The sequence below is a fragment of the Microcebus murinus genome, chromosome 10 (genome assembly GCF_040939455.1).
Source record: "Microcebus murinus isolate Inina chromosome 10, M.murinus_Inina_mat1.0, whole genome shotgun sequence".
NCBI lineage: Eukaryota > Metazoa > Chordata > Mammalia > Primates > Cheirogaleidae > Microcebus > Microcebus murinus.
The window spans coordinates 80,818,442-80,890,530 of record NC_134113.1 but is presented as its reverse complement, the minus strand read 5'-3'; the positions used below and the strand labels follow the sequence as shown (position 1 = coordinate 80,890,530).

Genomic DNA, 72,089 nt, shown 5'->3' with positions numbered 1-72,089 from the left:
TGCGCTTACTTACTCGGGGGATGTTTGTGACAGGTTGGGAAGCAGGGCATAAATGTTCTCCCTGATTTTCCCTTCTCAGGGTAGAGCAGTTTGGGCTTTGGATACTGGGCAAAGATCAAATGTTGACAAGCAGAAGACATTCTTGCAGATTGATGGGGGAGAAGTGGGCAGAATGGAGTCATGCAGCCTCCCAAAGGCAAGACCCCTCTAGCCTGTCTGTTGAGGTAGAATTCTGGGCAGAAGGGCAAATCCTTAGGTTAGATGCCCCACAGTCAGCAGCACTGAGATCCCTGGGCCACAGAAGAATGACTTCATGACTTCTAGAGAGAAGGAAGTAGCAGTGAGTACAGCTGGACCTGATGGAGCCACATGGGCTAGTCTAAGGGACTCTGCCACATCAACACACATGCACTGATAAACCAGTGTGTCCCATCAACCCAATGGGACCATGACATCACAGAAGAGGCATGTGAGAGCAAGCAACATCAAGAATCACATACCCCATTCTTAACGCCTAACCTTTATATCTGACCCCCAAAATTTAGACATGACCTCATGTTGACCTTGGAGAATTGGGAGCCCAAACTAGAAATTAGATCATTATGGAATATTAAAGAAAGTTGCATTTTGCACACCTGTGTTTGTGGCCCACATTTCATACCTTGTATGAAATATTTATTTTCTTTTCCTCATGACTGAATTCCCATAGAGTTACAAGAGGACATAACTTCTAGGTGGATAAAGACTCTTTATGGTTATAATTGCAGCATACAAACGTTTATTGTTGGAGAAGCAGGCTTCAGCCCACCTGGTCATTAAGCAAATGCTACAAACCTTGGCTAAGCCTAGATTTTCCACATTGAGTTGTGGAGAGGCCATTTTGCTATTATGAAAGCAGCTTGACTGAAAAAACAAACCACTCTAACAGTATTAGACCAGCTAATATTTGCTATTTCCATATCCAATGAAAAAGTATGCACATAGAACAGTGTGTTAGTGAACTTTCTGATCAGAAGAAAATCCTGTCCAATCCAGTGCAAATTGACTTGGAGAACATTTTTTTTTTTTTTTTAGATGAGTAACTCTTGTGGCTCTTGTTGCTGCCACAAAGGAAAGGAATTCAAATTTTAGGATTATTCCACTTTTGTGTGTTAGACTTTTGTGTTACAAATTTGGGACTGGTAGAAGACTTCCATGCATATTATCTTTTTAAAGCCTAGAGTTTCATTATATATTTGATTAAGATAGAGGCCGGGCGTCGTGGCTCACGCCTGTAATCCTAGCACTCTGGGAGGCCGAGGCGGGTGGACTGCTTGAGGTCGGGAGTTCGAAACCAGCCTGAGTGAGACCCCGTCTCTACTAAAAATAGAAAGAAATCAATTGACCAACTAAAAGTATATATACAAAAAATTAGCCGGGCATGGTGGCGCATGCCTGTAGTCCCAGCTACTTGGGAGGCTGAGGCAGGAGGATCGCTTGAGCCCAGGAGTTTGAGGTTGCTGTGAGCTAGGCTGATGCCACGGCACTCACTCTAGCCAGGGCAACAAAAGTGAGACTCTGTCTCAAAAAAAAAAAAAAAAATTAAGATAGAGTGATATTGAACTACTTTTATTTGGTTGTTATTATATGAAATTGGCAAATCCTTCATTCCATAAGTCACCAATTACCGATCTGGACAGTTCTGTGATTCTCTGACTCCATTTTCTCCAATTCTCTGACACTGACCGGGTGTCCAAAAACTCAGTCTAATTCTGACACTATCAACCTGGAGTTGGTGTCAGATCCCTCAGTCCTACACAACTGCCCCCAAAGTAGATGTGGGTTGCAAGCCTCAGGTCACTAGTACTTCTAACCAGCTGGCTATGTATAGTTTATCTGCTAATTTACCAGGAACAACTCACGGAACTCAGAAAAACACTTCACTTACGTTTACTGGTTAATTATAAAGCATACAGCCCAGGAATAGCCAAGTGGAAGAGATTCACAGGACAAGGTATGGGGTGGGTTGGGGTGTCACCTGCTTTCTCCAGGTGTGCCACCTTCCCAGCACACCAGTGTGTTCACCAGCCTGGAAGCTCTTCAAACTTTTGCAAGGGTTTTTACAGAGGTTTCATTATGCAGGCACAGTTGATTAAATTATTGGCCATTAGTGATTGAACTCAATCTCCAGCCTCTTACCCCTCCCCAGAGGTGTAAAAATTCCAGCCCAGTAATAATTTCTGGGTCTTTCCCAGTCTGAGGCTATCTAGGGGCCCAGCCAGGAGTCATCTATCTCATTAGCATACAAAAGAAACTCATCATTCAGGAGATTCCAAGGGTTTTAGGAGCTCTGTGCCAGGAACTGGGGACAAAGACCAAATATTTATTTTTTAATTATCCTATACTGGTTTTATCATCTAACCAGAATTCATCCTTCAGCTCCAAGTGGGGTCCCCATTGGTTCTTGCTTTACTGTTTAATTTCTTTGTTTAATTTGCAAGCTGATCATAGTCACTGGCCAGAATCTGCTTATCTTGCCTAATTTGAAACCCATGGACCACATGCAAAGCACAAATAGGATTTATGATGACCAGGAAACCTGACTGCCTTTCTATCACATTGCCATTTCTCTCCACACACCTGTGAGTTTCCCTCTGTACTGCCCCTCACCTCCATTTCCTCCCCTCCTACTAAAGGCACCCAGTGTAGGGGGTTTGATATATGTATTAATACTTAGTGCCCTGAAAAATGCATAGTATTTATTCTTGTGATTATGTTTTCAACTGTACAATTAACCCTTGAACAACACAGGTTTTGAGCTATGTGGGTTCACTTATATGGGGATTTTCTTCTGCTTTTGCCACTGCTGATTCAGGAAAACCAGCCCCTCCTCTTCAGCCTACTCAGCAAGAATGTCAACAAGGATGAAGACCTTTCTCATGATCCACTTCCACTTCTGAATAGTCAATATATTTCTCTACCTTACGATTTTCTTAATAACATTTTCTTTTCTCTAGTTCACTTTATTGTAAGAATATAATATATAATACATATAACACAAAGTACATGTTAATTGACTGTTTATGTTATTGGTAAGGCTTCCAGTCAACAGTAGGCTATTAGAAGTTAATTTTTGGAGGAGTCAACAGTTATACACAGATTTTTGACTCTGTGGGGGTTGGGGCCTTTAATTCCCACATTATTCAAGGGTCAACTGTACTTAAATGCTTCTAGCACTATAGATCTGGTTTTGTTTCTTACATGTATATATTTATTATCAGTTCTTGTTACTGTGTGTATTTCTAGTTTGCTGTTTCATGGTATTCATCCACCAGATGTTACTTACACGTAGTGCTGAGGATGGACACTCGAGTGGTATCCAACAACCCACTTCCACAAGGAGGCTGCACTGAGGGTTCTTGTACCTATACCACTGTGGAACTGTGCCTGGGTTTCTTTGGGGCTAGATGCATTCAGCAATGGGATTGTTAAATCTTAGGATATGCATGCTTAATTTCAGAGAGTATTGTCAAATTCCTTTCTAGAATAACTTCATAAATCTATGCTCCCAGGAGCAGCACATGATAGTTCCCATTTCTCCATGTTTGTCCCCATTTAGCAATTTCTTTCTCTTTCTTTTTGTCTTTTTAATAATCTGAAGGGTGTAAAGTGTTATAAGGGTTAAGAGTTATTTTTCTTTGTGCTATTCCTGTGGTTTTTTTTTTTTTTTTTCTTTCTTTCTAGCAAGGTCAAGCATTATTAACTATTTGGTTTCTCACTGTCTATAAATTACTAATAGTTCATTTCTTTGCCAATTCCAATGTTTTTCTTCTGGGTTTTGTTACCACCCAACTGGGTCGCCTGCCCACCCACCCTGCAGATAAAGGCCACTTAGACAGCAGGAGTTGCAGTGGAGAAAGAATTTAGTATCCCAAGGTACCAGTGAGGAGATAGGAGCAGTTTCTCAAATCCATCTCCCTGAGAATTTGGGGGCTAAGAGTTTTAAAGGTGGCTTAGCAAATAAAGGGCTAGGGCATTGGGTCTGCTGGTTGGTTGGGGATGAACTCATAGGGTTGGGAAGCAAAAAGTGTCTTCTTGGTAAACAGGAGTTCCTGGATTGGGGGGAAGATCACAGGACTTGTTCAATCAGTTTCCATGCATGGCCATTGGACTGGTTGATGTCAGTTGGTATCCCCAAATGTAGAGTCTGGAAGATATCTCCAAGACCAGCCCTAGGTTTTACAATAGCAGTATTGTCTATAGATAGAAGCAGTTGGGGAAGTCACAAATCTTGTACCTGTCAAGGAGACAAGACACTTAAGTAGTGAGCAGTCATAACTCACTATAGGGAAGTTAGAGAACAATGGCTGGTTAACTTTTAGCTATATCTATACTTTTATAGACATCAGACTTTTATCACTATTCTTGCCTTATGGGCTTACATTATTTTAATATAAGCAGTTTCAGTTTCTTGTATTTTTCTTGTTATTTTGCTCAAGTTCCTTGGGTGTTCTAAATAGAATTTCTTCACTGATTTTGATATTGTAAATATCTGTCACAATTTCTTTAGCTTTGTCTAAAGTAAGCTCCTTTGAACTTAAAGTTTTCTGTATTTCTACCGGCATTTTATAAATTCCCAGAAATTATCCCTTTTGTCTAGGTTTTCTCAACTCATTATCGTGTTATTGTATTATTTTTAAAAAAATATCTATTGTGTCTGAGTTATTTCCTCCTTTTGTTCCGCATGTTGCATATTTTTTCTTTTTTTCAGTTTTATCAGAATTTTATCTATCTCATTAATCTTGTCAAAGAACCAGTATTTGATTTTTGTTAAACTTCACTAGCTTTTTAAATTATCTATTTCATTGATTTTTGTCCTTATCATTGTTATTTTATTTCTACATGACTCTTTGTGTTTACTTGTGTTCACTGGTTTTGTTTTGAATTGAATGCTTTGCTAATTTGTTTTCATGCTTTCCTGGTTTCTGATAAATGTATTTGAAGCTATAACTTTTTTTAAAGTGCTGCTTTAATTACATACCAACTTTTTGATGTTTTATTACTATTTCAATCAAAATATTTCATAATTCATCTTTTAATTTTCTTGTAAGTGTGATGATTGTTTACTAGTGTGATATTTTGATTTTGGATGTATGAGATTTAAAAATCTATCATTTGGGGTTAATTTTAAATTTTATTGCATCATGATTAGAGAACATAATCTCCATGGTGCTGATTTTGTGGAATTTATTGAGACTTCCTTTGTGACCCAGTGCATTTAATTTTGTAAACATTCATGTGTTTTAAAAGAATGTGCATAACTTGGGGGGTGTAAAGTTTTATATATATCAATACATTCAGAATTAACATTATGTTATTTAGCTTTTCCACACAGTTGGTAATTTGGAGTCACCTTGATCTATTGGTTTCTGAGAGGGCATCTTGAAAGCATTATATGCAAAGTTTGACATCTACTTCTCAGATTTCTGATTGGTATGTAAACTTTATGCATGTATTACTAGGTGCATTTATGTTCATGGTGATTATTTCTTCCTGATCTATTTTAGCGCAACAATGTGTTACTTTGTGTCCATTCCGCTATTAAATTCATTTTATATTAATTTTTAGATTTTGCATATCTGGTAAGTCCAGTTGGCTCTTCTTTATGTCTTCTTGCTTCAGCTCCTGGTTTACAGTGTCCTTCCTTATCTCCTCAAGACTATTCATTAAGATTAAAGTTCCTGTTTGGTCTGGTCCATTCCTTCTGCTTTCTCTTACATGGGTTCTCTGCTTTGCTGCCTTTCATTCCTAGCTGTTATTCTAAGATGGATCCACAGTTTTCTTTGGAGCTCATATTCCTTAGACGTGTTATCCTCTTCCGGTAATATGTATGTTGAGGCAAGGGCTAAAGCCTAGCGTTAGTTTGTGTCCTCCTGTGGAGTGGGGCAGAATTTCCTCGGGGTTGAGGCTGTGTGCTCTGGCATTTTTCTTTCTTAAGAGTCACCCTCCTGAGTTGTAATCACGTGACCCTTCAGTTGAGAAGGAGGAAGCAGAGGGGAAGGGCCTAGCAAACCTGTTGATCGCTGCTCACAACTGCCGGTTTGAACGTCCAGTGCTTCAGGGCCGGCTGCTATCTTTGATTCAGTTGTGACTGGGCAGGCAAAGGCCCATTTTATGCCATTGCGGGGTCAAACAATGGACACTCCTAAAAGCTTCTTCCCTTCCAGAACTACTAGTAAGCGATGGCAAACTCTTTCCCCTTCTAGGCTGTTGCTTTCTCCCTAACCTCAAGCTGGTGACTTGTTCTTTGTATTGATTTACCAAACACATTGACTTCTCTCTTACTTCTGTGGCATCTCCAAGATTGGATCAGGGAGAGGAGTAGATGGGAATAGAGCCGGTACTTATGCCAGTTGCATTTTCACCATGAAGAAAGACATTTTCAATCTTTTCAACAACTTTGTACCTTTTCCTTTAAGGTGCCTCTCATAATGCCACAACCCATTGTACTGTTTCTCTTTACACAGCTTTCCTGAAAATATGTAAATAGCCTGATAGCCTAACATAATTCCTGGCATAAGAGTAGATGTTCAATATAATTAGTCTATTATTATTATTTTAATGTCACTATTTTATTACAGCCACTCTTGAAATAAATATAGATAGTTATTTCAATATTTGAATTTGATTGTGTGGTTTGGGAGATTAAAAAGATAAATATATATCAATTTGCTTCTAAATTTTGACATACGACTGTTTTTCATATATGAAAATGAGTCAGCAGGACATGCAATCTGAATTTTTTTGTAGCATTCATGAAGGACTTACATTATTGTTTACAAACATATTTTCAAAATGGAACCTGTAATATATTCAGTGATGGCTGTGCAAGTTCATAAACTCCAGGCTGTGTTAATGGAATCAGTCAAAGAAACTTGGCTTAGATGTGAGCTGAAGTCTTAAATTAGTTTCCAATAATATTGTAGGGTGATTTAAGAATTGCTGAACATTTATAGTTTTTGCTTGGTTTCTTTAATTTTTATTATTTAAATGTTTTCTTTTCTCTTAAAATGGGAGGGGGAGTAGAGGAAGAGAGCTAATATTCAAAGAACACCTACTTGGTGCCTAGTACTCTCCTTGATGTTTTCCATATGTGCTTTGGTTTAATTGTCATAACAAACATATAAGCCAGCTAGTATTACAATTTTGATTTTTAAAATGGGAAAATTGGAGTTTCAAGATATTATATAATTTGCTCACTTACAAAGCTAAGTGCCAGAGCTATTACTTCAATGTAGCTCTGTCTGCTTTTGTGTTCATGCTCTATATCAATGCTCTTCAAACTTTAATGTGTATGTGAATCACAATTTAGGGGCCGTGTTAAAATGCAGATTCTAATTTGGTAGTCTGAGGGTGGACAGGGATTCAGTAACAGAGGGAATGGCCTGAAAAAAAAAAAAAACTGGCAAAAATATTTTCTGTCTCTTTGGAGAACTGAAACCTACATCTCTGCCTCAGGCCAGTGGTAGGGAGGAGCAGGGAGAAGGCTTTCTCTTCTTGTCCCAGGTGGTGCCAGCCCCCCAGGTGGGTGGCTGGCGGAGTTCACAGGCTTTGTCTTGGGCAGAGATGGGACGATTAGAATAGTTAACCACAGTAATTGCCTGAAGCTGAGAACCCTCCCTTTAAAAGCTCTCTATTTCTGACTGTGTTCATGAAAAATTTAGATTTTGAGACTACAGTCTGCTTTTTCCTCTCCTTGCTGGCAAACGTAATAAATCTCTTTCCCCATCCCCCAAAGATTTCTCCACATACTTCTGATTCTGCCCCATGGACAAGTGCCAAGTTTTCAGTAACCATTCTATGTTTCTAACATGCTACCAGGTAATATTTATGCTGCTGGTCTACGGACCACACGTTGAATAGCAAGGATCTATACTATATGATGACATAGTATGTATTTTGTTTAAAAAATTTTTATCTTATTTCCTCCCAGCCATTTAGATAGTTGGGTAGGGTTGCAATACCAGTGTTGGGGCTGACCAGGATTCCTGCTGCACTGCAGATGAGGTTCTACCACAACCTCTGTGAAGTGACTTTGCCTTTTTATTACTATTCCTAGTTCTAAGTAGCTTTTAATACAATGCTCAAGAGTTGTTTTCTGATAAGCCGGTCTCCTGCCCCATTTCCTACCCTTTAATGTTTCGTTTAAAGGATTTTTAGTATGGGGCCAAAATATGATCATGTCTAGGTTTGGTTCTGTTTTATGTATTCATATATTAACAGAAGCTGAAGCTTCTTTGACTATCTGTTTATACTTTGCTATGTTCTGAATGTGTCCCCCAACTCATATGTTGAAATCACCAATGTGATTGTGTTAGGAGGTGATTAAGTCATGAGGATGGAGCCCTCATGAATGGGATTAGTGCCCTCATAAAAGAGGCCCCAGAGAGCTACTTTGCCCCTTTGTTACCAAAAGCTTGGCCACTTGTTCATGAGGCCAAATCAGAAGAACAAGGACAAGCGGTTTGAGGAGGAGGAAGGAAAGAGAGTTTACTTCGTGGACAAAGGACGAATATGGTAGACCCTCTCATCTCAAAATCCCAAACTTCCTGAACACAGGCAGAAATGCAGAGCTTTTAAAGGGAGGGTTCTCAGCTTCAGGCAATTACTGTGGTTAAACTATTCTAATCATCCCATCTCTGCCAAAAACAAAACCTGTGAACTCAGCCAGGGCTACCCACCTGGGGGGCTGGCACCACCTGGGAGTTTTAACAAAAGACTTAATCTGCTTAAGGGTTAGATTGCCAGAATGCAGTTCCCAAAAAGCATGGGGGAAGTTTTCAGGAGACAGAAAATCTCTTAGCCATTCTTTTTTTCAGGCCATTTCCTCTGTTACATATTTCCCACTCTCAATATTTCCCTTTTACATCTATGGGGGCAGGGGCGACTACTCTGTCACACCTTCCCCCATGTGAGGAAACAGCAAGAAGGTGCCATCTGTGAATCAGAAAGCAGGTCCTCACCAGACATCAAATCTGCTGGCACCATGATGTTGAACTTCCCAGCCTCCAGGACTGTAAGAAATAAATGTTTGTTGTTTATAAGTCTCCCAATTTATAGTATTTTGTTATAGCAGCCCTAACAAACTAAGACATACTTCTTCCATGGAACTTAATTAGAAGAGTAGTGTTATTGGCCGCTAACTCACAATTTTTATTTTACCCGGTTCATTTTTAATAGGAAACTTCTTATGTTTGGTGTACATTATAATCACGTATCAAAACCCAGCTACTTGTTTATTGATTAAGTAGCCATGTAAGTTCCTATCTATTCATATTTTCTTGGGATTGTATTATAAGAAATTTCACCGCGTAATTAATGGAATGTCTTGAAGATATGTTACTTCTGACTTGGTAGGGCTGTTGTGTTCTTCAATTAACATTTGGAAAACTCTATAGAATTAAAAAGACCTCTAGGGCCATCTTGCCAAATGAAAGTGAAAATGTAGAATTTTCTATAATGTATTTCCTAAGAAGGAGAATGATCAAAGGATGGCCAGGAATGACCAAATTTCAGAACACTTTCATGTACAAATGAAAGCCACAAATGGGAGCATTAAAATCTCTAGACACATCTCAAGTTTGTATTCAAGCATCACTATTTTTCTAAGGAGCTATTGAGCTGGATTTTAAGTTACTCTCGGGGAAAAAAAAGTAATGCCCCCACCCAATCTTAAAATATGGAAAATTAATTCTTAAGAAAAAAGGAGATGTAACAGGTTCAACTTTTTTGAACATTTAGGTGCACAATAGTCTATGTTTTCTTTTAATAGTAAAAAAGAATCTATTAAGAATAATAAAAAATTACTTTCTTAATCTTTTCTGGATTTTTAAAAAGTAAAAAGTATAAAGGTTTATAATAAACAATTCAAAGGTATATAAAGAAATTTATCTTTTCCTACTATTTATTTATTCTGCACCTTATCTTCTGTGGGGAAAGCAATATTAAAATAATCATTTATTTTTATCTTATAAAATATTTTGAATGGAAGATATTATTACATGGTTAAAAAATTTTAAAGTGTAGTTTATGGATATCAAAACATCAAGTTGTATACCTTAAATATATACAATTTTTATTTGTCAATTATATTTCAATAAAGCTGGGGGAAAATTTCAAAAAGTACAGGGGGTAGATGAGTCTCTCCCCCTACATCTGTTCCCCAGGTACCCACTTCCCTTCCCTAAGGCTAATGAATGTTGGCACTTTCTTGTATATCTTACAAACATATTTTATTCATATATAGGTACACATTTTTATTCTCCTCCTTATTTTTATACACATTGTACTGCAGTATCCAGCATTCACTGTCTTGCACCTTGCGTATCTCACTTGACAAAGGTTCTCAGAATCGGTACCATCTCTGTATGTAAAGAGCTTCTCGTTCCTTGTGTGCTGAATAGTGTTATGAGTTATGAACAGTCCCCCGCTGATGGACATTTACATTGATTCAGATCTTTTACTATTAAAAACAATGCTGCATTAAATAACTTTATAAATAGATCATTTTGTACTTGTGTAAGTAAATCGGTAGGATATATTCTTAGGAGTGGGTTGCTGGATCAAATGGCACATGAATTATAAATTTGACAGATGTGGCAAAATTGCCCTCCTCAGTGGTCATACAAATTTATACTTCTACCATCGGTGCAGGAGAGTGATTTTTTTGCCAATACTCTATGATATTGTAGTGTATTTCTAATTTGCCTTTGTCTTTTGATGAAGAGGAGCATTTGTTCAGATATTTAAAAGCCACATTTATTCCCTTTTTGTTGAATTATTTATACATGAAAGAGGTAAACACTAGTAGGACAGAAATCTTTGGGATCATAGAGCTGGATCTTTATTGTGATAATTTCTATGCTTTTCCAGAAAACAAATGTTTCCTGGTTTCTCGCTGTGTGTATCTTCTATATTTTGTTATTACCTCTTGTTTTCTTGTTATCAAAAATGGTTTGGGGTTAGATCGAGAGCCCGTGGAAAAGAATGAATGTGTTTATTCTAAGAGTGCTGATGATTACACAAGTTGTCACTTAGGGTGGTGAGGATTGTGAAGAAAGGTAGTTTGAGATTCAGATGGAAAACAGCTAAATAAAACTGAAGCTTCTCTTCTTTCACTGCCTTTGTGCCTGGCTTACAGGCAGCTTATCAGAGTCACTAGGAGTTATTTAGGAGTCATACGTCAACTGGACAACCCCCACTAAAGTTTTATTCCGGTAGCCAACTGTGTTAACTTTTTGCTGCAGTTATTTCCACGCTTGTGATTGGCTTCAGAATAAAACCAACTGGAATTTGAATCTTGTCCTGTCACTCATTCACTGCGTGACCTTGAACAATTAGTCTCTCTGAGCTTTCTTTCACCTCGCCTATAAAATGAAGAGACTAATGCACACTTAGCAGGGGTTTTGTGAGAAGGAAAGGAGATGATGTGCTCTAAGCACTTACTGCAGCCTTGGAGACCAAATGGCTGCTGTTAGGATCATGCGCTAAGGTACACAAACTTAACCTTACACACTGCGTGTCCTTGGGCAACTTCCTCAGTCTCGCCACGCCTCAGTTTCCTCCTTGTAAAATGGGGATAATAACTGTACTTCATCAGGTTGATATGTAAAGTGTGTAGCACAGTGCCAGACACATAAGTGCTCAATAAATGCTAGCTATTTGTTTTTATTATTGTCATTATCATTCTCTTCAGCAATTTTCTTAAGCTTCCTTATCCTGAGCCCTTCTGTTGAAAATTGGCCGGGATGCTTCCACTATTATTCTTTCTCTATAGTCATGCTGTGACATTTGAGTCACTGTATGATTGAATCTGCCAGGCACTTCTCGCGGATCTGCATGTGGAGATGCAGGGATTCCTGCCGACATAAGCCCCCAGGGACACTTCTTGGGCCTGGGCCAGAGCCCCTTTCTTCTCTCCTAAGAGTTGCAGGGACTGGTCCACCCACTCTCTTCTGACTGCCACCACCTGTTCTTCCCCTCGCGTTTCTCCTCTTCCGCTTTGGAATGGAACAAAATAAACGAACTGGGTACAGGAAGGAAGGAGAAAGAACGCAGATCATGGAATCAGGAGACACGGGCTTTAGAGTTGGCTCTTGCCGTGCGGCATTGCTTCAGTATTTACATGTGCAAAATAAGAGATTTCTTTTTATTCAGTTTTGAAATTCCCTACCAGATCTAGCATTCATTGATGCTCTATTATGTTCAGAGCGTATGCTGTGTGTTTGGGAGCCTGCATGGGAATGCATATGGCATGGAGCTTGCACCACACTGCCAAGACGAGATACACCCTAGTGGAAAGAGCACTGGCTGAGTATAAATTTACTGGTGGTTTGCCCTAGGCAATTTAAGTCTTCTGGTTTCAGTCTGTGAAATGGGCATTAAACCTAACGTGGGTTTTACAGTCATATGGCCCTACCTCTTTCAGGCTGGGTGACTTCCATAGGTTATGCAACTTCATGGAGCTTCCATTTTTCTATCAAATGCAACTGGCACATAATATTAGTTCAGTGGAGAGTTTATAGCAGCTGTGAGGAGGAGGAAAGTAAAAGCGATGATGATGTTGCTGATGATGATTCCAGCTTTGGAACCTTCCCCCTTTCACTCCTGTTTTTCAGTAGCAGAACATCTTTTAGAAAGTCTGCAAAAGAGTCGAAAAGTTACAAAGTAGAGTCTGAAGCTCAGGACCACTTGATTTCCAAGCCCATTTTCTTAAACACTTTGATATACAGTCAAGGAAAGTCTTAGGTTTAGTGGGATTAATATTTCATTTGAAAATATGAGTGTTCAATGTATAAGATTTTCATTTTAATCAGCCCAGTGGAGCTGTAGCACGAAACAGTAAGAAGATCTGTTTGTCCGTCTGAGCTTCCTCTGGCTCTCCAAGGGCATGGTCATTTGAGTCAAGGTCCAGTGGACCTGACGTGTGGCTGGGAGTTGACTAATGGAACTGGAACAGAGGACTTGGTAGAGATTCATCAGGTTATACAGTCAGCAAGAGCTGAGAGGTGCCACCCAGTTCTGATGAAACAAAGTAAGAACAACTTGTAAATTCATTGGTCACGGTTGTCAGCAGAACCTCAATCAACTTGGTCAATAGGAGCCAACATCTGGGTTATGCTACACCAGCCCCCTACAAATAGGACCAGGATGGGACCCGAGGGGACACCTCTGAGATCTGAGGACTCTTTCCTTAGCTATTCAGAGTTCCTGTGAGCTTCTTCTTCCATACACAGCAAGATATCACCATGTACAAGAGAATAAAGAATGGGTGAAAACAGACTGTATATAATTATCAGAAAATATTGAGCTTATCTAAAGAAATAATTTAAACTATTGAATAAGATTAAATTTTCAAATAATAAATACTAGAAGTATTTTTTTTCCCCACTTTGCATCAAGTAGGGACCCATGAGAAAGATCATTTTAGCTAAATACAAAGTTAGGAATCTATGCTTCCCATCCACGTGAGTTTTAGTGTCAATGTATTTTTGACCCCTTGAAAATGGGAGTAAAAATTAAACTTGATCTTTCTTAGTTCCTGGTCTTGGTTCTTCTCTTAGTTACAGAATTCTGATCTGGTTGTATTCAATTCTTCTATTTTCCTCTACTGAGGGTTGATGTTCCTGCCCTTCTAAAAGCTTCTTCCAGCTTCTTCTTTGATACTTTGTTGAAAAGCACCTTTCACACATTCTATCAAGAGACCCTGACAGCAGAGGAGTATAACAGCACTATTTCTTAGTTTTTCCTCACTTCTATTCTAACATGGGTGGAAAGGAATTTGATTTAGCAGGACCAGTGGCTGTGTATATGTAGTCATCTTCAGTGACATCATAGTTGTACAAATTTTACATATAAATGAATGTACTTTGTCTAAATGTTTGTGTTACAGCATAACACATAAATATAGAAAAGAATTTTACTGAAGTTCGGTGAGTTTTTTTTTTCTTTCTTATGTCTAAACCTATGTAACTACCACCCAAATCAAGAAACACATTTCCATCACTGCACAATATCACAGTGATGCACCCAATCTGTGTCCTGTCCTAGAGGTAACCACTATTCTGACATTCATCATCACTGGTTAGTTTTTTCTGTCTTGGAATTCACATAAATTGAATCATATATATGTTCTTTTGTATGTAGAGTATTTTATCGAATATAATATCTTTGAGATTCATTCATATCAATGCATATACCATTAGTTCATTTTTATTTATTGCTGCATGGTATTCCATTGGATTAATATATTGTGACTTATTTATCTGTTCTACTATAGTAGTCCCTCCTTATCCATGGAGGGTATGTTCCAAGACACCCAGTGGATGCCTGAAACTGTGGAAAGGTACCGAACCCTATATGTACTATACTGAACCGTATATATACTATGTCTTATTCCTGTACGTATATACCTGTAATAAAGTTTAATTTATAAATTAGACACAATAAGAGATTAATAGTAATAACTAATAATAAAACAGAACAATTAAGTAAAATAAGAGCTATCCGAACACAAACACTGCGGAATTGATCTTATAACCAGGACAGCTACTAAGTGAGTTACAGGCAGGTAGTATGTACAGTGTGGATACCTTGGACAAGGGTATGATTCACTTCCCAGGTGGGATGTAGCAAGATTTCACCATGCTACTCAGAATGGCATGCAATTTAAAATTTATGAATTTTTTATTTCTGGAATTTTTCATTTAATATTTCTGAACTGCAGTTGACTGAGGGTAACTGAAGCCACAGAAAATGAAATGGTAGGTAAGGGGAGTTTACTGTATTCTTTTTAAAAAGAATTATATATTTAGTTTTTTAAACTTTATTGGGTGTATTTTACAAATAGAAATTACATATATTTAAGGTATATATACAACTGGATGTTTTGATATTTATATATACTGCAAAGTGATCACCATAATTAAGCTAAATAACATATTCATCACCTCACCTAGTTATCTTTAAAAAATTTTTTCTTGTGGTGAAAACACTTAAGACCTATGCTCTTAGCAAATTTCAAGTACACAATACAATATTTTTAACTAGAGTCACCATGCTGTACACTAAATCTTCAGAAATTATTCATCTTGCATAAGTAAAACTTTGTACCCTTTGACCAACATTTCCCCATTTCCTCCAAAACCCCATCCCCCAAGCTCTGGGAACCACCATTCTACCCTCTCCTTCTATGTGTTTAACTATTTTTGGTTTCCTACTTGATATGGTTTGAATATGTTCCCCAAATTTCAGATGATAGAGACTTAATTCCCAAATTGATATGTTGATAGTATTTGGAAGTAAGGCCTTTGGGAGATAATTAGAATTAGATAAGGTCATCGAAGTGGGGCCTCCTGATAATGCTGGTGGCTTTATATGAAGAGGGAGATAGAACCAAGCTGGCTTGCTCATATCCTCTTGCCATCCGATGTTCCCTATCATGTTATGACACAGTAAGAAGGCTCTCATTAGATGGTGCCCAGCAACCTTGGATTTATCAGTCTCCAGAACTGTAAGAAATACATGTTTTTTTATAAATTACTGTGCTATTCTGTTATTGCAGCAGAAAACAGACTAAGAAAGAAAATTGGTATCAAGAAGTAGGGCTGTTGCTAGTAACAAATACCTGAAAATGTGGATGCAATGTGGAACTAAGTAATAGACAGAGGCTGGAAGAATTTGGAGGAGCAGGCTAGAAAAAGCCTGTATAGCTGCATAAGGATCATTGAGGGTGTCTGTGATGGAGGTTTGGAAAAAGACAAGAAGTTGGGAAAGTCTGGAATTTCTTAGAGATTATTTAAGTGGTTGTGACCAGATACTGATAAAAATATGGATAATAAAGGCCATTCTGATGTGCTTTCAGATGGAAATGAGGAGCAAGGTATTAGAACCTGAAATGAAGGCTGTCTTTGTAATAAAGTAGCAAAGAACTCGGCTGCATGCCCCAGGGTTTGTGAAAGGCTGAACCTGAGAATAATGAACTAGAATATCCGGCCGAAGAAATTCCTAAGCAGCAAAGCATTTGAGATGCTGTGTGGCTACTTTTGGCCTATGACAATGAGAATCAGGAGCAAAAGGATAACTTAAAGGCATAATTTATAATTAAAAGGGAAGCAAAATACAAACATGTGGAAAATTTAAGGTGTGGCTATGTAAAGAACAACAACAAAAAAAAGTGTGTTGGGTGTGGCCAAGAAACCATTAGCTAAAGAGATTAGTACTAATAGAAAGGAGACAGGAATTCATCAGGACAACAGAAGAGAGACTCTGAAGGCATTGTAGAAATCTTGCAACTACTCCTTCATCACAGGCCTAGAAGGGAAGAATGGTTTCTCAGGACAGGCCTAGGGTGCCCTCTCTAAGCTCATTGCCCAGGGCTACCTCAGACTCTGCACCCTGGATCCTGACCCAGCACGTCTCTGTTGCTCCAGCGATGGTTCAAGAAGCCCTAGGTGCAGCTCTACCCACTGCTGCAAATGGTACGAGCTGTAAATCTTGGTGGCACCGCACCATAGTTCAAGCAGGTCCAGACATGGATCATGCTGCTGCTGCTCCAGAGGGCACATGGATCATGCTGCTGCTGCTCCAGAGGGCACAAGCAGAAAGCCTTGGGGTGTGTCAGTCCTGTGTCCCTCACACAGTTCAGATAGCAATGTCCATGGGGGGAGTGTGGAGCCCTGGGATTGTCTCTTCTGTCCCTTCCCCACATATGGGTGTCTTCCCTGAGTGCCTCTGATCCCACAGAGAAGGTTGCCTCTCTTCCCCCTCCTTCACTTTGGGAGCCTCTTGTTGCCTCTTTGTTGATTCCCAATACTCTCAGACTGTCAGTCTGGAGGTGACTATGCACTCACCACTTTCAATCCTCTCCTTGAGAGCAGCATGTGCATACTGCTTCTAGTGCACCATCTTGGCTCCCCCAGACTCTATTATTCATCATGTGATTTTTATGTTTTGTTCTATTAAAGCAGCATATCACAGATTGATTTGCGTATGTTGAGCAATCCTTGCCTCCCAGGGATAAATTCCACTGGATTGATGTATAATCTTTCTAATGTGCTGTTGAATTCAGTTTTCTGGCATTTTATTGAGGATTTTTACAGCTATGCTCATCAGGAATATTGGTCTGTAATTCTCTTTTCTTCTGGTGTTTGCCTGGCTTTGGTATCAGGGTCTCTGGTATGCTGGCCTCATAAAATGAGTTTGAAAATGTTCCTTTTATTTATATTTTTTGGAAGAGTTTAAAAGGGATTGATATGAATTTTTCTTTGAATGTTTGGTAAAATCCTCATGAAGCCATCTAGTTCTGGTCTTTCTTTCTTGGGAGGTTATTGATTATTAATTGAATCTCCTTATTTGTTATTGGCCTGTTCAGGCTTCCTATTTCTTCTTGATTCCCTTTTTGTAGTTTGTATGTTTCTATGATTTTATCAATTTCTTCTATCCAGTTTGTAACCATACAACTATTCACAATAGTCCTTTGTTATCCTTTTATTTCTGAGGCAGCTCTTGTAATGTATCTTCTTTCATTTCTGAATTTGAATCTTCACTTTCTTTTATTAGTCTAAGTAAAGGCTGTTAATTGTTCATTTTTTCAAAAAATGAATTCTTAGTTTTGTTGATGTTTTTCTGTTGTTTTTTAATTCCCTATTTTATTTGTTTCTTCTCTGATCTTTATTATTCTTTCTGCTAATCTTGGACTTAGTTTGTGTCCTTTTTCTAGTTTCTTGAGATGTAAAGTTATATTGTCTATTTGAGGTCTTCTTTATACACATGGGCTTCTATTAGCATACATTTCCTTCTTAATACTGCTTTTTATCTATTCCATAAATTTCATTTTTGTTTTCATTTGTCTTGAGATATTTTTAAGATTCTCTTTTGGTTTCCTTTATGATCTAATGGTTGAGAGTATACTGTTTAGTTTCCAGATTTTGTGAATTTTCCTATTTTCTTACTGCTATTTTTTTTCTGGTTTTATTTCATCGTGGTTGGAAAAGATACTTGGACTAATTTTGATCTTTTTAAAAATTTCTTAAGACTTATTTTGTGACCTAACATGTGATCCATGGTGGACAATGTTCTGTGTGCAATTGAAAAGAACGTGTATTCTGCTGTTTGGTGGGAAGTTATGTATACATCTGTTAGGTCCACTTCGTCTATTATGTTATTCACTTCTCCTGTTTCCTTGTTGATTTTATGTCTGGATAAGCTATCTATTATAGAGAATGGAATATTGAGATCTCTAACTGTTTTTTTTCATTGGTGTCTATTTCTTCCTTCAGATCTGTCAATATTTTCTTTATATATTTAGGTGCTTTGATATTGGTTGCATATATTTATAATTGTTATATATGTCTGTTTAATTGACCTTTTTATCTTTGTCTCTTGGGAAAGTTTTTGACTTAAAGTCTATTTTGTTTGATATAAATATAGCCACCCCTATTCTATTTTGTTTACCATTTAAATGAATATCTTTCTCCACCCCTTCACTTTCAGCCTATGTCTGCCCTTAAATCTAAAGTGAGTCTCTTATAGACAGCTTATCTTTGGGTCTTGTTTTTCCTTTTTGTTTTTATTTTTTATCCATTCAGATACTTTATATCTTTTGATTTGGGAATTTAGTCTATTTACATTTAGAGTAATTATTGATAAGTAAGACTTACTCTTCCCACTATATTAACTTTATTTTCTGTAGGTTTTGTAATTCTTTTGTTTCTTCTTCTTTTGTCTTTTTTGTGATTTGGTGATATCTGTGTGGTGCTTTTCTTTTGTGGCTTTCAAAATACACTTTCTCTTTGACCTTTGACAATTTACTTATAATATATCTCCATGTAGATCTCTTGGGACTCAATGTATTTTAGGACTTTGAGGATTCATAAATCAAGATGTCTATTTTCCTCCCTAGATTTGGAAATTTTTGACCATTATTACTTTAAATAGTCTTAATGCTTTTTCTCTCTCTCTTCATCTTTTGGAACTACCATAATGTATATATTGGTTTTGTTGTCTGTGTCCCATAAGTTCATTCTTTTTCCTTTTTGTCCCTCTGGCTAATTTCTAATGTCTTGTCTTTGAGTTTACTAATTCTTTCTTTTGCATGATTGAATATGTTATTGAAGCTCTGTTGAGTTTTTCATTTCAGTCATTGTTTTGTTCAGCTTCAGGATTTCTTTTTGTTTCTATTTTTATGGCTTCCATTTCTTTATTAAACTTCTAATTTTGTTTATGTATTGTTTTTCTGTTTCATTAAGTTGTCTGTATTCTCTTGTAGCTAACTAAGTTTAAGATGATTATTTTTAATTCTTTGTCAAGCAGTTCATGAGTCTCCATTTCTTTAGGGTAAGTTGCTAGAGCCTTATTAATTTTCTTTGGTGATGTCATGTTCACCTAATTCTTCATGATCCATGTAGCCTTATGTTGGTGTTTGCGCATATGAAGGAACAAACTCCTCTTCCAGGCTTTACAGAGTGATTTAAGCACATAAAGACATTCTCCTGCCAGGACACTGGACTAATGGTACTGTCTCTGTGATCACAGTTGATGGGGGCTGGAGCTTAAAAATCACATGGCTGCTGCTAGGTCCACAGTTGGGTCTGTGATTGGTGGGCCTGTTACTGGGATCATAGTTGGGCATGGTTCCTATCGTATTCCCAGGTAATGGAACTACTTCTGTGGTTGAGAAGTGCTAAGGCTGGATCATGGGATTGCTTCTAGGTCTTCAGTCAAGTCTGTAGGTGGCAGGCCTGTTACCAGGGGCATAAACATGCATGGCTCCTTCTTCATCCTTGGATGGGTTTGCACTAGTTCTCTGGGCAGTTCCCTGGGTAGGCAGGACTGCCTCTTGGACTGCTATAGAGTGGGGCTGGAGCCAGGTCACTGGATTATTTCAGGTGCATAGTCATATTCAAGGTTGGTGGGCCTGTTACCAGGGACACAATATGTGTGCCTCCTGCCAGGTTTTTGAGCAGGCAGGACTGCCCCTGGATTGAGGTAGAGCAGGAATGGAACAGGTCAAGGGCTGCCTCAGGGTCTGCAGTTGGTACCATGGTCAGCAAACTTGTTACTGGAGGCACAGACAAGCATGTCTCCCAACAGTTCCCAAGGTGTAGCCATTCTATTGATGGACATTTGGGTTGTTTTTACTTTTGTGATATTAAGTAGTGTGCTACTATAAACTTTTCTGTTTGTGTCTTTTTCTAGGCATGTGCATTCTTTTCTTTTAGGAACAAACAGATATGGAACTGTTTGACACCATATATGTGACACCATATAGGCATATATTTACCTTTAGTGAAAACTGCTGAATCATTTTTTATAATTGCACAATTTTATATTCCCACTACTAATGTATGGAAGCATCAGTTGTTATTTATCTTCTCCAATATTTGGTATTTCAATCTTTATCATTTTAGCCATCCTGATGTACACACAGGAAACTTAGAGAAAAATTATCCTTTATTTTCTGACACATGGCATGCTCAGTAACAAACAGAACTTCTTTCACTATCTTAGAAATAAAATAAATATCATCAAAATCAATACAATCCTCTTCAATTTGTTAGAAAACACAAAAGAGAAATAGACAAGTTTAAACAGACTTATAGTTGCTTGCAGAGAAGGGGTAGTTGAAAAGATGATTAGGCTACATTTTAGAGTCATGTAAATCACTTAAAATTTTAAAACTGTATATGTAACGAAGAGATTTAGAGATGTATGAAGGGATACTCCCTGGTACAGGAAATCCACACAAAGGGATAAATGTTTGACCTATCTTTACTGTTGACTTAGAGATAGCAAATAAATCTTATGTGTATAATGGGATTACAGCTTTTAGACTTGTAGAATTAGCTTCCACAACTGTATTTACACAATATCTGTTGATTTTTAAAGGACCATACCAAAATCATAATAAAAAATTCCTTTTAACCCAGACTAATTTAAGATGTGGATAAAATAAAAATTAGCCACCCTACAGTTTCTCTTTTTTCTTTTTTCTTTTTTTTTTTTTTGAGATAGTCTCACTCTATTGCCTGGGCTATAGTGCCATGGTGTCAGCCTAACTCACAGCAACCTCAAACTCCTGGGTTCAAGCGATCCTTCTGCCTCAGCCTCCCAAGTAGCTGGGACTATAGGCATGCACCACCATGCCCAGCTAATTTTTTCTATTTATTTTTTAGTTGGCCAATTAATTTCTTTCTATTTTTAGTAGAGACAGGGTCTTGCTCCTGCTCAGGCTGGTTTCGAACTCATGACCTTGAGCGATCCTCCCGCCTTGGCTTCCCAGAGTGCTAGGATTACAGGCGTGAGCCACCGTGCCTGGCCTACAGTTCTTGTTATGTTGAGCATTGAGCCTACTTCATCAAACAAATTTTGGAAATAGTGGAATATATTTTATAAAGCTCAATAAATCTCAATAACTATATAATCTACTAAAAAAAGCTAAAATATTCTATGTGTGTTTTATACATGTAATATGCATTGTAATTAGCCTCCATAGCTTTTTTAGGGTACTTAGTGACCTATAGCTACTCCATTCTGTAAACCATAGCTTTTTTTACATGTTTGTTTTTTTACATGTTTGCTTGTTTGCTTGTTAATTTAAACATTGTTTTCCCCTATGAAATAAAAGTTACTTTTACTTTGTTTGAGCCAGTGTTCAGAAATTGGGTGTGGATAAATGAAGTTCAAAAATAAAACATTGGAAAAATGTGCATTGTTTTTACAATGCTTTTAATATTGTATACACACTGTCAACTGATGGAAATAATGACCGCAGGGATATGTTTATCTTGGTCACTTAAAATGCATTTTGATTTTAGCTTTTCCTTCAGCCCAAACTACATCAAATGGGCCACACACAGACTCCTAAGTTCATTACCACTTTATGGTGATTTGTAAGAAGAAAAGGAGTGCAAAGTGTCTCTTTACATTACTTTTTAGACCAGGAATTCCCACAGAAAGAATCAATATATTTTTTCAATGTCTTTCTCTTCCCATGCCAGGTTACTTGCCAGTCCCACTGTTCCTAAAGGTAGATTGTTAAGCCTACAAAATGCATCTTAAAACCAGTTTGACGTGTACTTCACTGTGAGTAAAAGAAGCTTCAGAATCCAATATTATCTCACCAGAAGGCCACGTCCTCAGAAAACGCAGTTAATTTCATTGTTTGTCCTTCTTTCAAATTTAAGGCTTTAGATTAACTCAACTTATTTATTTCTGAGAACGCTTTACAAGTCATAGTATCCTGTAATCATCTCAAACTAAGTACTACGTCTATGCAACACTTCACATTTTCAACCTGAAATACTAAATGTTGGGTAGCGCTTGTGATGATATATAGAGGTCCAAGAATAAGAAATAAATGATATGGTGATGATAGATAAGACAGTAGGATAATTTCCATTTGGACAGCTTGGTGATTGGGCCTGTTTTCTTTACTGAGAGAGTGCATGTGTATTTGCAGATACCATATGCTGAAATACTGAGTTTTTATTTAGGAAATGGTGCAAGGCATGCTACCACTCTTCAAAGGTACTCACTCAGTAGCAATTCCTGGACCAACCTGTTCATCCTCCTGGATATTTCACATTCAAAATGAATCATTCCCTGTCGTTTTCAAAATTTAATGAGTATATATCCTGAGATGATGAGCTGTAGGCTAGAATAATTTAAATACTGACAGTCCATATTAGGCATCACAATAGATTCTTAAAAATACTTAACACAGTTTTAACCCTTAGCACTTGCATGTCGAGTGTGGATAATGTCGAGTGGATAATGAGAAAAAAAGCAAGCAAGTGCAAAGAGTTAATATATATATGGCATAGAGGCTGCATCATTGACCAATACAATTTAGAACTTTAATTGAAAATTAATTAAATAATATAATAAATTATATTAGAAAGGGATTTTAAAAAGCATTAATAACTTCTGCTAAGCTATATATTTTAAGCTTTTTAAATAAAATAATAACTTTAAAATTAAAAATTTTCTTACTTTTTAAAAAATTTTTTCATTGCCCTTTACATTTTTTCTTTTGATTTTCCCAGAGCCCTTTACAAGTAAAGTACTTTACTTTACATTTGATTAAATATCAAAATCACTCTTTACCTGAGGATACTTAGCTTTTTATTTCTCTAATAGCATTTAGCTTCACCCCCACACCCTATTGTTTAAGTGAATGAAAATAGTGAAATATCTAAACCAGAATTTATCTGAGAAAGAGAAGAAAGAACTTACTCATTGTGACTCCTCTAATGTTTTTCAGCCTCTATATCAAAGAAAAGTTTAAATGTTTTTTGCATTTGAAATACAGGACATCAAAGAAATACAATTAACGAGGAAGAGAGTGAATTTCTTAATATCAAAACCTTGCCATTGGTAAAAATCTTTTCTATAGTCCCAAATAGAGAAAGCCAAGGTTCAATATGCTCTCAATAAAAAAGCACAGTGTTGGAGAGGAATACAATTATAGCAATTATTAAATACTTAGCTCAAGGGTTTGGATGGACAAAGGTAGGAGGAGTGTGTGTACAATACATATTACAAGTTACTTTAATTATATGGAAGAGTGAGGCAGGGAAAGAGTTTAAGAAAAGGTTTACACATGATAAAAAGAAAAATATTGAACTTACTGTAGTAGTTAATAGAAAAAATTTCCCCATTCAATATGATATTGGCTGTGAGTTTATTTTGTATGTGGTTTTTATCATTTGGAGATAAGTCCCATCTATGCCTATTTTGTTAAGCACTCTTATCATAATGGGGTGCTGAATTTTATCCCCTCCAAATCTATGTTGAAATTTGATCCACAGTGTTGAAAGTGGGGACTGATGGGAGGTTTTTGGGTAATGAGGGCAAATCTCTCATGAATGGCTTGGTGCCCTCCCTGCAATAATGAGTGAGTTCTCATGCTGTTAGTTCACTTGATAGCTGATTATTTAAAGGAGTCTGGGACCCCCTACTCCCTCTCTTGCTTCTTTTCTTGCCATGTGACATGTCTGCTCCCACTTTGCTTTCTGCTTTGATTGGAAGCTCCCTGAAGCCTTCACCAGAAGCAGATGCTGTTATCATGCTTCTTGTACAGTCTGCATAACCATGAGCCAAATAAACCTCTTTTCTTATAAATTATCCAGCCTCAGGTATTTCCTTTATACCAGTGTAAAATGTACTAATACAGCTAAAGTTGCCCAAAGTTGTAAGTTGCTGGATAATGTATACTTTGCTGGCTTCCTTTTCTTTCCCGTCTTACATTCCTATTCTATTGTTATTTCCTAGGATCAACTCACAAACTATTTGCATTTACATCTTTCTATTAATATTTGCTTCTTGGGGGAACACCAACCAAGACAGTTGATAATGAGAGCGAGGTTCTAGTGGTTGACCAGATGGCAACAATAATTCACATTTATGATGGAAATAGGGTAATGATAATTCTTTGTATGCTACAGCATCACAATTACCTGTGGTTAATTGTTTTGGGAATAGATGGAAGGAAAGGCACTGTTTATACAATTTCTCTACTTGTTGAGAGATAAGAGGGTAACAGTAATTATAAAATATATAAATTTGGTTGCTTGTTATTAAGCATAACCAAGGTGTCAAAGAAAGAAAATGATTGGTTCTGATCAGCCAGCTATCAACATAGGGTATATATAGTGTGAAAGTCAAAAGGCCTCTAGGGTAACATTTAAAGAGAGCCTCATACTCTGAAATAAGAGGGAAGACTACATTGAAAATTAGGCCTGGCATCTGATTGTGAGATTAATGGAATTAGAAAGAAGGCTATATTTACAGTGCCAGATTCACCTTACTGTTTGGGCCAGTAGAATTGGCCCACTCACCCACTTCTCATTTCTAGGAGGTAGATCTCTTTTTTTTTGCCTGGAGATTGTGCAAAGTTCTTATCTGAGGCAGTAGCCTCATAAGATGATGCATGCCCTCCTAGAATCTGCCTCTACATTCCACTGTTACTATGAACCAACAACTAGGGTCAGGGCTTGGTTTGGCCTAACTGGAAATTATTGTCTCTGTTATGGAAGGAAAGAGCTTAGTCACCCAAAAACCTGCAGGACCTGGCTAATATGTACTGCCAGAAACCAAGGTGAAATGCCTTAAAATGAATTTCAAAGTGCTACAGTAGAGGGGCAGAATGTAAAGCTGTACAAGGGAGAGTGCATTGATATGAGGGCACCCTTCCGTGATTCAAGACTTAATGCTCTGATTAGTATACCTGGAACCAATCCTAAGATAATGCTGGGATGGGCCCTTGAAGCTTGGAACAAAATGAACCTACAGTAATGAGATTGAGATGCCAGAACTGTTTTGGCGGAGAATTGAGAAAGTGGTAAAAAGGCTAAGAAAGGTGAGTTTACTGGAATGGATTTATTATATAAAACCAAAGAACTTACCAGTTAACTGTTTCTCAGGAGGGCCCAGAGGACACTCTCTTCATCAAAGTGAAAAGGAATGAACTAGTCTTGATGCTGCATTGGTTTTCCTCTGTAGGGCAGGATTGATGCTGGATGATACTATTGGGATATAGTTAAGAAATGTACATATTTTTTTAAGTATGTGTATTTTTAAGACAAAATATATCATGAGCTTATACTGATCCTTTCAATTAAACTACAGGGCTGGATAGAGTGCTTTTATTTACTCTCATATAGCTTATATCTGCATCTACTTTCTTTCATATTAATCTCAGTTCTCAACACCAACATAATTTTTAATACTTATTTATTTTAACCCATAATTTACACAAAATAGTCTCAGAATAATATTATCAACCTTACCACCAAGAATAGGATTTACTGATAACAGCTTAATATGTTTTTACAGTTCTTATTATCCTTGAGGAATTTCCCACTAGTTTTTAATTTTTGTATTTTAAAATCACATGAAATAGTCACTCTGTATGTTTATGTCACAAAATCAATAGGCAGTTAAGTTCATTTGCTTCATTTAGCTCTCTATTTTTAGAGACTGCTTTCAAAAATTGTTTTATAATTATGTAAAACATGTGTAAACTTCCGAAGTCAAATCTGCAAAACAAGGTATATTTAGAAAAGTCTATTTTGTGTTTCAGATCCCTCCACTCTGTTACTTTCCTGCTTTATACACTTTTTGTTTCCACCTGACTTATTTAACAACACATACTGAAGATCATCCCATACGAGGATATGATGGTATTCTTCACACGTATTTAAAGCCGTATATGACTCCTTTGGGTGGATGTACATTTTACCTATCCCCAGGGCATTAGAGAAAACTCTTGGGGGAACTATGAGGTATTTTAAATCTTTGAGAGAAACAGTGATTTTTAATATTTGTCAGAAACTGCACAGACAACAAGCTTGAGGTGAATCACTGTTTCAACGTTAGTTTGTGCTATATTACTCTGATAATGTTATATCTTTGCAAATCTGGGTTTTTTTAGTGGTTTCTGTGATGGAAAGAAAATACCACATAAAAATGAATGTGGAATAAAAATCAGGTGGGATTTAATCTGATTTCAGGGGTTGAGAAATTGTGTAGTATTTAATAGGTACACATACTCCCTTGCTAAGTAATTGTGGTTATTTAAAAATGAAATAGAAATATTATCTTTAATTTCCATTTATATGTATTTTTTTCAAATAGCTACTAAGATGTTAGGCTATAAATATTTAATGTTTGGGTCTAATTACTAATAAACAGAACTGTTGGATATTTCTTTGCTGCCTCATTAAGAATCAAAAAGTCAAGAAAGTTTGGAAATCTGTGAGTCAACTCTATTCCCTATTAATGGACATTCAGCTTGTTTCCAACCTTTTGCTGTTATTAAATAGTGCTAATATGAAACATCTCGGGCATCTGACATTTTGTAATTGTTCTAGTTATTCCCAAATTCTTCTTTATAGGGCTGTAGCATTTTTCCACCTCTACCAGCATTGTAGGGACTACCAATTTCCATGTAGCTTCAACAACAAAAATTTAATGTCAAACTGTTAGATCTTTGCCAATTTAATAGGAGAGAAATATCACAGCATAGTTTAAAAAAATGATTGTTGCAAAATATATATAACACAAAATATGCCATTTTAACCATTTTTAAGTGTACAATTCAGTGGCATTAAATATATTCACAATGTTGTCTAACCGTCACCACTACCAGATTCTAAATCTTTTCTATCACTGCAGAGACCCTGAAACCAGTAGGCAATAACTCACCAGTTTCCCCTCCCCCCACTTGTTACTCTCTATTCTACTTTCTATCCCTGTGAATTTGCCTACTGTAGTTATCTCATATAAGTAGAATCACACAATATATGATATGCTTCGTGACTGGCGTATTTCAATTAGCTCAATGTTTTTAAGGTTCGTCCCCATTGTAGCATGTGACAGACCTTCAGTCCTTTCATAGTAGAATAAAATTCCATTGTATATATTGTATGTAGCACGTTTTGTTTTTCCATTCATCTCGTTATGAACACTTGGATTGTGTCCACATTGTGACCATTGTAAATAATACTTCTATAAACATGAGTGTACAAATATCTAGTCCCTGCTTTCATTTATTTTGGGTACATATCATACCCAGAAAGAGTAGAAGTGCTGTGTCATATGGTAATTCTACATATAACTTTTTGAGGAAATGCCAAATGGTTTTCCACGGTGGCTGTACCATTTTAGATTCCCACCAGCAGTGTACAAGAGTTCTAATTCCTCCACGTTTGTCAACACTTACTTTCTGTTTTTTTACTTTAAATGTAGCCATTCTAGTAAGTCTTCATGGTGTTATTTGAATGTGAATTTTTATTATTAATGAGGCTGAGTATGATTTTGTATGGTCAAGAACCATTTGCATTTCTTGTTTTTGTTTTTTTAAATTAGCTCCTCATATGTTAGCTCCTGAAAAGACCATATTTAGAGGTGATAGTATGTAGGTAGACTGGAAAGCACTTGGTGTCCAGCTAAATATGAAGAATGAGGAAAGAATACTGGTTGCGTCACCCGAGTTTCTAGTCCTGGGTACCTGAGAAGATGAGATCATTATTAATACGACATGATGAAAACAGTGATTGAGAAGTATATTATTTTGACAATTGATCGATTTGAAGGGGGTCATTAATTAGGAGTCAGCTGAAATGATCTAGGGCTAAAATGATAAGGAATTGAATGAGATAAAAAGTCAAATTAAAAAAAAATTAGGACTTAGTATTAGATTTTGAAGATGAGGAAGATAGAATGAAATGTGACCTGAGATTTCTAGCCCTGGTGGCGTAAAATGTCAACAAAAATAAAACAGGATAACATGGAAAGCTCTAATATGACTTTTGTTCTATAATTGGAGATCTATCTTAATATGCAAACACTCTAAGACAGTTGATAAGTGAATACCTTTACAGTAAGATATATGCATGTGTAAATTAATGATTTCTATCAGAGCTCTACTTGTGGTCAGGTCCTGATTAGGAAAAGGGGAAACTGGCACGTAGAGAACTGCAGGAAGGCAGTTGGCTTGGGCCGGAGAGAAGGCCCAGAGTAGAGAAAAGGGAGCCCAAGAGGGAGTTGAGAGCAAAAAGAGCAACTTCACATTATCACTTTAAGTCACTTTCTATGAATAGGATGAAAGGCAACGCTTCATCTTTTTTGCTACCTGTAATATTTGCCAGAGACGTTTTGCTTGCGAGTGGCAGGGACCCAAAGCATGACAAAGGGGAACTCAAAGTCCATGTCCAGCTTCAAGCATAGGAGGAGCCAGGTGGCGACATGTCATCGTCAGGGCCCTGCTCTTTCCAACTCCGGCTTTGCTTTTTTCCAAGTTGGCTTCCTTCTCAGGAGGGCTCCCTCCACGAATTGGCGAAGATGGTTACCTGTAAAGCTCTAGGATTACTTGTTCTTTGGTGCCTTTTATCTCAGAAAGAGAGAGAATCCCCTTTTCCTAACTATCCCAGCAAAAATTCAGGGAAGAAAAATGCCTCAGAGTGGTCTTGCTGAGTCACGTGCCCAACTTTGAACCAATGAGGATTCACAGGGTGATATGCTAGAGCCCTCCCCAAACAGAGGCAGGGAGCCTGGCCCAAAGCATGTGGACTAGAATGAAAGCATTCAGGGTTTTCACCTGGTGTAACAGTTGTCACGGTGGGAACTTAGCAATTGAACGTGGAATGCAGAGTATTCCCTAATCTCAAAAAACTGGCTTGTGTACACAAATAGTATTATGGGGCCAGGCATGGTGGCTCACACCTGTAATCCTAGCACTCTGGGAGGCTGAGGTGGGTGGATCGCTTGAGCTCAGGAGTTCAAGACCAGCCTGAGAAAAACGAGACCCCCGGCTCTACTAAAACTAGAAAGATTAGCCAGGTATTGTGGTGCACACCTGTAGTCTCAGGTACTCAGTAGGCTGAGGCAAGAGGATCGCTTCAGCCCACGTGTTTCAGGTTGAAGTGAGCTCCGAAGATGCCACTGCACTCTACCTAGGGTGACAGAGTGAGACTCTGTGTCTAAATAAATAAATAAATAAATAGTACTATGAATATTCATGTCTCTTTTCTAACCATAAAAAAAAAGATATTTAAAACTGGCATACTAATGTATCTTATATTTCAAAACTTTCAGATTTTAAGGACGTTTGAATCCACTTGTAAAATAAATTAGCTGAACTCTATATTGAAATAAATGAAATCTATTTATTCCAGGCAAGACACGTTGCCAACATCTGGGTTGAGATGTGATGTGTGCTGCTCAACGAACTATCTAAGAGCCACTGAGTAAGTTAAAATAATAGACATTTCTTGTGTTTAGCCAGTGTGTTGACAAGGAAACAAAAGGGAACTGTAGAGTAAACACAGGACAAGATTACACAAAGAGTGGTTAAAAATAAAAACACTGCATAACAAAAGCACCACTATAATGTAGCAGACAATGTTAAGTGCTTTTCCAATTAAATCTTTGGTTTTCCATATGGAGACACTAAACCTGTTTTTCATTTTCTAAAATCAATTCCAAAGGGCTGTCCTTATATCACCTTGAAAGTGTTTCCTAAAATTGTTTATTCACAATTCTTTCAAGGTAGCTTCCAAGTTCTGACCCATCTATTGGCTTTCAATGAACATTCTTAAAACCTTCCTTGGAACAACCCTTTTACTGGTATTATAGTATTTCCAGAGTATCTTATTTATAGAAGTGGCCCAACTTTATGCTTGATAAATCTTAAGAAGTTGCTTCCCCAAGGTTTGCGATACAAAAAAGTTTCTGAAATGTGTCACTGTTGTGTGTGAGCTTTCTGGCAACATTAGACACTGTTGTAAAGAAAATACACGTACTTCTCTTTATTCTTTATCTGGAAACAGTAGTTGTTCACTTTCTACTATTATTCAATCTAAGTTGAGGCTTATTTTGTTACCATCATCTATTTTACCTAGAATTTGAAGGTTGTCTGTGAGTACAGGAGTTAGTCTGTGTTCTTCCAGGTAATACTTTTGTCTCTAAAAACAGTCAAGCCTTTGTCTTCCAATCTCTGGAAGCACTCCTGTAATTGTAACATAGTCATAAGATAGGCATACAATGGTGGATGATTTTTAATTTCCTGAGAGAAGAATATTTCTCAGGATGCCAAGGAAAATGAAGGCATGATTTAAAAAAAAAAAAAGACAAGATTTTTTGAATAGCCTTTTTCTTTTTCACGTTTTATTGTTGAAAACTTCTATTAACTTGATAATTAGTACAAAGAGATCAGTTTTAAGTTTGAACGCCAGTCCCATGTAAATTAGGCAACAAGTCATGGTAAGTATTTTTACCCTTTTAAATGATCTTGGTAATAAGCTATCCTACTCTGCATGTACATGTACATATATATTAACAGTATCCCTTTGTCTATAGGGCATTAGCATTTACTTTGCTTCTGACCCGTTTCATATGTCTCTCCTCATTCGTTTGACTTCCAGCCAAGATCCATTTTTTATTTGTGTTACCCTACCTTTTTACTTTTTATCCAGGGAATCCCAGAAGTGTGGTAGAATTCAGTGGTCCTTTTGTTACAATTTGGGTTTTGGTGATAGCGACACAGTTAAAAGAGTACTGAATTGGAAGCAGAACAACCAGTTTCCTGTTATAAACCTGCTGTTAATTGACTGTGTGACCTCGGTCAATTTATTTAATGTCTTTGGACCTAGTTTCCTAATCTATAAAATATGGATAATGCATTTTTCTGCCTAAATCATGGGGCTGGGGTGTTGCACAGAAAGGAAATAGGAGTCAGCATTCAGAAGACTATAAGCATTTTACAAATGAAGGATGGCTGCATCATGAGGATGGGGCTTATGAGCTATCCCACAGTCTGTAAAGAACTGAGGAGGCCACTCCTTCAACTTGGAGAGCAGGACAGGAGAAAGAATAGCAAACACTTAAATAAGTTGCTCTATGTAGTACTTTTCAAATGTTAGAATTCTACCTGCTAGTGCTGTGAAATAACATTAGTTAGTTGTTACTAGCATTTTTAAAAGAATAAAGTAGAATGGAATAGAAATAATAGAATAGGATATACAATATCAGAGTTTATCTCTCATAAGTAAGGGTAAGTAACCAAAAGTTAGGGTAAATTGTTGCTCTATTAAACATTTGTTCAGTGTGTATGTTTGTGAATGTGTGTGTATAGATGTTTGTGCTGGATTGAGATGTGTTTTTTATACATATACACACACACATACATATATATACATATAAATACATACACATATGTGTATATACATATGTATATACATATATAATCAATGGATCACACATGTGTGTATATACACACATACATATGTACATATATATATACATATACCTATGTATGTTTACATATATATAATCAGTGTATCACAGATAGAAAGTTTGGAAAGTCACTGCGCTATCATATAGCTGTATCAGATCATCTGCTGTGTTTTCTCCTCCCAGTCTACCCTAATCCCTCACATGCCTCATACCTTCCCTTAGCTCAGTGTTAGAAGAAGTGCACAGGGCCAGTATAGGAGGGTAAGCTGATTTCTTTAGGACAATTCATAGCCTTTCTCTCAGTCTTGCATTATTCCAGAGTAGCATGGTCCAGTGGGAAGGGAAGCCTAGACTGGCTCTGTTTGTTTTTGCCTCTTGGACCTTGGTAAAGTTCTGTGATCACTCTGGCTTTCATCTCTCATTCTGTAAATGTGAGATTAATGGATATATTGAACACATACTTATGAAGCATGTACTGTGGGTCAGGCACTTTTCTAAGAGCCAAAAATGTGAACATGATTGAGATAAACAATGGTTATTGCCTCTAGGGATTTTAAGTCTAATTTATTAAGGCTATAAAAACAAAGGTAGATAAAATATACAATGCAGCTTAAAACTTAATTTTTGAATGTTAGGTGTGGCACTCCTGCTTCCTGATATGTAGTGAAAATAAGCTAGAACCCCTATTTCTTTACTTTTCTTTACTATTTTTTCCCTCCCCCTTCTCCCCAATAACCCCTATTTCTATGACCTCAGGAAATTAGAAAAATCTCCTCAAGATTTCCCAAATGATTGGCGGGCTTATATTTTCAGATCACATTTGACCCCATTGCCTCTAAACTGTTGATCTTCTGCACAGCTTAGATTCCTTTTACCGAGTTAAGAATCTGTTGTCTATCTTCGTGACCCCCTCTGTCCTCTCTCTTGCTGGTTTCATGCCTGCTTCTTCCTCTCTTGACAAAATCTCTTCCCGTGGGTATACATCCAGGTCACTGCACACTTAGCAAAGCAGCAGAGCAACTTATCATGGCTAGAGAAAGAAACAAACTGGCTGGCCAACTGGACTCCCTTTTAATTTATGAGTAAAAAATTCGAGGGGGTCCTTAGACTTGCCTGATGGTAATCTCACTGTATTTCCCTGCTCGAGTTCTTTCTTATCTCACTGTCTAAGACAAAGATCAAACACATTGTGCTTTCTTGTCAAACCTCTAACATGCCCTCCCTATGCTTCACTATAAGCAGATGGCCTCACTGCTTATTTTACCGAGAAAATGTGAATAATCAGAGGATAACTTCTAATCTCTCCATCTTTAGATGTTCTCATCTACCTGCATGTGTTCCTGTTCCCTCTGCCTTCCTTCCAATGGATGGCCAGTAAGGGAAACCTCTCCAACCTGTATATAGACTGTATTCTATTCCATTCCACTTTCTTAAGAACTCTGCCTCTTCAAATACCCTACCAGCATTATCATTTCTACCTTCATCCTGAGGATTTCTCCATCATTACCCAAACACGCTATTCTATACCCCACCTGAAAACAAAAATGAAAACCTCCATAAATTCCTCATTCTTTTCCAACAATCGCGCCATTTTTCTGCTCTGACTGAGAGCAAAATTCTTACCTCTGATTCTCTTATTTTCATTAATAATATTATTATTTGATGCATGAGTACTTTAGAAATTTTTAAAAGGTTTTTTAACTAATAGGACTTTGATTATTGACTTTTTAATGTAATTGTATTATGATCAGTGGAATTGGTTGAGGCTTGTTATAATTATAGCCTGGCACACAGTCAATTGTTGTATATATACCCTTTATACCTGAAAAAATTGTGTATCTCCAATTGTTACGGTGAATAGTCTATATATGTCCATTAGATCAAAGTTATTAATTTTACTGTTAAAATCTTATATAACCTTATGGAAACTGTTTTCTATTTGATCTATCAATTCCTGAGAAAGATGTGTTGAAATGTCCTACTATGAAGTAGATTTTTCTATTTTTCCTCATAGTTCTGTCAATTTTTGCTTTATATTTTGAGACTACATTTTAAAAATCTTCTTGTGGATTAACATTTTAGTTTTATATACACATTATTTTAGCTATAATAATTTTTCCTTTAAGACCAATATTAATGCAGCTATAACACTTTCTTTTATTAGTATATTCCTGTTATATCTTTTTCCATCACTTGACTTTAAACCTGTGTCCTTATGTTTTTTTATTCTAATAATACTTTATTGAAGAAGAATTATATGCAGTAAAGGAGGTATAACTTGTGTAAGTTTGATGAATTTTAACTTACATACATACTCTATAATCTTACCTAGATCAAGATATAAAACATTTGCATTACTATCCCTCTGCTTAAGACATCACTGTTTCCTAACCACTTTTATCACCATCGTTTTGTTTTAAAAAGTCAACTATCATTTAACAAAATGTCAAGAGGAAAATAAATAACAGAGTGTTTAATTTACACACATAATTTCCATTTTTGATACTCTTTATTCCTTTCTATGGATTTGACTTTATATCTAGTATCATTTTTCTTTGGCTTGAAGAATTTCCTTTATTGCAGGTCTCCTGGCAGTGAATTCTCCCAGCTTTTCTTTAACCTGAAAAATTTCTGTTTTGCCCTTATGTTTGAAGGATATTTTTGTGATACAGAATTCTGGAATGATGATCACTTTCTTTTACCACTTTAGAAATGTTGTTCCATTGCCTGTGAATTTCCCTTTTTCAGATGAGGAGTCAGTGGAAATACTTATCATTGTTCCTTCAGATGTAATATGTCATTTTTTTCTCTAACACTTTAAAAATATTCTCTTTATCTTTCTTAATATTACCTGGCATTATTTTATATTTTGATTTATTGTTATCTTTCTTGCTTACTAGAATCGAAGCCCTATGAGGAAAGGAAACTTGTGTTTTTGCCCACTGCTCCATCCTTCTTGCCTAGAATAATTGATACTCAATTAATATTTCCTGATTAAATGAAGGAATGAATGCCAGTTGTGGCCTCTGGGTTTCTGCTTCCTTAATCCTACTTATAGAAAACTATAATGAGAAACCCATCTCTTAATCATTTCAACCAAAATCTCTTCCATACAAAATAATTATAGAGGTAATAGACTTTAACTCTCTTGTAAAACATACACACACACACACACACACACACACTCCTTGGGATGAGTAGAGAGAGTGCAGCGCTTTAAAAAATCAAAGAACCAATTGAAATGATAAATTAAACATTAGAGAATTTAATTCCTAAAATGTTCTTCAGCAACTCCACCGTAGTAGAATTTTCACTGGTCAGTTCCTTTTAGACTTCCTGCTTGCTGATTCCTCTCTTTTCCTCCTGTTTTCAGCATTCTAATTCATGTCTTCTTCCCTCCAAGTTGCTTATTAACAGGAATTCTAGCACTCTGATTCTTTACCTCCTTACAAATATAAGTGGTTAACATTTTTTTACTTGTGGGATTCACTGGACCCCCTCAACTCCAAAGTAACATTAATTGTAATGATTATAATTTATTTGGGTAATACAACAAGTATTTTATTAATTTTTTTATTAAAACAAATCATTTTGTGCCATTATTCCAGAAAAATTTGGGTACAACTCATTTCTTCCATTTTGCTATGGAAGTGGGAATGAGAAACATCGGCTGCTAATTCATGGAAACAGACAAGATGATCACAATCTGGAAAAAAAAAATTCCTTTGGTTACTACCAGCATTGACTCTTTTCTCATTAGATTAAAGCAGAATATTAAACTCTGAATAAAATCTGAATGGATTTCCTCAGAACCAAAGAGCAGTCCTTTCCCTTTGCCATTGAGAAAAGAACCTTCCTATAAAACACAAACCCCTTGGGTGCTTAAGTGATAATGTCAATTTTTATTCAATAGTATTAAAGTAGAATTCCTTTTTCTGCAGACTTCCTAAACATAAATGTGGATGCTTATCGGGGTTTGTGTGTAAGTTTTTGGGTAGAGAGTAGTTGAGGGAAGGCAGTAGGCTGACCACACTCTAGGTTCTGAGGAAATGACCCCTGAAGGGGTATCTCTGTGTTTTACTTCTTTCCCTCCTCTTCATCATTCTTCTTTCTTTCTTTCTTTTTTTTGATGTGTTTTGTAAAGTTTTCAGCCATGGTTAGTGTCAGTGTAAGTCTTTCTAGGTAACTGAAGTTCCAAACATTGCCAGATTACTAGAATTTTATTTCCTAAAATCCTCAGAAATCATCCATAATTATTTTCACCATGCCTTTCTTGTTTACTTACAAATTTCTGCCTCCTCCCAAAGGTGAATCTTAAAGCACGTGGCCAGGTTTTGCTTTTCCTTCCTTCTTCTTGTCATTTTTTTTTTAACACTCCACAGTCCCCTGAATGAAGCTACATAAAATTTCGGTGTCAACTTCCTTCTTCTAAATAGTGGAATCCTTTGGCAAAAGCGCTAAGCTGGGAATGAGATGATCTGGTTTGAATTCTGAGTTCTGCCTTTAATGAGCAGAATGACCTTGAACAAGCAGCTTAGATTCCAGGTCTTCTTCAGTTACAATTGAGAATGCTCACAACTGTTCCTGTTATGTAAGGAATCAGATAACATTATGGATTTGAATACCTTTTGTAGAATTATTAGGATTATAAAATCATAATTGATCACAGGAGATCATATCAAACCTCCATACACATTTTAGGATAAGATTTGACTTTATTAGTCTAATGCTCACACACACACACAAAATCTATTAACATGTTTTAGAGTTATAGAGGATAAATATTAACAGGATATAGAGCAAATCAAGCAAGCAAAAAGAAGATTTTCAATTCTCTCTCTTTTCCTATTTCCTACATAATATTCTGAATGTCCGGACAACTGCATAGATTTTCCTTTTATTCCTTCCATTAATCCAGTGTTGAAGTTCCCACAATTTAGCATGAATAAAAATGATGTTGTATATACAAAAATATGTATACTCTATTTTATGGATAATTTGAAGGATTTTCAAGAGTAATTTGACTACGTAATTTTTACCTCCCATGCTGAATTTAGAACGTAACTCCACAGAAGATTTGACTTCCCTGCGTTCCCATCAAACCTGTGCTTAAAAAGGTGACAAAAAGGAGAACTTTTATATCATGCAGGAAAATTGCTTGAAGAGAGCAAATACATTTTTTAAAACCTAGGCCAGCAAAACCTAGGTGGTTTTGCAAGGCTGATACATTCAGGCAAGGAATGGAACGCATTATTGTCACTTACATTTGCTTTTTCTGAGAATAGAGGTGTAGTTTTTAGGACCCCGGAGAGAATCAGTTTTGCATAAGTAGTGAATTTCTATATCTAATACCTGCGTTTTAACCACACATCCTAACTATGCTTTCTAGGTTGGCTCTCAGAGCATAAAAGCCTAAGCCTGCCGCCAAAGGCCAAACGTGCATTCTCCAATCAGAAACAAAAAACTCCATTTTTAATTCTTTCGTTTGTTAACAGCCCAGCAGGCTTTCTTTGTTTTGTGAAAGTGGGTAGTTCACTTTTCTGGAGCTTGGAAATTATGCCACCCATTTATGTGCTCTCAAAGCAGGTTTTGAAATGGGTAAGAAAAGACAAGGCATGGCTATTTTGGTAGAAAATTGAGAGTACTCCAGTGGAGGGGAATAAAGGAACGAAGCTGTTAAATGCGGTGTCTGTATGGGGAGGTAGCCCCATCCTAAATCCAGGAGCGTTTGTAGTCGGATTTCCTCTTGGTGACCCCATTTGTCTTTACCGAGAAGTCCCACACGAACTTAATTCGTAGGGAACAAGGTCAAGCCTCTGCCACCTACCGATCAGATTGTCACTTTTTGCATGTGTGTCCTAAAATAGCGAATTTAGGAAAGTAATTGTTAGAATTAATCTTGAGAGAGAGGAGAGAGAAAGAAAGGGGGGAGGGGGGAGGGGGAGAGAAACAAAACATATACCTTATAAATGATCAAGTTTTTACTTCCAAAGTTCCTGACTATCTTTTTATGACATTATGTCACTTTACACAAAAGGTATGTGAGTCTCGTTCTTGCTTCACTTAATAGCATTGAAAATACTTATTTCTGGCCACAGAGATGCAATCTTTCAACCTAAATCAGAATGTTCATTTGAGGGAAAACTGTCCTACATAGAAAAATCAGATGTTTCTTGAAGTAGCCCAGAGACGGAGTCCATATGCTGTAGCGAGAGTTCCATACTTAGGGGTCTTTGAATGCTGCAATTCTGAGTTCCCGCGGACCAAGACGATCAGCTCTGGGGAAAAAAGGTAGTAGTAGCCTTGTGCCACACAACTTTGGGTGACCAATTCTGAGAACCTCAGTCTAACAGCTTGCAGAATTTGGGAAGAAAATCCCCAGAGCGAGATCTGAAGGTTGTAAATGGAAAGGGTTAAGAACAGATAATTTCTGGATTCTTGCTGTGATCTTTGTCATAGCAAGCCCGAACACACTGGAGCTTCAGGGCTCTGCTAGAGGGATAAAAATAAACTGTTTAACCTTTTAAATGCTGGTAATTTGGAGAAGTTTGCCATTTTTAGTTCTAACACATGAGCTTCTGAAAAGCTAGAAGGATAGAAATGGCTAACTAACTAAATTTGGAACCTTAAAAAGGTCAGAGTAAATCTGGTGCAATCCTGTCTTTTTTTTTTTTTTTTTCCTTCCACAGAACGCATGTTACATTCTTTAAAATTGTGAAAAAGATTGTAAAAAGGACAAGTGATGACAAAACTTGAACTGTGAAATATTGTTATAGGCGGAGATAAAAAGAGAATAAAATGTCTCAGGCTGATGATTTTAGTAGAACTTGAAATTGGACTTTCGTAATACCCTGTTTCTAGCTGGGGATGGTTGTTGGAATAGGCAGCAGGAGTTTCTTAGCATTTTTTATGATTTTTCCCATTTTCTAATAATCACGGAATCATGAATGTTATAAACTTTCAGGCCTCCTTCTATTTAGCAAAAATTAGGTTCCCCTCCCTCGCCCCGACCTGGGTGACTAGTGATATTTCTAAGCATGTTGTCTTTTCTCCTGGAGTCTTTCTTTGTGGAAAAAATTGCCTTAAAGCTATGGGCACCAAAGGAATATGCTCACTACAGCGCAAACTCACCAAGAAGCGGGGCCTGCTTTTTGTGTCCGATACTTGCTTTTGTTTGGAGTACATGAAAAGAGCAGAAAATATGATTTCTTTCCTTAAGGATTTATGTATAATTTAATTAGGCAGATGAAACATTAAAGAGATGAACTGACTGCAGAATCTCCTCCTGGAAACATGAATAGGGACGCATTTGTTAAAAGGATGCATGGGGAAGGAAGGCTCACATTTGGGGTTCTGTGCTCTGATAGACAGAAGGCATCAGCCTCGTCTCTGACCGAATCCCGCCACGCGCTGCTCCGTGCACAGATCGCTTTCGTTTCCCTGAATATGCTCGCCCGTCTCTCACGTTGTGCTGGTGCTCATGTTGTCACAGTTGCTTCGAATGCTTCCCCTCACATTCTGCCTGTTGAAACTCTACTCCTCAGGCATTTCATTCTGTATGTCTACGCCGGAGCTGATCTTAGTCCAACTTGTGTTGTCGTCACTTGCATATGTGTCTTTCTTTCACACCACACTCTGAGTCTCTGGAAGGTAGGATTGTTCTTTTATTTAACTTCGTATCTCAGGCACTTAGTAGGGTTTTCGATGTACATTTGTTATAACAAAGGAGAGTGAATTATTCATGAAGGAGGGGAGCAATGTCTCCGAAATGATTCTGAGGGTAGAAGCGTGAGAAACTGGGGATCCGTGGATGGGAAAATTGAAGAGCAGGTCATGAGTTCAGTGTAAATTCCAGTATAGGAGAAGGTTTTGCAGTGCAGGGGTCTGTCCTGTGAGAAACTGTACACAAAGCACTCAGTCAAATTGAGATGTGGGCTGAGACACAATGTAGGTGCTAATGATTAGGGAATATGATGCTGGATTTTGATGGGACCTTCAAGGTTTTCACTTTAAGAAAAATGCTGTTCTCTTATTTGTGAGTCCATGATTCCAGACATAAATGGAATACCATTATGCTATTTCTTTTAAACAGTTTTCCTGGTCTATGGTGATGGTATTTTAAATGAAATTGCTGAGTGATATGAAAGTTAGCTATTTTTCCTCATGAGACTTTTTAGCAGAGGTAAACATGGAGGAACAAGAGGAAACAAAGAGAAGCAAAGGGACTGGTTCACCAGGAGCATGAAATCGAAGTATTGGCACATGTCTGGTTGTTTCCCAAAGAATTCCTTTCTTGTTCTCTCTACTTTATCCCTTTTCGTGTTCAATTACAGCTGCTTTCATTAGGCACTAATGGCCCAATGAGGGAACTGAAGGAGCTGCCAAAACTTAGCCATAAATAACTTTCTTTTGAAGATCCTTCCTTGATGTCTCCTCATTGTTATGACAAGATAAGTGAAATTGAGTAACTGAAAACTTGCTTTCTCTGAAATAGTGAGTTCTAACAGTGTGATTTAGTAGGTTTCTTTTCCTTCTAAGAAGAAAATCCCCAACTCCTCTCTGCCATCACTTGCCTCTTCCTACATGAATCAAAGAACTGCTCTCAAAAACACTTTGTTAGAGAAATAAAATTCAGACTAGGGAAATAGACTGTTCCTCTAGAGGAGATGCTATTCTCCTTGGATAGGGGGGCATGGACTTGACCAATCTTTCTGTATTGGTTGGTCCATTCCCTGAATCTCCTTAAGCTTCAAGGGAACTAAGATAATTTTGGCTGCCTTTATGTACTTTACCTAATGAGCTGGCAAACTGATTTCATCTTAGTGGGTTTTCTTTGGACTAACTAAAAAAGGATGATTTAATTACCTTTATTCTTTTTCAAATGAGAGATCTACATGCTGATTCTTCCACATGAGTGCCTTTTAATTTTCAACACAGGTCATTCAAATTGCTTTGGTTTCTTCTGCATTTGGTGTAAAATCCACTCAGATTCACCTTTTTAAAAATATGCAATCTTTGGCAGTACTGAGTTTTTCCACATTTGAAATCAAAGTAAGAAAATGCCTTTGGGATTCCTGGCTTCAGAGAAGAACTAGGGCACATTCATAAGAGAGCCAACATTTTAGGAATGCTAATGAATTCCACTGACTAGAAATTATTTTCATGGCAGTAAATATAAGTCTCTCATACCTTATTCCAAGGCTGATACCTGTTATCAATTTTGAGGGATTATTATCAAAGAAAAAGATTTATTTTGCAACAAAATTGAGTAGGGATGCAATCGAGGTGATCATATGATTCCTGGATTATAGTAAGCCATTATCTATCTCTTATAATTCTCTACAATACACACCATTGGAGACATTGTTTAACAGAACATTAACTACCGTCTTGCTACTGCCAAGTGTTCTAGATGCATCCAGGTAGTCTATAATTAATGCACCTGCAGAGCTGCACAAAGGACTTCATACGCTGTCCATTTCAGTGGCGAGCCGCTGGAATGGCACCTGCACAACAGGTGCAGCTCAGGACAAGCACAAAAAGGCCAAGTTCTAACTAGAAAGCTTAATCCCTTTCAGCATGGACTGACTAGCTTGAGGTTTCTTTAGAAACAGCAGTATTTTATTCTATGAAAGAGGCAGAGTAGGATGTGGTGAGGGTTGAAAAGAGGATAGAGAACCTGGTGCCTAAGTACTGATTATATTAGTTGGAGGATTAATAGTATGTGTGAGGGGCCTGAGACAAGGGGATCAGGAAACAGTTAAGGGCACCAAGCCTGGGGTGCCAGAGAAGTTTCCAGAAATGATAACCTGCCTATCTGAATTGTGCCATCTATATTCAGATTGACCACAGACATGAATTTTCAATGACCAGCAAGGGAATTGTAAAAAAACCCCAAAAAACCAAAAAAAAAAAAAAAACAAAAAACCAAAACAAACAAACAAAAAAACCCAACAGTCCTTAAAGATGATATAAGTTTTAATTTTTGTGTCTAGTGCTTTGGTTAGTAGGCTGCTAATACAGCTCTTTGTGAATTATTTTAAGAGCATTCATTTGAGAAACTCAACGTAATTTTGCAACTCTTTGTCAGTCTTCATTTATATGACATCCATAATGAGTAGGACCCTTCAAATACATTTCCCTTGTTTGACACTTGCATGAACCCTGAATAGTAGTCTTAGATTGTGTAAATAATTTTCCCAGGGCATGCCACTGGGCAAAGAGAGTCAGCATTCTAACGTAGGTCTGTGTGACTCCAAAGCCAGTGCTCTCCAGCCACAATTTGTGTCTCCCCCCCATTTGTTTCCTAGGTTCTGGCCACATGACCTCACTTTCCTTCAATGCACTTCCAAGCTCACCCTCCATCAGGCTGGTGTATTAATATTTTCTTCTGTTTCTTCTTCCGGTACTTTCCCCAGTCCTTTGTATGCTTAGATTTTTCACTCATTCAGATTTCAGCTTTCTCTAGACTGCCTTTTTAAAAGTCTGCTTCACTGGTGACCAAATCCTCCTGTTTTATTATCCTTCGTTACACTTACGAAGAATCTGAGATTGTTATATTTGCCTGCCTTCCTTCACAAGGACATGAGTTCTCTAAAGGCAGGGATTTTGCTTGCCTCGCTCACTGTTCCTCCCCCAGCTCAGACAGACCTTGCTATGTCATAAGCACTAAACAAGTACATGTGGAATGAATACAATATCACTCCCATTTCTGAGAGATAGCTTGACATGCAGAGTAGTCAAAACCTACTAATGAAAGGGCCAACTTGCCGTTAGCTATGGGATAGAATTTTAGTTCTGGCTTTGAAAAATAAAATAAAAGTAAAATTGGATGAGAGTGAAAAGGATGGGATAAGAAAGAATGATAAGAAATTCATAAACTAAGTAATATCAATAATATTTATATTCAACAAATGTTCATTGAGTGTCCACTAGAATAGGGATTTCGTACATCTGTTTTATACCTTCTTTTCTATAGCATAATTATTAACAATGTCCCTCTTTACCCTTAAAAGTGTTCCTGCATGGATGATAAAGCGTATTGTCTCCTTAAGCATGGGCTCAGCCCTGTTCTAGGCCATGAGGATGCTGCAGTGCACAAGAGAGTCCCTGCTATCGTGGCACTCGCTGCCTAAGCAAGGAGACATCCATCAAATTAATCATCCACCCATTGCAAGAGCCAGTAGTGAGAAGTTCTTTGCTTTTCAATTTTCAAAGCACCTTCATGTACATAATCTCATATGATCCTCCCATCAATTCCATGATGGAGAATACTTATAATTGGCTTGTAAAGAAAGAGAAAACTGTGGCTGAGAAGTTAAGTGACTCGGTCAAGGCTAATTAGCAGCAGAGCCAGGACAGGAACTCAATAGGAAAATGCCTGCTTTCTAGAGAGACTTTAAACTTTGTTCCAAAGAGTGAAGGAATAAGAAAAATGCTAATTTTTATCTTACCTAATGAGGCTTAGAGTCTTTCCAGACATTTTTGGAATTCCTCTCACTGATATCATCATATTGAGGCAGACTCAGTGCCACCTCTGCAGATTTTTTTCTAGTAGAAAAGGATTATTATTTTGGCAAGATTTCCTGTGTACTTATCTGCAGCAGCATTGTTTTGTCTTCTTCAAACTAAGCTCAAAACTCCACCTCTGCAGTTTGCAGTAGAAGCAGGAAGTAAATGTAGCCAAGAGCTATGATGCTGGTCTCCAAGGATGGACCCCAGGGAATCATGCTTCCCAGTGTTTACATGCTTGAGCAATCCCCTCCCCTTGAATCTGGGCTGGGCTTGTGACTTGTTTTTGACCACTAGACTGCAGTGGAAGTGATGCTACATGACCTCCTCCAAGGCTAGGTGAACCAAAACATTGCAGCATCTTCCTGGGTCTTTTGACTTGCTCACACGGTGGGAAACCCCAGGCTGTGCAAGGGATCTCACTACCTTGAGACGGTGACTCAGTGAGGAAGTCCAGGCTTCCCACACTGAGAGGCTGTGTGGGGACAGAGGGAGAGGCCAACCGGCCCCCCAGAGCCCCAGCCATCCCTGATAAGGTGTCAGACATGTGAGTGGAAAGCCAGTTAGACATCCAGCCCAGTTTTGTCTTCCTGTGACTCCATTCCTAGCTGCCATCTGATCATAACTACTTGAGAGATTCCAAGTGAGACCACTCGCTGAGCCCAGTTGTCCTGCAGAACTGAGAGAAATAATAACAAATCGTTGGTTTTAGCCAGTCAGCTTTGAGGGCTGAGTATGTGAACATCGGAATAGACTTGAGAGCCAGTGGTCTCGGGTTACGTCCTGCCACGGCTCCCTGCTAGCTTTGTGACCTCCGGCAAGTTACCTAACACTTTGTGACTTAGTTTCCTCATTTGTAAACGGGTGTCATAACCGTACCTACCGTGCGGGTTTGCTGCAGAGATTGATTTATTATATGAAAAGCAGAGTTTGGCAATAGAAAGCTTTCAATAAAGGTTAACTGTTATGTAATAACTATGTTTCCGGATAGGTTTTATTAATCTATTCAAACCTGTGTTTTTCTTAAATGGTTCGGGGATAGTGAAAGACACTAAGAATCACATTTGCATACTTCTGAGTCACTTGGGAACAAAAACCAAGTCATGTACTGAATTCTGGGGCAACAAAAATTCAAAACCACATTAGGAAGAGAATTCCGAGTCCAGCAACTCCTCCTGGGAGATCCCTCATCTGCAAAATACTGATAATAATAATACTACACAAGGTTACTGTGGCGATTGAATGAATTAATCAATGCAAAAACCTCGAAACAGTGCCTGGCCCATAGTATGAACTCTGTATATTTCATCTATTAATACCATACTATTATTATCCTCTATCTCACACTTCTCTTCCCAAGAACCACCTCAGGATTTTCCCACCATTCATTAGAGACCAAATGGTCTTTGCAAATGCTCAGGCTACCGGTTCCTAGTTTTATATGGACTGCAAAGCGGCTCCTCATGCTGTTTTTAAGTTCCTTGACCTCCATAAGCTCTTTTTAGTGGTGCTCAGAAGCTGGAACGGTTGAGTTTCAGATATAGATTGGAGAGCTTCCTTACTAACTCCAATAAAATAGCTCAGAGTTTGGCTCTCACTTTTAAATACTATGCAGATGGCGCTGAACTCCAGCCAAACTGGCGGCAACTCGATTTCCTCTGGTGAGTGCTGGTGGGGTGTCTACAGGATGGCATTCATTCCATCTCTCGTCCCCTCTTTCTCCTCTCCCGCTCGCTTGCTCTCACACACGCACTCACATGCTGTATTTTTCCTTCTAGCCTGAGTATTTTTTATAATGACACGACCAGCAATAATTAATAAAATCATTGGTTTCCTGCCTGAACTCGTACTTATGTTAGCTATCTCCTCGTGTGGAAATTTTCCCTTCAGCGCCAGATCAATAGCGTCCCCTTTGTGATTCCCCACTGCCAGGAGAGAAAATGTTCGCAAAAGGAGATCTAAGGAGCTTCCTACCGATTTAGAAGAGACAGAAGAAAGGACACTCCGTGCCAGCTGTGAAAGAAGCTCTTATATGCTGATAGGAATGTTATGAAATATCTGTAAATTTGGAGCGTGTTTTCATGAGCTGCAAAACCTAACTGCATGGAGTGGATTTTTGAACACTCTTAAAATAAACATAAACTAAGCTTTGATAAAGGGCCCCCCCCCTCTTTTTTTGGTTTGATTTACTGTTATCCTATAACAGTGTAATATTTTTGCATGCAGAAATGGGTAGGCTCAGGAAAACATTAATCAAATAAAGTGTAAGTATGACACAGGAACATTAGATGTAGGAAAGGACTGCAAGGGAAAATTCTGGCACCCGTGCTAGATAATGAACATGTTGGTCCTTGTATCCAACCCCCCAAAATGAAACCCTGTCTAGTTACCCACATTCTTTTGGGTGAGTGGATTGATTTTTAAGTTGACATGGGAAATTGGGTAGACTTTGGTCTCGTTCTGCTTGTGGAACCAGAGAATGTCAGACTGAAATACACCTCGAAGGACAACGTAATGTGACCTCTATCATTTGGTTTTTTAAAATTTTTTTAGTGGGTTCAGCTCTACCACTAACTGCTTTGTTACTTCAGACCAGTTACTCACATTCTCTGAAACTCAGCTTCCAGATCTGTGAAATGAGCATTATAATTCCTACCTTGTAGTGATCTTCAGTAACAAGGTACATGACATATTTAGCATTTTGCCTCACACAAAATAAGCGCTCAGTAAATAGAAGCTATGATCATATTCACCTGTAGGTGAACCAGTCCAGAATTATATTACCTTGATGGTTCTTTTTTATGTCTAAGAAAAATCTTGACGATTTAAAATTATTTATTTAACTTTGAAAGGAGGAGTTTTATCAACATAACATATGCACATTTAACAAATAGTACGTACCATTTGTTGGAGGGCATGTCTTTCAAAGCAACAGTGACAGCCACCCTGAGGCTCATTGCACAAAGGCAAAATCTATCATTTTCATTTTTAAATTTTCTACAGAGTATCTTCCTATCTCTGGGTGACATTTCTTTACACTTTTTAAATTTCTAGATTCATCAATTTTATGTAGTTTCCACTGAATACCTTCTGGGAAAGTTGCTTATTTAGTTCACTGCTTCACTGCATGCTGATCTCTCTCCTCCCATTCCTATGCTCAATATTTGTTAATTATATTCTCATTATATATTGTTATATACTTATATATTTTTATTGGTTATATTTATAACTTTAAAAATGCACTTAAACTTTTATTTATTGTTTCACTAACTTTTGACAGTATTTCTTCACTCCCCAAATGAAATGATCAGAGCAATTTTGCCCGTACATGCTACATCCTATAGTTTGTCAGTTACACTTTTACTTTTACATTTCCAAGGTTGGTAACATTTACAGTTTATCTTGTAATCATAGTCGGGAATTCCAGACTTTTTTGTGTTAGCCTAAAATTTTAAAATCAATAATTGAATATAGATACATATGCATAAAATAATTATATTTGTATATTTATATAAAATATGTTATAGCAACTTAGTAAATATTGTTTCCTCTTGGGTGAGGTTGCTAAGGTTACATTTACTTCTCTTCAGGTCTAGTGTTGCAAGTGAGTAAATGGAGAATGTTGTTAGCATTGAGATCAAGTGGATTTTCTTTTCTTATACTCTGTTAATGTCCACCTTTTATGATAATTTGTTTAATATTTAGTTTGAGAGTCTCTAGTAAAACTTTCTGACTTTCAACAAAGTTTCGATTTACCTTTTTTGCATAATTTACTTTTACTGAATCCTAAAGGATATCCATGCTCTTATTTTTATCCTAGAGCGACTCTTTTATTTTATGGACCTACCTACCTTTTCTCCTCCTACTCTCCTCTGGCCAAATTCCTCTCTAGGTGCAGCTCTATTGCCATCAGGACTTGGCTACTCTCCTGGGCTGGATCTATAGTTGACTTGTTTATACTGGAGTTTATCTTCAGCTTACTTTCTAAGAAAGATGAGAGGGCTTATATTTTCTAAGCCTGTGCATATACGTAAATGTCTATCATTTCCCCCTTATACTTGATTGATAGTTTAGCTGGGTATGGACTTCTAGGCTGGAAATAATTCTCCTTTGAAAGCTTAACGACAGTGCTCCATTGCCCTCTAGCCTCTAATGCTGTTGATGGAAACTCTAATGCTTTTCTGATTTTTCTTCCTATGTATTAATAGTTAATTATTGTCTCTGAAAGCTTTTAGGACTGTGTCTTTTTTTCATTTGAGTGTTCAAATTTCTCAAAAATGTGTTTAGATTCGGGGCCTTTTGTCATTCCATGTGCTGGACTCTGAGTATGCAAACTCAAACTGCAGACTTATGACTATATTTATTCTGGGAAAGTCTCTTCTATTAGTTCCTTGATAATTTTTCCCTCTACTTTCTGCATTCTTTCTCTGTAGGCTGCCTATTGCAACTACTGAACTGGAGATATATATGTACATATATAAAATTTTCTCACTAAGTTTTTCCCTCTGTTTCTTTGCTTTACATTCTGTCATATTTTCTTGACTTCATTATTTAGTTTCCTTACTGATTCTTTAAATTTTTCCAGTTCGTTTTCATTTTTGCGAGCTCTGTCTTGGTCTCTGATTGAGCCTTTTCCATTGCAAATAATTCTTGTTTCATAGATGTAACATCTGTTCAAATCTCCTTGAATATTTATTTGATTTTATAAGTTTTCTTCTATTCCCTGAACTATCTTTGTTCAGCTTAGTCTTTTTCTTCCATGCTACTGATTCTTCTCATATGTCTCATTTTGCCTACTTATATTTTAAAAATAAAGACTATATATAGAGTGGTGTGGCTTCCTTCTAATGTTATATATAAGATAATTTTCCTATTATGTCTCTCTAATAACTGCCAATTCAATGTGAAGTGCAATGGGGTGAGATGTGTCCTTTAGATTATAGTATTCCCCAAATATTTTGGCACCAGAGAACAGTTTCATGGAAGACAATTTTTCCACACACCGGGGTGGGAAAGGGTTTGATTTCTGGATGATTCAAGTGCATTGCATTCATTGTGCAGTCAGACCTCTCTGCTAATGATAATCTGTTTTTGCAGCCGCTCCCCAGTGCTAGCGTCACCCCCTCAGCTCCTCCTCAGATCATCAGGCATTAGATTCTCATAAGGAGCATGCAACCTACATCCCTTGCATGCACAGTTTACAGTAGGGTTCACGCTCCTATGAGAATCCAATGCCACTGCTGGTCTGACAGGAGGCGGAGCTTATGTGATGATGCAAGCAATTGGGAGTGGCTGTAAATACAGAGGAAGCTTCCCTGGCTCACCTCCTACTGTGTGTGGTCTGGTCCTACCAGTCCATATTCCTGCAGCTTTAGAAGGCTTCACTTTAGTGTTGAGTGTGTAAAATCCTTATTAGCAAGTTAAGGGCTCTCCAAATTCCAGAAGAAGAGCAATTACTCTGGGGACCAATATTGTCACTAGAAACTTCAGCTTTCTTACAACATCCTCTGCCACTTATTTACAGAATCCCTTATCCTCCCCCCTGGCCACGCTATTTTTTTTGCCTAGGAATAAATGCTGGCTGCTAGATGCATAAGGAGACATTCAATGAATTCTCTGTTTTCAGCCTCATTTATAACTTGTTCCCTCCATAGGATCTTTCGGTTCTGCACCTAGAGTCCATCTAGTGTTCCAGTGGGCAGATCAGCACCCACTTTCTCTGCAGCTCCAAAGATAGCATACTCCTGGCTGTAGTCTTTCTCCATTGTCTCATTTCTTTTTAAACGTCTATATTATACTACAGTGTTTTCTCAGGGAGTATGGTTGGCCACAGTGGGTGCCCAATTTACCTCCTCAAACTAGAATTATATTTAGAAGTTTAAAGTTTTAAACTTTAAAACTTATCCAGTTTTTAAAGGATAGTCAAAACTTAGTACTTAAATTATAAATTTTTTACCAGGTTAAATAACTCTGATTTCTTTACCTTTTATTTACGAGACATATGATCAAAATACTTTTTTCCTCTTTACTTTCCCCATCTTTTTAAAGCATTATTTTAAAATTACAATGTACCAATATGGATCTATAAAACAAACATAAATCTTTATGGAAAAAATATTGATTAGATCATCAAGCTTTATATATTATTAATTAAGGATATATCTACACTTACCTAAATCTATATCTAAATAGTTTTTTCACAAGAATTCTCACATAAGACTTGTAATGCTTGACAAAATTACCATCAAGCAGTAAAGTCATAATGGTAGATTGTATTGAATTTGAAATTGCATAAATACTAAAGGAAAAACCCCAGCTCCATTGCCAAGTCTATATATCTGAGTCAGGTGAAATACCTGTTAAATAGATATTCAAATGAATGAATATAAAAAGCAATATAAATTTGTCATCTCTCACTCATTGTTCCAATTGCCGATAGAAGCAAATTTTAAAACTGACTTACGACATAGTTAGAAGATTTAAGTATTATTTGGAAATCTCAGTATTTTGTAAGAGAAACTTTTATGTGACATCTGAGTTAAATGTTTCTAGCAAAAGAGGTTCTGAAAAACATCTGGCCAAACTTACTTCTTCATGACAAAGGGACCTGCAAAGAAAAATGACATATGCTATTAAAAGATTTTTAATTCACATGATACTATTTTCTCTTATTCTTTAGATTTTTAAGAATAAGAGTGGGTTATTGAAACTCCTTAAACCTGGACTGTTTGGTGACTCGATTTTCCATAGAAAAAGTTTCCAAGATTGAATTTTCTGAAAATGGCACCTAAGATTATCTGGATGTAGTTCATGTTGTTCATTTTACAGATAGCCAAGGGAGAGATTATGTGAAAGTTATTGCCCCTCAGTTATACAATAATTCAGCAGGAGTAGAAATCTGTTATTTAGGAAATAATTTTAGTTTGCCGCTGAGGTTACAGAGCAATAAATGGCTCCTTTCTGGATCCTTAAAGTTTACCCAGCACATTTATGTGGCCATTTTTTTTGCCCTGTGTACTTATGTATGAGTTAAATCATCATGACTGTATCACATTTACATTACGCCTCTTTTCTTATTTCCCTATCTTTTAAAAGTACTCTTTCTTTCTCTCTTTTACGATCTGTGTTTTTGCTTTCATTTCTTTTCTCTTCCTTCAGCTGCTACTCTGCTGAAGACAGTTCAAACATTTCTGTGTAAGTTTCTTTCAGTAAAAAAGGAAAAAAAATAATTCAGGCTTAAATATTTGCTTTTATTTAAAATTAAAAAAAATCTCCTTTTTCAATTAGTAGTCTGTAAGTGATAAAGTACTATGGGAATGTTGCATGTTATTATTATTATTATTTAACTAGGGTTTAGATGACATAGTCCAGTTAAAATTTGTGTAAGAAACATTTTAAACTTTAAAGCCACAAATGTCTTTCTCTTACAAAGGTGCCCATATCTGAGCATTCCAAATACAACTTATGTATAAGAGGGTAGAGAAAAAAACGGTGGTAAATGCAAACAGTAAAAAAAAACGGACAAACAAAAATAGAACCTGAGCAAATGAGAAGATAGCCTTTATGGACAACACCCATGGGCAAACAGTGCCCAATTCTGTTATGTGAAGCAGCCCTATCACAATGTTGGGGGAACACCCCAGACAGCGGGGAGCAGCTTGGTGTAGGAGGAAGAGCAGAGATCTAGCCCGGAGTTGGGTCCCCTGCCCACCACTTCCCCTAAGGTCATGGCCAAATAACTCAAAGGGACCAAACCTGTTTCCTCCTCTGAAAAATGCCTTGACTGTCCAAACAGGTTTGTGTTTATCAAATGAGAAAACACTTGAGAAATTGTTTTAATAACTATTAATGACACAATACACGCAAAGTGATAGTAGAATATCATCTATTTAACTATTATAATGGGGCTAGAGAAGAAGGTGAAGGGAAGTGTAGCAAATAATGGATGAAATTAGAGAAATTTTATGAAATTTCTATAATTTAGAAATTTATTATGAAATTTAAAACATATTTTAAATTAAAGTGATTTTTTAAATTAATTTTGGCTTATAGATGAACAGATGAGGGCTTAGTTTTGTTGTTTTAGAAACAGCAGAGTAGTATAGCTCATTACAGATTTTGATTTATAGTTTGATAAATATTCTTGAGCAAAATGACTTTTTGCTTTTTTATTGCATAGAGATAGAACTGTCTGGTGATATTTTCATACCTTTCTACCAAAAACCTAAACAGTTAGACTGACATGGTAAGTAGAAATGAGATTACTACGGTACTTTTTGTTGTTGTTGTTGTTGTTGTTGTTGTTGTTGTTTTGTAGAGATGGGGGTCTCGTTTTTTGCTCAGGCTGGTCTTGAATTCCTGAGCTTAAGCCATCCTCCTGCCTTGGCCTCCCAGAGTGCTAGGATTACAGGTGTGAGCCACCACACCCAGCCTAGATATGGTATTTTGAATTGTAACTATTTTTTCCATTTTATTAATACTTGAGAATGTCTAACCTAAATGTCTTTCATTCGCTGTGCTGAGATAATCTAACTGCGTCCTGCATTGGTGTCTGGCTGTTGTGGCTATACTGGCATGGACATATAGAAATCCAACAAAATTTGGTGGCATGAATGATTTTGTTGCTCCATCTACAACATTTGCATCATCACACCCTTCATTCTAAGGGATTGTGCTGTGGTCCAGGACCCAAGGTAAGCTTGGCTCTACTAGAAGCAGCATCTTTCTCCATGGTTACTAGGTAGCCATGACCTGTCAAGCAAAGACTGCAGGCATAAAATATAATAAGAAAAAAGTCTAAATTTCCATTCCTAAGGCAAAATAGAGCTGGTATGCTGCACAATTCCAGATGAGTTCGCCTGGAGTTGTGGAATGCAGCGGTGCTGACTAAACACAGGGGTGTGTGTTTGAGGGCGGAGGCGGCCTTGGGAGAGGACTGGCTCTTTCTGCTCCCTCTGCCGCATGGCCCATTTCTCCTGCGCAGCTCTGTGCCATGTGGACCACATTTGTTGACATGGCTGGCCAGATGTCCGCCATTGAAAGCATGTCCAGCCATGTGGCTCATCCTCACCCACCACTTTGTTTTTGTTGCACTTTCAACCAGATTTTGTGGCTAATGATGATATAAACACTGTGGTAGGGGAGATGCCAGTGGACTACTGTGCTTTTCCCTGCGAGGATTTCAAGAAAAATTAATGTATTTCACCAAGTTTTCTATCTGGGCTGAAGCTGTGTGATATTTAGAGGTGGCTTAGAAGAGGAAGGAAGTGCAATGGAAAGTCAGGAAGGAGGACAATGGGAGACTAAGGTATGGGATTTTTTTCTTTTTTTCTTTTTTGAGACAGAGTCTCATTCTGTTGCCTGGGCTAGAGTGCCGTAGCATCAGCCTAGCTCTCAGCAACCTCGAACTCCTGGGCTCAAGCCATCCTGCTGCCTCAGCATCCTGAGTAGCTGTGACTATAGGCACGCACCACCATGCCTGGCTAATTTTTTCTATATATTTTTAGTTGGCCAATTAATTTCTTTCTATTTTTAGTAGAGACGGGGTCTCGCTCTTGCTCAAGCTGGTTTCAAACTCCTGACCTTGAGCAATCCGCCCGCCTTGGCCTCCCAGAGGCGATTTGTTAATGTTGATTCCCATGGCTCTTTTGCGGATCCTCCATTTTCCTTCCAGCCATCCTTCGCTCAGTCCCGCCACCCACAGTTACACAAACATGGGCTCACCACACATCCTAGCCTCCAAAACTCACTTGCACGTTACGTTCACTTTGTAGGCTATAACTCCCTCTCGAAAACCAACTGTGTTTTTATATGACCTAACTCTGCACTACACACATTGTTCAACATATATTTACACAAAGAGGCTATCCCAGAATGGAAGCCTAGTTAGTGCATGTGTAACTGGTATCATTTTTAGTAACTTAATAGAAGGCTGAACAAAGAATCAGTGCTCAGTAAATACTTGTTGAATTGAATCGACAGCAGCTCAGAGCCTAAGGACAGACACATGGAGGATGGATAGACCAGTCTGGGAAGTGAAGAAATTGGCAGGATGTGAGCAAAGGCATGGTCACACCTTAAGAGAAGAATGGGAGGATGTGACACTTTGCTACTGCATCAGTTCTCTCTCCTATGTTACAAACCATGTCAAAACGTAGTAGCTTAGACAATAACCATTTTATTTGCTCACAGTTCTATACATCAGTAGCATTGGCTGAATTGAGCTGGGCAGTGTTTCTGCCACTCTCACTGGGGTCACTCTTGTGACTGTAGTCATCTGGAAGCTCCCTTGGGACTGGATAGTCTCAATGGCCTTTCTCCATGCCTAGTAGTTGCTGCTGCCTGTTGGCTAATCCATGTGTCTTTAGCAGGCTTTTTCTTTCGGTGCCTGCATTCCAAGCACACGAGCCCCAGTGCACAAAGCATTTTTAAGTCTTTGGTTCTATTGTCTGGCTAATGTCCCACTGACCAAAGCAAGACCCATGGCCAAGCTCAGAATCAGTGTGGGACGGGATGATACACGAATCTTGACAAAGGAGGCATGATTCAGTAAGGCGTATCACTACACCAGTCTTCCACAGCTGTTATGTTGTATGATAACAGTTGTGTTTGTTGTTGCTTCTAGCTCTCAGACACTTGCTAGGACTCAGAATTAGTACAGCCAAAATTCTAATTATCCCTTCCATACTAGCCCCTCTCAAACTATCTTTCCAGTAGTGCTCCTGAAAGTTCAATCTCACCAGCCATAAATTTACATAGGACCCTGGAATAAGTGGCAGCTCTCCTCCACTATGTATATTTTATTAAATGGCACCAGAATGCACAAGTATGTGCTACATTCTCATGCATTCTAGGTAGGGAAAATACAGTGGTGGCACTGTTTAAAAGATTTAAATTGGCTGCCCACACTTGTTGGTACACATTTTTCCAAGCATATACTGAGATGACAACCACAAACACAAATTTGGGTTCCTGGCCTTTTAAATTTTCAAATTGGCCTTTTAATTGTTGATTGCATAATTATGGTACTTTATCACCTAATCTGTCCAAATACCTACCACACTTTTTGGCATTCTGTATATTTTTGCTTAGCAACCAATCAAACATGGATTGAAATCCAAGAGAGAACTATTGAACAATGGGTCCATAAAACCAACCACTGGAGGGAGTAAAAAGAGTCTTACAGAAACAAGTTCAATTGCTTTTCATTACATGACACTGGGTAGCCAAACGCTTGGGCAGAAAATTAATCTTGCTTAAACCAGCCACAATTACACTTCTCAGATAGGAAGGCAATCTTCCAATTTGTGTTAAGCTACTATTGTAAAATAATTTTATAATTTGCCAAGTTTTTAAGTGACATGAAAAGACAGAACTGCAAAGATCGTTTAGAGTTCAGTTCCCTAACCACTTTCCAATAAGTTATCTGTGAGGCTGTTGAGTCCATGGTAGCATGGACTGGATGGACTGGGAATACATACATGTGAAAATTATTCATCGTCTTCCAAAACTTACCTCTTTTTAAAAACAGGACTATGACTGTGGATCATCATGGTTGTGTTGCTTTCTCCCCTTTTATTTTTTTCCTTGGCAAATATTATTCACTGACAGCTCAGTCTTAGAGGCTATGAATAGTCAGCTCCATATGCATGCAGGGTTCTTCCTAAACCAACTTATTAGTTGTGCCAGATGTTATTATGCTTCTTGAAATGTAAGCTTAAAAAGTGATCTTAGTGTAAGTTAATAGCCAATTCAGTGAGCAGGTGTTTCATTGGTATGAAGGCATGAGTATATTTAACATACGGGAAGAATATGAATACCTGTGGCCAGAGTGCAGATGTGATAGATTGTGAAAACAGCCCCAATTCTCCACCCTTTGGTATTTCAGACGTTTTGCAACGTGACTTTGCAGTTGCTGCCATCAAGAGGTAGAACCTCTTCCCCGCCCTTTAAATCTAGACTGGCCTGGTGACTCGCTTTGGCAATAGCGGATGTACCTCTATGCCAGTATCGAGCCTGGGTGTGAATGGGCCTTGCTCACATCCTCTTACTATTGGCTGCCACTGCTCTATGGGAAGCAGCGTGGGCTAGCCTGCGGAGCGAGGATAAACCACATGAGACCGAATTGAGCCATCCATCCCAGCCAATTCGTTGAACTGCCCTGAACCAGTCTGTCCTTAGCTGACCTGTCAACTCTAGGCTCATAAGCAAACCCAGGAAAAATCATCCAAGCCTGGCCGGGGTGCTTATCAGAAGCACCTGGTCAACCCATAGACTTACGGGAAATAATGAATGATTTGAGGAGTTACATAGCAGGAGCTAACTGATAATACCCTCCTTCCTCCCTGCTGATCCGAGAAACACTTTCTTCAGGGCCTTTTATAAAAGGTCAGCCTAAGAGTGCAGGCAGCATAGCTCGCCCTACACCCACTGGTGGTTATCTTTCCTTTGCAAATACAATTAGTGTTGGATTGCCCATATAAAATCTAAGTTTCTGAGGGCAAAACACTGAATTTTCCCCTTTAAATCTTATATAGATCTTAGCAAAATATCTTTAAAGTACTGGGGTTGTGATAAATATTTGTTGACTCATTATTAATTATGTTTTATTCATCTGAACATCTGTACACTTAGCAACATTATTGTTTACCTCTGCATAATAGGTGTTTGTCTGCCATTTAGGTAAAATCTGTCGATCTAAAAACAAATCTGACAAGCCGGACTGCAGTTCGTCTGAGCCAGTTACCCAGAAAAAAAAAATGTGAAATGGGTTTGATAAAACATTGTTTTTCCCCTCTCCCTCCAGACTTGTCCCAACTGGGATCTTCTGGATGATTTGACCAAACCAATGTAAGGCAAAGTTTCCTTCTGGTCAGAGGTGCCATCGGTAATTGGCTGGGACAGGGAAGGGTTAATTCCTGGGCGAGTGCTGGTTCCGGCAGCTCTGGGTGCCATAGTCAATCACGGTGAAGTCATTGCATCCTACACACTGCCAGCCTCCTCTGGTAACTGATGAGGCACTTTTGGGAATAGCATTCTCATTTCCAGACATCGCCTATTTTATCATTTGCAATTGTAGGATATTTTTGACATCCTTGTTTCTTTATGTAAGATCGCAGTGACTTTGTATCAGTAAATTTGTCAGTGCACACTGGTCTGCTGTGACAGGAAAAGCACTAAATGGATGCGATTCAGTTTTAAATGCAATTAATAAATTACTGGGGAATATTTCTATTGTGAATACACTTATGTTTTGTCAAATACTCTATTTAATCCGTGCGCTGGAAAAATAGCTAGTGTCAAGTGATTTTTTTTTAATTAGAAGTGAGAATAGGCATTGAAATTATTATTAAGTTGGTTCAGTGACAAGCATTTATTTTAAATAATGTTGCCTTCTATCTAAATTATGAATATCAAATATGCGAACACACATTAGGTATGTTTAATTATCTGTTATGCTTCCTGATTATAGCAAAGCAGAAAGGTACAGGAAACTTCCTGCCTGCCTAGTTAGATAGAATAGCCCTGAAAGGTATTTTTGTTTCTGATTTTTAGAGGAGAAACCAGAATCAGAGAAACTAAGTTATTTTCTCTAAGTCACTCGTTGAGTAAGATGTAGATACAGGATTTGAATTATGTATATAACATGTAGAAGCTCTTTGCCTTGTGCCTTCCTGCCTTCTTCCTAATTCCAGAAATCTCTGACATGATACTTTTTGCATCTGCTGTGATACCCATAGTCTGTCTGGACTTTTCACTGCAATCCCTTGACCCCATCTGCCAAACTTGAGTGCTTCAGCTGCTTGTTTTGGGAACCTTCCAGGTGTAATCTACCTTTCCTGCAATCTACTTTTTGCCCTTCAAGCTGTCCTTGCTTTGGTCAATCCTCTTCTCAACCAAATTTCAATTCAGACAATGTGGGATAAAAGGATGGATTTTTCTGGGTTATTACTGGCTTGAAAGGAACCACCTTAAATATACCTTAGTCCTTTTGTGCCGTAAGTGCCAAATCCAGGAATTCAAAAGTAGGATTTCTTCCTGATGAACACACACATATCTCATCAACTTCTCATGCATAGAGTGCCACATAATAAAAGTCACTCCTTTCTACTGCCAGATTGAATTAGAACGAGCCCTCAAAGAAGCAAAATCAGAATCAGCTTCTTTTTTCTTTCAACTCCTTTTCCAGGACTGCTATGTACAGTTGTGCAAGTTGTGCATTACCTCCAGGGGGAAATTGTTCACATTTGTAGTATCACAGATTTGGTGTAAGGATTAGCAACAATTTTGAGGCAGGTAACAGTAAAGTGTCTTGAGGAAGCTATAGTTTTTTTTTGATTTTTTTTTTTTTTTTTTTTTTTTGAGACAGAGTCTCACTTTGTTGTCCAGGCTAGAGTGAGTGCCGTGGCATCAGCCTAGCTCACAGCAACCTCAAACTCCTGGGCTCAAGCAATCCTGCTGCCTCAGCCTCCCAAGTAGCTGGGACTACAGGCATGCACCACCATGCCCGGCTAACTTTTTCTATATATGTTAGTTGACCAATTAATTTCTTCCTATTTATAGTAGAGACGGGGTCTCGCTCTTGCTCAGGCTGGTTTCGAACTCCTGACCTCAAGCAATCCGCCGGCCTCGGCCTCCCAGAGTGCTAGGATTACAGGCAGGAGCCAGCGCGCCCGGCCACTATAGTTTTTCTTAAGTCTCACAAAGGCATTGTTTGGGCCAGTGCTACCTGCTTGTTTTTAGAGCGAAGAATTATGACAATAAAGGAAAGTCTTCAGACTTACTTTTCGTTCTTTCTCCTAATAACTAGATAATTTTGGTGGGTATTAGTAATTTTTAAAATATGTATTGTGCAGTAAGGCTTTGAGAAGTAAAATATTTTTGAGTCTGGTGGACCAAGATATCCAGATTGATATACCGATGTATTATGGGGTGGGAGGCCAGGTAAATAGAGATGTAGGCATGTATTAATAAATATGTCTGGGTCTACCTAGAAGATAGCCAGGAAAACCTACATTTGAGCAACTCTTGGGATATCTAGATTCTTCTATAGGAAAAGAAAAACATGTTAAATGACAGAAATAAGTTTTGAATGTGAGAGCAAAACTGTCTGCCAAATACTTATTACTGTATTAACCTGTGTGCATGTGTCTGTGTGTGTGTGTCTTGTCTGTAAAAGATTTAATTTTAGATAAAGCCATCAGAACATTAGAAGATAAGACGATCCCCATTCTAACTTTTCCCACTTTATTCAAAGAACTGAAATAAAATTAGTGTTGCAAACCAAAGCTTTATTTTAGGGATAGCTTCTTTACATCCCATGTTAAATAGATTAAATAAAATGATCAGAAAGCTTTAAACAGTTTTTTTTTTTTTCCTTCCTTTGAGGTCAATACTAGGTTTGCCCAGTGGTCAGCTTTGCAAGCTATTTCGCTCCTATTTTAATGGGCACATAAAGATCATTACATTAAAATTAATTCCCATCAGGGTTTCCAAGTATTCTACCCCCAGTTGAGATTTTAGGAAAGCTGTGCCATTCAGAGGTTGAGAAGAAACCCAAAGAAATCATTATATCAGGTTAGAGTTAAGAGATTTTCACACAGGAAAAGTAATTGAAAAGTATATATTTTGCATAATGAAATAGATGACAAACTGGGCTAGCTGGTCTATTAATGAGCCTCCTGTAAAGCCGAAAAGCCACCAAAGCGGGGAGTGAATGCGTGAAGAGGAATCTCTGATCTCAACTTTTAACAATCAATTTTAATCAAACCATTTGAGGCATGGAGTTCTTAGGACCCTACGATGGTGAGGGCAATTTGAAAGAAGAATAAAAGAAGATGTTTTATATGAATTGCAAAGTGACATAATCAACTTGGAGTTATGATCAGGAAAACTTAGTTTTACTTTGGATTCTACAGAATCCCACGTCTATTAAGGACATGTCCACCCTGTCTATTAGAACTTCTTTAACAATAGTTTTTAGAGGTCAGGTAACACGACTTCAGGCTTTTGAATGATGTTTCAGTTGAAGATCTGAAGAAGGCAAATCCTTCTGGAAAGGTCCATCTAGTATTAACTGAAGTGGAAGGAAGTAAATTATTAAGGAAATGCAAGAATCTACTGCATATACATAGACTTTTAAGGAATATTATATTTGTACTAGGTCATCAATAATATTTCTCTGAAGATGTCCTTTTGCTGAACAAATATTTATGTAAATAGTTTCTTCGAATGTTTAAGTGCTAAAAATCTGTATTCCCCATTTATTAAAGGGTTAGCAAAAGAAAATATTATCGGTAGGTGTGTGATGTATTTTTATCTTGATTTATCCAGATTGGCTGTACAATTATCTCAAATTCCTGGAGAGGTTCCAGCTCTCCACTTCAGCTTGGATTGCACGGGTTGCCTTCTAGGAATGAACAGCTTACTAATGCAAAATGAAGTGTACCTTCAAAGAAAGAGTATATCCAAATCTAACAGCCTGAAAACTAGTCATGTAGAACGAACGATAGGATTATAGACTGTGGCAGGGAGGGTGTGTTCCTCCGTGTGAAACTCAGAATTTATAGTACAGTTGGTGGTTCTTAACCCTGGCAATGCCCGTTACAATCACCTGGGGGAACTTTAAAAAGACAACACCCCACCCCAAGAGATTTTGCTTTAATTGGCCCGAGGTGGGGGCCCAGTGCCTGTGTCTGAAACTTTCCCAGGTGATCCTAATGAGTAGCAGGTTGCGAACCACTGATTTTAATCTAAACTATCTCATTTTCGTGGATGAGTACGGAGAGCATGGGGCGAGGTCCAGAGCCCAGATTGACAAAAGAAAACATTCCTTGAAAGAATTGAAGGTTCCTGCAGCCATAACATCTCATGTCCCTGAATGTATATTGTAACTGTTAATGAGTGTGTCTAATTTCCTTTCATGTGAAAATGAGAAATAAGACCTTAATCGGACAACTTTATTTCCTTTCAACTTGCTTTTCAAAGAATTCAATGTCCCGTTAGATAGCATTGAAGAATCCGTGAAGGCAGAGGTTTCTGTTTGAGTCACTGCTGTATGCCTGGTACATCCAACAGTGCCTGGCATATAGTAGATGCTCAATAAATCTTTGGTTAATAAATGAATGAATGAATGAATGCATTGATGGCTGACCCAGGACATTATGGCTTTGAAGAGTAATCTGAAATTTAAGTAGCTTAGTGATGAATAAAACTACAAGAAAGATAGTGATAAATCATGACACAATTGACAAGTTAAAAATCAACTGATTTTCCTCTCTATATGACATCAAAGAATTAGGCATTTTGAAACTGCCACTTTAACTTTGACTGCGTTCTTTGAAAACAGATTTGTTTCTGTGACTCCTTTCTAAAACCCTTCCTTACATCCACCCCTTCGACAATTCCTGGTTCCTTAGCATGGGCCCCAGCACCCTCTCCTATTACCCTCATGACCTTTGCCATTGACCCTAGCATCTACCCACACAGGTTTCGTTGTCACCATACCGAGTTACTTGCTGTTCCGGATGGTCCAGGGCTTTGCTCATTGTGGAAGCTCCTTTCTCTGCCTTTTAAAGTTTTACCTGTCATTGAGACCCAGCCCACATTTTGCCTCTTCTCTGAAATATTTCCTCAACTTCCTTTTACAATTCTTCCCTTTACTGTCTGTGACTCAATAACATTTGGCTTATTCTTCTATAGTAAACCATGTTTATTCAGCCTTGTACAATGCACAGCAATTTATATGCTTGTCCCCCTCACTAGATCGTATAATCCTTGAAGGCAGGGACAAACCATGCCATTTATTATTAAATCTCTAGTCCCTAGAACATACAGGTTGCTTAAAAGAACTTTTGTGGAGTTAGTGAATGGTTATAATTCTGGAAGATTTAGTCATTTTATTAGTAGATATTTTTTTATTAAGGGTCCAAAAATGACCCCAGGTAGACAGTTATCCCAAATAGCAAAGGACTGACTGACTTGAGGTGATGAGTCATTATCAGGAAGGTAGGCACCTGCTATGGTATCCTGTAATTGATGTTTTAAATCTCTGGCATAACAATTACTCTCTCAAGCATTAATGGACAAAATGAAATCATAAGGTAAGAATCACCTCTGAGTTCATTTAAATGGAGAACTACCTAAATGGAGGAACAAGGAAGAAAATCATGAAGTTTTGTATTGAGAACACCTACAATATGTTTCCTTTATAAATAGAATTTAAATCTATATCTGTGATTACTACTTAGTGAATGCATCTCAAAAAAAAAAAAAAAAACACTAGGAGGCAATATATTCTCTCTTTAAGCTTTGGGAGATTGTAACTTGATCAAAGTCATATAACTACAGTGTTAGGTTGGATAGACTCAAAGGTCTGTGCTAGGTTACACCAAATCCCTGTGGTAAATGTTTGTTGTTTTTGTAGTAAATATAGGACTTATCATTGTTAGAGTATATGTCCTGTGTTTTTCTCCTTTTAGTCATGAGCTCATAAAACGAATTTAAAACATATATGGAGTTAAGATAAAATGGGGGAATAAATATTATTGTGCTGATTCACCCATATTATTCCATTGACATTCTCATCTAAACAGTAGTCTACGCTCTGATCCCCTGGGCCAAGGGTGTCTTCTGAGTCACTGGAGCTGATGAAGCTGATGGACCTACTTTAAACTCACCACTTTGAGTTTTTTCAGCACCTTGGCTAAGTGCATCCAAATAGCAGATCTATTATATTTACTCTATGCAGGTTCTTCACAGAGGAAAGAAATAGTGAGAAAGAGAGCTCTAATATGCTTATTAAATAAGAACATTCTACTCTTTCTTTTTGATTCATGTCAAGCTCTCCGTAGGATTAATTAGTTAAATATAGACACGTTAGAGTCTTTTCTGAATTTTATTCTGTCATTATATAAGTAAATTTATTACCCGCCTTCATGAATCAGTATTCTGAAACAGCTCCTGTTTGATTTGACATTTTCTGAGTCTAATGCCATCAAATTACTATTAATTCTAGACAAAGGGCACTAATTTTCCATTGTGCAAATCATAAGTAAGCCTCATGAATAGATTTTTTTTTTTAACCCTAAAAGATGGCAAACATTTTCCCTGGCATTACACCACCTGAGTCAAGTTTGATGCCAACTGGGTGCCACTTTTAGGGCATGCAACTTAGGCAGCATATAATTATCATACATACAAACACGGATTCATAGAACATATAAGAATGTGAGTAAAGATGGAGATGTTGAAAATAGAGGTGGGATGTTTGCTTGTCACAATATTCAAATTTAGTCTTCATTGAATTATCATTTTAATTAATCTTTGTTTCATGCCCAGAGGGTTCTTACATAAAATTCCAGAGCCTGGGCTGGGGATAGAGAGAAAATTGAGACCTCAGAATCCAATCCCTTCTGAGTTCATAAAAAGAATTAAAAACATATATCTACAGATGGTAAGATGTGGAAATAAATATGCAGTAGGAATTACTTCTTCAAGAGGGAGGAATGTGCCTTTTCTGCTAGTTGGGAAACGTCCAACACAGGAGAAGATAAGCAACTTTGGTTGAATTTGAAGACAGAAAGAAAGGCAGAGCCAGTCTACAGACTGGGTTATGCAACCAGCTGGCCAGAGCACCAATGTTTCAGAGGCAGTAAAAAAAAAAAAAAAAAAAAAATCAATGTACTCAATGAGACACACAGCACCCTTCAACTTGTGTTCCCAAAGACATTTCCTAAATGGAAAGAAAAAGGGGGGAATTAGTACTGTTTCTGTTAAGTGGCACATTTTTCTAGACTTGACCTAACTTTATTGAACATCTTTTGGGAAATACATGTGCAAGTTGCCTAGAGCTCACCACTGACTCCAAGACCACAAGCCACACATCATCTGAAGTCAGTGGAAAACCTGAAAAATACTTAATATATGGCACAATGCTTTTCTGGAGGACTTACCTGTCGCGCCCGCCTCGCCAGCAAGGAAGACGGGGCAACTGGAGTTCTTCTGACAGTGCTTTAATGGGGTTCCCTTTAGACTTACATGATGCGGAAGACCCAGCCAGGCAGCACGCAGGCTGCTATATACCCTAGAAGCACAACCCCTAAGCTGGGATAGGCCGCTCAGCTGTCGAGCCGCCAAAGCATTGGTCCATAGTAGGATCCTTCATTTGCATGCTTGCGCCACAGGGTAACCGACAATTGCGCGTGCGCTGAACTTGTTTACTGCTCTAGGCAAAGCCGGAAACAGGCGCCATCTTGTAATGGCGTTGACACCACGCCCCACACTTACCTGCTTATTATTTGTATTCTACATGCTTGAATACGTCTCCCAAGTATATAAATACAGGACTATTTAAATGTTCTAATAAAAGTATGTTTTTCCCAGTCCCATCAAATAAATGGAGAACAAATATTTAAAGAACAGCATTTTGAGGAGGTTAAAGAATATTGTGTGTGTGTGTGTGTGTGTGCGTTGGGGGGGAGAGGTACCCATATATCAACATCCAGCCCTATCTGTAGAGAGGTAAACACTTCCAACAGTCAGTAGAAAGCAGTTGAATATAAATAGTTTGTGCGGAGTTCATGGATCCCCTAAATGCTACCAACTGAGGGAGCTTGTACTCCATAGATGGTCTGTCCTGGACCATCGTGCTTTGCAAAATGTTAACACTGCTGCACTAAATCATATGGTCACCTCTGAGCTTGTTCAACAAGCACACTTAAAAAGGGTCACCAGATCTTTTCAGGCACCTGTAATTTGCTGGAGCCAGAAAGAGATGAATTTGAAAAGTACGGCTTCCCTGCTGTAGAGATCAAATCCATTGTCCGAGCTATGTTTTGTTAACTTTGTACATAGGATCTTCTTTAGCAACTAGGGAGACACAGCTGCTCTTTATATCTGGAAGTGAAAGAAACGAGTCTGAATGGACCATGTGGGTTCTGCTGAAAATGAAACATTCGCTTTGCTGAGCGACTTGGGGCTCAACCCTGCATGTGAAACTTCCGCCAGAGCTCAAAGTGGAGGGAAAAAAAAGGGAGAAAGCTATATAATTTGTTTGAAGTTGTCAAGCACGCACACACAAAAAACTGGCCAACGGATGCGAGAAACAAGAAAAAAAATGATATTTTAATTTCTCTTTCTAGATTATTAGCTGACTCAAACAAAAGACTGTGAAAGAGGAAATTGTCAAATGCTCTCTAAGTCACCCCTATTTTTTAACTGTTGGGATAATCTAGTTGCTTCTGTGTTATCCATCGAGGAAAGATTAGAAAATCTGGATGTTTGATCTGCATGTGCTTCTTTTCTGTGCATGGGGAAGCCACTGTTCTAATAGATTTAGAATCTATATTTGATATTTCCCAATCCTTTGGGAAAAGCATAAACAAAAGGGCAAGAATCACAAAGCACCGCCTAAGGAAAGGATTCTCTTTGTGTTCCACACAGTGCTTCTTAATTCTATCTGCCCACGAGTCTGCAAATTCTCTCTGAGCACACAGGTTTTGCTCCAAGAGCAACTGAAAATAAGCGAGAGTGAAAAATAAGGGGGCTAATTTCATAAAAAGTAATCAGCCAAACTCATCATTTTGACTGGCTAATCGATTTTTTTTTTCCTTTGCGTACTCTGTTTTCATTTTATTTTTACTTTGATGAAACGTTTCATTCACTCCTGCACCAGTTAAATGCTGGCTGTTCTTACTATTAAAATCTAATTTCAGACATATTTTTATATCTAATTGCTGACATGTTAGGATCAAAGGTAAATCACGACAAAATTTCATAAAAGTAAACATGAAACTATGGAGCTGAGAAGTTGTTTCACAGACATTATTTAGAATCCTGTGATTTTAGTAAAGGCATAATGTGAATCAGTGGAACATTTCACAGAAAGGCCGGCTTCGTATTTCCTTTTTCACTTATTGGTTCGCTGAAACCAATATTTAGAAATATGTAAAAATAATTTCTATTTTACAAAATACCGTGCATATTCTCCTTGCTTCTGTGTCACCACATTTCATCCTTCCCTTCCTAATGTCTCATCGTCCCTTTCTTTCTTCCCCTGCCACAGCCCTGTTTTTAGTGTTTGTTTTATTTCGAGAGCAAGTGTTTCTTTTTATTTGGTTAGTCATTTCAAATGAAGTCAGGGGTATATAACAACACGCAAGATGCAAATAGAATGAACTTTGGGGGGTGTTTCTGGATTTTTTTCCTCAATTAAATACAAAGCCATCAGCACTAATCATTGCAAATATGAAATCTAATCCCTTCGCATATTAGAAGAGCAAAAATAAGCTTCCCCATATTTCATAAACTGACTCGCACTCTTCATATTTTATCCTCAATAATGTATGCATTTTCCAGCTGGCTAAGGCTGCAATCTTTCTGCATTTTGGACATTTGTCACTCTATTCAGCCAGGCAGGAGAAGCCCCTGTGTAGCAAGCTCCTTGCACTGCAGGCATAGCATCTGTGAAGGAGCTGCTGACATCTGATGATTCAAATTGCAGAAATGATCCAGGACAAATTATGAACGTCTGGGTAGTGCCCAGAGATTTTGAGCTGAAATGACTTTGCCCTTGGAGCCTTGCAGATTCGGTGAGTTCTTGGGGCCACAACTTTCCCCGTACACAGCCTCCATGGGACATTGCCCACAGGTTCCCTCTCTGTGTCAGTTATCCTGGCCAGCCCAGTGCCAATTGAGCCTTCCTTGGCCTGAAATGAAAAGAAAGTGGTTCAAGTTTTAGTTTATAAACCCTCAAGGCAATTGGAGCTTTCTTTGAAATGTAAAGCAGTCTTCTATCAAGCACTGCTTAAGGCATCATCCAACTATCAAAGTCAAAGATGATCTGATAGAACCTTACAAATCCTCATAATCTATGGTAAGTAGTAGTAGCTAAGGCTTTGGCTTTGTGTTTGCACGTAGGGCAGAAGCAGGAGGATAATTTATCCAACTTTAGGGTAATGAAGTGTTAACAAAAACCACATGAAGCTATTATTACAACCACAGGCCACAGACTGCTAAGAGGGTAAACTCTCTGGAGACTGTACCTATTTTCAAGGAATCTTTTGCATCTCAGCTTACCTGAAGGCATTTGCTAAACACAAGGTGATGCAGCTGAAATACCATGATTCATTAGCCCTAATGAACAATGCTGAGCATATTGTCTCTAAAATATAACCCGCTGACATTGATATATATGTACTTTAACTCATTCGTCCCAACTTTATTAGGTACATATGTCTACAGCAGACACAAATGAAACATTCTACAACTAGGCTCCAAGCCAAAAACTAATTTATTCTTTAATGTGCTAGTGATTACTTGGTGGTTCCTTGAGCAGAGATGACAGGTCTGAGCTAATGGAGTTGTACTGTAAGTTAATATAAATCATGACAGAGCAATTAATTACAGAAACCACTGCAAATCCCTTTGTTAGTTTTCCCCATCACCAGAAGGATTTAATAACATTCATTTTGCTAAGTTCCAGTGACATTTACAAGTCTTAAACCATTTTTAATCAAATCAATATCACTGGCTGCTAAATTTAGTTGTGCTTTGCTTGCAAGTCCTGGAATACATCGATACTAATGTTTCCTACCTTCTGTTCAAATGAATCACATTGAATACCCATACTTACTCTTCATTTGTTTACATTGAGTAATTGGGATCTGAAAAAAAAGTTAAGACCCGGAGAACCCTGACTATCAGCAGGAATGAATTAGCAGGTAGAGGAGGAGATCCATAAATCAAGGATTACGCATGCATCATTGTATCTAATGTCCTTCATCAGTTTCCCCTAATTGGCCTCAAGAAAAATACTTCACCATCATGGAAATAGATTCACATTTCTGTAGACCTTTTCATGTGTGGTAGGTTAAAAAAAAAAGAAAGAAAGAAAGAAAGAAAGATGGGACATAGGCACCAGTGCACCGTGGTTTCCTAACAAAAGAGCACGACACCCGTTCAAAACCACCTCGGCTTCATCTCTGTGCATTCTTTATTCTTCAGACATCTATAGTTGACATCTCTTTTTGAAACCGAATAAGTGGAAATTAGTTGGTTAGGACGGCTATAGAAATGCTAAATCATCTCTATAAAAATAATAAAAAAAATTCTTAATCAGGAATTGATTGTGTTATAGATTTTTGGAACAAAATGACCTGCTGTTCCTGAATGGCTGTGTTGCTAGATCAATATCAAGCTCTTTTTCTTGTTTGTTTGTTTCCCCGCCACCTGCCCCTCCCCATAAAAGCTCTATCTCTGGAAAGAGTACAGCTCCCAGAGAAATGTGCCTTGCACACATTCACTAGATTTTCTGTGCCTGTCCTACGTTTTATTTTTTCTTTTGCATAATTGTAGATTTTTATTGACTTTTTATTGACTTGCTTTTGACTTAATCTGTGGGCGTCCCTGACTCTGAGCCTTAAAATGTTAGGGAAATATTCTTTCCAGAAAGGTTGCTGTTCACATGCTTTTATAATATATTTGTCATGCTCCTTAGGGAACTCAGCACTTCGTGCTTTCAGCTATAATCATTTCTGTTCATCTCTTCTTCTTCCTCACCAGATTGTAAACGCCTTTAGGACAGAGACCTTACTTCATTCCTTTTCCTTTTCTTCTTTTTATTTTTTTCTCTTTTTTTTTCCCCCTACACATCCGATACCTAGCAAAGATGTTTTCACATGATATTGTTCAATAAATGTTCAGTAACTGAATGAACATATGCTACCCAGATGGGAGTGTGAGGAGGGTGTAAAACTCAAATTAGTTAATCAAGCAGCTTGTAAGAGAATAGGTTGGGTGCAGGAAAATGTTGTTAACCTGGGAGAAATGTTTTAGGCCTAAAATTTATAGGGTGAAGAACTGACTTGATGAAGGCTAGCAACAAGACCAGCTCTTGGGGAGTGGCTCTGATGGCTTAGAAGCCAATGCCATCCTTGTGCTTTTGTGGAAGTCCAGCTCTGGCTCCTACTCCCGGCCCTTGGAAACTGTGATGTATCGCAAAGAGGCCTGAATCGAAAGGCAGGGCTCGAACTCCACTCCGCCTTCCAGCTTTGGGACCTTAGATAAACCCAGGCGTGGCTTTTGACTTTGACGAAGGCGCGTGAGCCTTTCTGAGCCCCAGTTTCTTCCGCTTTACAGTGACAAGGAGCAGTGCCCATGTGATGGCACCGTGAGCATCAAAAGAGACAGTGCGTATGGAATCAGCCGACGCAGAGCCTTGTTGAGCCCTGCTCTCCCAGGGCCCGAGAATGGCAACCACAGTATGAAGGACATGTCTTAAAACCTTTCAAGCTGCGGGTCACTTACTGGAAGAGATGGACGAGTACCAGCTTTCTCTTTGAGTGATTTACCGTCCTGGGAGTCTGGTCAGTGTGAGCCTTGCACTGGCTGTGGGTCTTGGTTTCTAACAAGTGGCGTGATTTCCTCTTTCTTTTACAGGGAAAAATTGATACAAAGTGTGTTGCTTCTCGTGTGTGTCAGGGTCAACATTTCTTACCATCATCACATTCAGGAAAATAGGATGGGAAGTTATTATTCTTCATATAACCAAGCCACAGAGGCCCTCATGTCCTCTGTCAAGAGGAGTTTATTTTATTTTATTTTTATTTCAGCATATTATGGGGGTACAAATGTTAGGGTTATGTATATTGCTCATGACCCCCTCCCCCTTCGAGTCAGAGCTTCAAGCGTGACCATCCCCCAAACGTTGCACATCTCACTCATTATGTTTGTATATACCCATCCCCTCCTCCCCCCTCACACCCGCCCGGCACCCGATAAATGTTACTCCTATATGTCCACTTAGGTGTTGATCTGTTAATACCAATTTGCTGGTGAGTACATGTGGGGCTTGTTTTTCCATTCTTGAGATACTTCACTTAGTAGAATGGGTTCCAGCTCTATCCAGGAAAATACAATAGGTGCTATATCACCATTGTTTCTTAAAGCTGAATAGTATACTCCATGGTATACATACAGCACATTTTATTAGTCCATTCGTGTATTGATGGGCACTTGGATTATTTCCACACCTTTGCAATTGTGAATTGTGCTGCTATAAACATTCAAGTTTTTAAAAGACACCTCTCCTTGTTCACTTGAGCCTGTCTTCTCGCATGATGGCTGAGGGGTTTATCTGTACCTGTCATTTTGGAAGGAAAATGAACTGTTTTTAAAAAGCATAGTGTAAAAAAAAAAAAAGAAAAGAAAAAGAAAAAAAAAAGCATAGTGTATCTCTTGTAAGTTTAAGTGACATTTACTATTGCTATATATAAGGAACCAGAATCAAGTTTGTAAACTTTTTTGAGCAAAGTCTAAGATCAGTGGCAAAATGGTTTCAACGAATATTACTACCATTGCTATGTCTACCCCTACTACCATTACTGTTGTTATTCCTACTGCCACTGCTATGTAACCTTTACTGAGTGTTCAGTATGACTGTTCTAAAATTTTCTTCATATTAACTTATTTAATCCTCACAAACATCCTCTGAAGTAGGAACTATCACTGGGGAAACTGAGGCACAGCTAGTAAGTGGCAGGGCTGTGATTCAAAACAAGCAGTTTGACTCTAGAGTCAAACTGTGCTCTTAGTGGAAAAGGTCCAAGAACTTGAGCTTGCAGATCCAGATTCCTATCCGAACACTTTACCTAAATCGCTGTGCAACCCCATAAACCCCTCTGCTTCTCTGTGCCTCATTATTTCAACTGAAAAGTGAGAACAGAAATTATTAACTTAAAAACCTTTGGTTTTCACATGGCTTGGTTAAAAAAAAAGTAAAAGGAATTAAAAGATGACTCCCAATTGTTATTGCATCTCTTGAGTCACGTTAAGGGGAATCTAAGCCATAACCCAGAGCAGTGCTTGAAAATCTTTCATTTTCTCACCCACACCTGTCCCATCCTGCCCGTGTTTCAGAGCTCACACTTTCTCATCCCTTTGCTCACAAATCTGCTCCCAGCTGGTCTTTCAACTCTGATGTGGGGCACTAATCTTTTGTTCTTCTCCTCTCTACCCTTTCTTTGACCACTCTCTGCCCCTAGTCATTCTCTATACATCCTCCCAATTCCTTTCCACACACACACAAAAAAAATCCAGAACACCAACCATGGAAGGAAGAGGGCAAGAAGCTGAGGGCACAAAGAATAAACTTCCTGAGCAGGTAGGCGTTGGAGGTGGGCAGTCGGAGGGAGGAGTATTGAAGGAACCAAGGAAGGAACAGCATTCAATCTTAAAAAGAAGGGTCAGGCTTATGTATTTAGTTATGTTTATATAAGAGCTTTATTGAGATGTAATTCATGTACCACACAAAAAAATCCACCCTTTCCAAGCGCACAATTCAGTGATTTTTAGTATCTTTGCAGAGTCGTGCAATGATCACCCATATCTAATTTTAGAACATTTCATCGCTTCCAAAAGAAATCCTATACCCATTGGCAATCCTCTTCTTTCTCCCTTGCCCCAACCCCCTGGAGCCTACTAATCTACTCCTTGTTTCTGGACATTTTCCTATTTTAGACACTTCATACAAATAGAATCATATACTACGTGGCCTTTTGTGCCAGGCTTCTTTCCTTAGCATAATGTCTTCATATGGCATCCCCGTCGCAGCAAGTATCAGTACTTTGTTTTTTTTTAGTGGCCAAATAATCTTATATTGTATGGTCATACACATCCATTCGTCACTTTATGGACATTTGGGTTGTTTCCACTTTTGTGCTGTTGTGGATAATGCTGCTACGAACATTCAAGTACATGTGTTTGAACCTAGTTTTTCATTTTTTTTGAGCATATACCTACAGATAGAGTTTCTGGATCATATGGTAACTCTATAGTTAACATTTTGAGGCAATGCTAAACTGCTTTCCAAAGCAGCTGTGCCGTTTCACAAACCTACCTTGTATGTAATTAAAAACAAGCAAACAGACAAACAAAAAAACTTTATTTAACAATATTACCTTGGACCACTGGCACACTGTTAACTACGGAGGCTGCAGATGTTTTAGGGTCAGGCTTTATTGTATACCTTCAATAGGTATGATTTCTTCCTAGGCCTGTGATAAACTAGATAATTAGGGTGACAAGGCTGTGACCAGCAGACAGACTGGTCACAGCTGGACTGTCATCCTCATGAGGGTAGGGATCTGTTCTTCCCCAGTGCTGTCGCCAAGCAGGTGGGGCCAAGCACGGTGTTGGCACGTAGCAGGCACTCTATAAACATTTGAAAGAATAAATGAAGGAAGACACAAACTCAGAGAAGGGGCTGCTAAATTTGAATTTTCATCCAAACAACTGACCTTTCCATTCCATGAAGTGAGCTATTTAGCAACACTCTCTAGCATATGGATTATCTCTGTCTGTGGCATCCATTCTTCCATCTGTTGAGGAATTTCATCTCCTTTCAAAGTCACTTGAGGAGGCCTTGGTATATACTCTACACATGGTACAAATGGTATTTTATTTTAAAAGGATGTAACAATATCACCTAGATTTGGCAAACCTCATACAAAACTTAAATCAGTTCCTGTTTTTTTTTTTTTTCCCCTCTCCTTTGATAGAATATATTTCATAGATAATATTAATTCAGGTCCCTAACACACATAAAACCTAGTTCAGTGTTCAGTATCTGGTTTGTTTGCTTTTATTCTTAAAGAATCTGAAGGGATTTGACATTTTGTTTCATTCATTCACAGTCTGTTTTTTCATATCTAATGAACACACTCCACAACAATGGCCCTCAGATCTCCACCATCTGCGGGGGACGGCACAGAGGTCATAGGCTAAGAACAACACCACATCAGTAT

The 72,089-nt window shown here is 38.0% G+C and overlaps 1 long non-coding RNA gene across 1 annotated transcript; it reads right to left on the bottom strand.

Annotated features, from left to right (window-relative positions):
• Positions 1-35,376: 35,376 nt before the first annotated feature.
• On the bottom strand, positions 35,377-63,327 carry LOC105882792 (uncharacterized). The gene is made up of 3 exons (XR_012921340.1): positions 63,240-63,327; positions 36,062-36,360; positions 35,377-35,482 (listed from the first exon to the last, which is right to left on the bottom strand). It is a non-coding gene; the product is annotated as an uncharacterized LOC105882792 (long non-coding RNA).
• Positions 63,328-72,089: the final 8,762 nt, after the last annotated feature.